Source organism: Pseudopodoces humilis, chromosome 9 (genome assembly GCF_049639895.1).
Source record: "Pseudopodoces humilis isolate 2021_Gansu_Grassland_sample_001 chromosome 9, ASM4963989v1, whole genome shotgun sequence".
NCBI classification, from domain to species: Eukaryota; Metazoa; Chordata; class Aves; order Passeriformes; family Paridae; genus Pseudopodoces; species Pseudopodoces humilis.
Genome location: NC_142208.1, coordinates 30,220,291 through 30,292,379, shown reverse-complemented (window position 1 = coordinate 30,292,379; position 72,089 = coordinate 30,220,291). Strand labels below are relative to the sequence as shown.

The 72,089-nt window shown below is 38.1% G+C and overlaps 1 protein-coding gene across 1 annotated transcript; it reads left to right on the top strand.

The window, feature by feature from the left end:
• Window positions 1–20,318: 20,318 nt before the first annotated feature.
• Window positions 20,319–52,606, top strand: RAB11FIP2 (RAB11 family interacting protein 2). Its single transcript, XM_005520782.3, has 5 exons — window positions 20,319–20,859; window positions 31,646–32,088; window positions 32,782–33,241; window positions 44,353–44,398; window positions 48,005–52,606. The coding sequence occupies exons 1-5, from the start codon at window positions 20,507–20,509 to the stop codon at window positions 48,230–48,232; spliced, it is 1,530 nt and encodes a 509-aa protein (XP_005520839.1). The 5' UTR covers window positions 20,319–20,506; the 3' UTR covers window positions 48,233–52,606.
• The last annotated feature ends 19,483 nt before the right edge of the window (window positions 52,607–72,089 follow it).

The window sequence follows — 72,089 nt, the reverse complement described above, 5'->3', positions numbered from 1 at the left end:
AGTCTATCAAAAACAGTAGCTGATGATTTTCTTGCACTGAGGATAGAGCAGGAATCTCCCTAAGAGCTCTCTCCATATGTTGTATATGGAGCAGGGGCACAGGGGAGAGTGGAAGGACACTAAAGGGAAAGGACTGGCAAAAAGGATAAGGAAAAGAGACTAAGGAGAGAGCAGGGAGAAAATTTGGGAGGGGGAAATATAGGAATATTCTGAAAGCAGAAATCAGCAAGTGTGATTGGGAGGTTGAGACAGGGCCAAAACAGCAACAGGCAATGGATCCTCTTCCCTACTTGGTGTATGGGATGTATATATTATATGTATATATGTATATATTATACTACATATAATGGCCATGCAGCATTAATCCTCCCTGTCCTGTCCTAAGAAACAATTCTTAAAAGATTCAGAGATGAAGCCAGCAGAAAACTGGTGAACAATTAGTGTACATTTTGGATGAATCAGTTGCGTTGCTTTCATTTGGGTTCTAATGATGTTGTGATTGCTTCAGAGTAAGCTGGGTTTGGGTTTTCTCAAGTATACAAAAAATCTGCACAGTTTTAATTAGTTTGCTATGAACAAGCTCACTTTAAAGAGTAGCATTTAGTAGATTGCAGAAGATTTCCATCCCTTTTTTCTGACTTTAATATACCAATTAGGAGTTGTGCTTGCACTATTTTGGCCTTACACTCTGATTTTGGTCATATAGTTTAACAATTTATAAGAAACTCCTGAGGCCGCAGAGCGTTTGCAAACACACACCAAGCTGAACTGATGGGGAGAGCCCTAAGAGGGGAATTTGTTTCAAAAATAAAAATGACCTTCCATGTGCAAACAAACTCATTTGCAGGAAAAGGACTAAGAAAACAGAGCCTTTTAATGAGCCACCCAAACAATATTTTTACAAACCAAGTCCTTGCTAAAGAAGCTGCCTGGGTGAATGCACGTGCATTGCTGCTAAAACCAATTACTTTACTACATATGCTAATAATACATATGTATGATTAGCAAATACATATGCTAATAATTCAGCCAGGGCAAAAATGTTAAAGAAAAAAAACCAAAAAAGAGTAGTATTTTTTAGAATGCTGGTTTGGTTTTCCAAGCAAATTGAATTTATACACCACAAGGAAGAAAATGTTTTCTTTTTTCACATATGAAACAGCAGCAGGTAATTTAAAAGCAACAAATACAAACAGTTCCAATCCCAAGCAATTATTTGAGATAAGAATAAATTAAATGCCCAAATTATTTCTAGATATATTTATATAGATACGATTAATATGATCCAGCATCACTGGCATGTTAAAAATGGCTTCATGAGAGCAAGGTCAGGTTCTGTAGCAACAATGATAATATAAACATTATTTAGATATAGAATTACCAAGTCAGATAACTTTTGGTTTTGCTCTCCTCTCTGAAACACACTTACAATCCTCTCTGCAGTTCCAGGTTACAAATGGCAAACTTAATCTGAAGAGAAACTTTCATATATTTGATGTTAACTGCAATAACACCTCAATTCAGTTAGAGGTCATAAACTTTTTAATAAAACAGATACTTGACACAAAGTTTTTATTTTATTTTTATAATAGATATATCCCCCAAAAGCTTGAAGTAATAAATCTGACTGTAGAGTAATATTTCTCAGTATTTGCCACATAGTTTGTACGTATTAGTGTTGCATAACAAATAGATGTTTAAAATATTTGTTCATAGAGGTCTTTCCTTGAACTTAAGTGTAAGTTATCTAAACAGTTGAAAAAAGATTTATAGTTATGAAGAGGCCTATATGTCAAGCAAAGTTTTATGATATGTTCCATAATAAATTAGCAATAAATGGATACAGGTGACTGTGGAATTTATGGCCTTTAATGTTTTAATGCTTCTCTAAAGAAAAACCTATTATTAAGGTCCTAAAGGGTAATACAGGAATACCATCTACAAATTGTCAAATTAAATAGTTGTTGCCAGGTATTTGAACAGTGGAACATTTCTGCTTGGCCAGCAGCAGGGGTGGATTGCAAAGAAGGCAGGAGAAGACCAGAAAATTTCTGAAGTACAGCTGAAGATTCCACCCTGCATACCCTACTCACTGGAAATGATGGGTCTGATCCTAAACCATCTCACATTTGAAAAACCTGTAATTATCCAGGTAATCTAAATCTGCTTGAAGCGCTCCAAATCACACTTACAGGTAAAGGTAAAGATTTGCTTACAGGTAAATCCCAGTTTCATGGAAGGCTAAAAGCCAGTGAGTGAAGCTTTGCTTGCAGAGAACTTTTCAAACGTTCCTGTCCACGTGAAAACCATTGCTTGAATTCAAGAAATAATACACTGTGGGAAAGAAATGAATTTCACTGTCCTAACACTGTGACCTCAGATAATACTGGAAAGTTCCCTAAAATAGGAACACAAATTTGTTGCTGCAGAATCTTGTGAACTTCTCTTAAGTGATTAGACCCCCATCAAAAGATAAAAATATGGGTAAAACTGATGAGAACCCAACTGGAAAATAAACCAAACCTTTGAGTCAAAACAGGGATGGTACTTGGTGAGGCAAAGGGAGAGAGATTCATCTTTGGAGGGAAATCAGACCTGGCAGTAAGGAGTTAAGACCCCAAAACGCCTTGGCAGTGCTGCCCACTCTCAGGAAACAGCCCCCCCAGAGATGTAGCAGAGAAGCAACCCCGTCCTCAAAATTGCTTTTTAAGATTAAGCATATCCAAGCCATTAGCAGGATGTCTGCACATTAACACATCAGCACAAAGATAGGGCCAGGGGGAGGGGGAAAGAGTTATGCAAAAGTGCTCTGCGACTGTTATTGGGGCAGTTCATCCCTAAAAGGAAACACATGTTATACAATCCTCTGCCTAATAGGGTTGGACAGTAATTAAAAAATATCTTTTATTTGGAGAGCTGGGTCTTGAAACTACCAACTCGCACCATTAATCTTTTTGATGTACTGCAAAGATCTGCAGCAAAGGTCAGCAAGCAGGAGCTCTGCCATTTGTAGGGGGACAGTGAAGGGCAGAGCAGACAAAGCCATTACAGCCAGCTATCAGCTAACTGTGCTTCACAGAGGGACCGAACGGTGACCATGACCCCATCACATCCCCATCTGCTCTCATAGCACTGGACCATTGGAAAATCACCTTGAAAACTACCAGCAGCTCCTCGAAAATGACATTCAAGTGAGGCAACTGCAGAAGGAAACTATTTAAATTGAATGGAAAGCAGGGACAGGGCTCATTGCTCTCGGGATGCCTTGATCTGCCCCTCAGAGATGGCAGAGCCAAACTTTCTGTAAAATGAGGTGTCTAAGACTCAGGTTATACCACACTGACTGTGCCATAACAATTAAAGCAGCAAACCCAAAGCTGCACTCTATCCTCTCAGCATTACCACTGCTCTGCCCCACCAAATGTTTTCAGCAGTCCCATTTGCTCCAGTTGGGGAATCTTTGGCTCTAAAGCACCTTGATGTCCTCCACCAGTAAAACTAAATCCCCAGAGTGGCTACTGCCAGTATAACCAGGCAGAGTTTGTGGTCAGGGGGAAATCTATCCAGAAGAGGCACCAAATGACTGTTCCATGGCAGAGCCTGGAGGGCAGAGTTTCAGCCAGCCTCTGTCACTGTCCCGGAGGATCTGCCAGAATAAACCCAGTTGTCATTCAAATAATCTCTAGCGTGGCTCAGTAAAGAGAGAAGCTTTCCACTGCAGATAGAGCTAATCGTTAATTAACCCATTAGTCCTGCTCACTTCACAGCTCCTTTCCCTTCTGTGCTCCACTGCCGTGACACCAGGAGATGTTTTTCCTTATTCTGACAGGGTTAAGAACCTTGCTTTGGGGCTTTTTTTAGATTTTGGGGTGTTTTAAAAAAGAATGAGATGAACACATGTGATTTCATCTGGAAGTTGTTTTTATCCCCATGCTGTGAAGAGCTAACTTCCAGATCACCCTCTGTCCATATGCCCATCAGATGTGTTCATCTTGTGCTGGGCTGGGCAGGGTGGTTGGGCTTTTTTCCACTAGGAGCTACGAGTTTATCTGACCCTTAGCAATGACTGCTGCAGGTGAGTTGTAAAGCTATCTGCTGTTCAGATAAAACTAGATACTATCTACAGGTATGGCCTCTGTTTCCAAAACCTTCTGCTGTGCTCTGTCCAGAGGGCCAACAGCCAGGGAAGGCTCCTTCACCCTCAGGGTAAAGCTTCTGCAGAGTCTAGTATTATGTAAACTCTCAATTGTTGCAGTTTCCTTGTGGTTTTTTTGCCATTCATCACTTGTCCTAAAAATTCTGTATTAATGTCAAAGGCAGATTATTGAATAAAGACCCTGTGATTATATTTTTGAATGCTGTCTCCATCAGGACAGAACAAACTGTGATGATTGTGTGAGCAAAGGATTAATTTAGCTTGATAAGTGTCCCCAGATCTGGCTTTAGGGTGTAATATCACCTCTCTATTGTCCCTGTATCCATTTCTGCTTAGGAAATATGGGAGAAGGCCATCCTGATACTTTTTTTTTCTGCTTGGACAGCAGAAGTTAGCACACTTAAATCATTCAATTCCTTTTAGGTTAACAATGTCTTTTATGCCTGATTTCAGCAGCTGTGATGAGCCCTCATACAGAAATATCCTGGACAGATCAGTTCACAAGAACACTCAGCTTCTGGGGACAGGACAGGAAAACAACTCTTGTGCAAAGACAGTTGTATCTTCTAAATAAGAAGGTAACAAAAAAAAAATAGGACAGATTTCTGATTCAAAAAAATATTTATTTAATTTACAGGTTTAGCTGGCATATTTGTGCAAATGAGAGAAAAAAACAGCACGACTTCACCACAGATAAGGTTCTTCATTATAATTACATGCTTCTAAATAATGATTTTCAGGTTTTTCTGCCTCTCTCCACTACTGCAACATGACAAATCTTCAAATGTATTACACAGATATGTTTTTTGAGGTTTCCAATGTATGGGTATTTTAATGGTATCTACAGTAGTGCTCAAATGAGGATAAAGAAATAAAATTTATGGATTTCAGATGCTTCTTCGTTTAAAGCAGACTGAAAAAACAAGGAAGTGGGGAAGTAATAGGTGTAATGCACTGCAATTGCTTTGCATCTGGGATTTTCAAACATGTTTAAACCATTGAAATCTCTTCATGCATTCAGACACATTTCAGAGAGCTTTGAATATTCCTCCTTCATACAAATGTTGTGCACTGGGAATGGGTGTGAACCAAAGCCCTAGTCTGGATATTCCTCTGCCAGTCTGTGGCTCTGCATCCCCACCTGAATTTTGCAGCTGAGATCACTCCCTGTTATGTCCAGGACTGAATATTCTTGTAAGCCTCGTAAGGCACCATTTCAAGAAGTAAAATTATATCACTGACCTCTGAGAGCTGCAGAGGGGGAAGAAGGGGTGCCAAGCTTCAGCTGCACCTTTCAGGCTGTTCTTGTAGACTGGGCTGCAGGGGCAGATGATGCTTCCAGCAACTCCCAGTGGAAACTGCAGCATTGCTTGTAGTGTACCACAAAATAGGATTGCTCCTGGCTTGAGAAGTCTGTACTGAGCCAAAACCCAGAAAAAAAGGTAGAGTAAAAATGCAGGAGGTTTGTGGCTTTCATGCCCAGGTTGCTGCAGTAACTGGGACCAGAGGGAAAGGGTAGCACTGTCTGCTGTAAACACAAAGGTAAAAAGAGCTGGATGTGAAAGCAGCAGGTCTTCTGTTGGAAGGAACGGAGAAAGTGGTGGAAGGAGCACTAGACAGAGCAATGTCCAAGTAGAGGTGATGAAATTCAGATGGGGATTTTTCTTCCTGGGACCAGACAGGACTATGCAAAATCAGAAATAGTGAGAAGGGGTTAAGCTTACAAGAGGTACAGAGCTGCTGTTGACAGTATGAGATCAGTGTTTGAAAGAGTTGTTACAAAAGATGGCACAGATACCATACTGTTGAAAAAATAAAACAAAATAAAAAAGGGTGTGTCAGTTAATATGATTTTAGACACCTCAGGAGTCACTGTAGAGTTTGTATGGAACAAAACAAAAAAAAGAAGGTGACAGTTTTTAAACAAAGGAAAAAGAAACCAAGCCAGAAAAGTGAATGAATCAACCTCAATCTGTGAAGTTGCTGATCCTTTCCACACACTCAGAAGGGGTTTCCTTGCTTTCACTCAGCAGAGTGTCTTCTGATGTTGAAAGAGAAATGCAAAAGAAAAGCACCAGTAGCTATGATTGGATATACCTGTGTGATTTCATGGGTTAATTTATTTATAGTCTATTGTTTCACATTAAATATTTCCATAATAATAATAATGGAGTGCAACATTTGGGGTTTTTTTCTTCCCAAAGGTATGCAGAAAAGTGAGTTTTTATCCATATAGATATGTCTCATTTGATATTGGCTTAATGGCTTCTTTCCCAAACATAACAATGCCTGGCTCAATAGTATTTCTACTGTGATTTATGTAATACCCAAGTTCAGGAATATTTCTTTCTTTTTATTTTTTTTTCTTTCTCTGACAGTATCTTCTTTTTTTTTTCTTCCTAATTTCAACTCAAGAGTGTCTCAGAGAAAAAAAAAAAAAGAAAAGAAAGTTATGCTAATGAAAGTCTATTTCCCTTTTAAAGATACAAGCATAATCTTTAGCTAACATGCTTATTGCAAATTCAGGCGTGCAGGATAAAAATTCAAAATTATTCTTACTTTCAAAAATAAAATCAATATGTAAAAATCTCTAAACCACATCAGAGAGCACCACACCTTGAAATCAATATCCAATAAATATAAATGAGTATATAAAGCTGAAATTCTGCCACTAAATGTTCTGTATGGTGAATCTAGCCCTAGCTTTTCTCTGTAAATTCATTTTACAAAACATCCCCACCTGGGGAGTGGGAGATTGAAGCGATAGCAGAAAGTTACCTCTCCAGGAACCCACCTGACTGCAACTTGTCTGGTGTTGAGTGTCTGGTTCTGGTTTTACTCCTGTAAGACTGAAGTTAAACTATATATTCTTGCCCTCTGTCATCTGACAGAGGAATGTACTCAGCCCCCTAACATTTGCACTGCTTGTCTTGCTGCCATCATTAAGAGAACCTCCTGCCTTGTAAAAATGTAACTACACGTGTTTCATAAAAATCGATATAAAAATAACAACACCGGGGTGCTTACATCTTTCTGGAACAATTGAATTCTGAAACAAGCATCTCTGGTTCTTCCTCCTGCAAACGGATCAAATTACATTTCACTAGGTAATAAAGTGTGGTACAATAGCCTGCCCAATCTGTTTTCATCTTGTCTGGTACAGAGTTTCAGATATACTCACTCATTATTCAACCTAATGGGCTGGCTTTGGCATATATTGAATGTTAGCGCTCTCCCTGGAAGCTGCAGAGGTTAACTGCTCCTAACAGTCTCTTTCCTTCCTTTCTGGGTATGTTTTCCCCATGAACATTTGAAACAACAGAACTAAATGTCATAATATCCCAGAATGAAGACGCTGGCACAGACCACAATGATGAAATAATGGTAGCAATTTTTTTGTTCTAATCCTTGGTCACCCCAGTGGAACTTGGTCCATACCTGGAAATATTTTGAAAATGTATCAGGGAAGGAATCTGCTCTTGCCAAAATGCTTGCAGAATTGAAGGTCCACATTATTAAGCATAATTATAATTCTTTATTCAATTTATTGGTAGTGTTCACATGATTGTGGCTCTCCATAAAAAAAATAGTCAGAGGCTGAACTGGAGATGTTACACCCTTCATTCAATTATCATTTCAGAGGAGGAAAAAAAATCTTTCTAAATACAAATGACTTAATTTAACGTTAACTATGAGCTAAATAATGGTCATTGTAATCCTGTAAGTGGTCCTGCTGCAGGAAGTTAAAAACAAAGTTACTTTTAAAAGCAGAAGCTTGAAAAACCTATGTATATAGTTTCTAGGCTCCACAGCAAGGAATTACACAAATTTCTAATCAGGCACCAAAATGAATATACTGTTGATACAGTTGAAATGTTTTCTTTGCTCTCCCTTCGTGCTATAATATTTTTTCTAGTCCCTGCACTCAAAGTAGATACATCACATTTTGATGTAGTTAGGCTCTTTTCAAGGTGTGAAATTGGTAAGTACCAACACCAAAGGAAAAAAATTCCTTTAATACTGTGCTGTGCCACTCAAAGCTGTATTACCCTTTGGCTTTGAGCCAGCAAACTCCAGTGAGAAGTATTTTATAGCACATGACTATAATAAAAGATATTTAAACATGGCCTAACAATGGATTAAACTAGTAAGACATAGTTTGTGTTAGATCCCAAGGATGAATATCAAAAATAGAGGCAATAGTTTTGAAACAACAGCCAGCAGTGAAAAGTTGACTTCTAATATAAACCAGACAGTCCCCAAAATAATTTGTGGTTTATTTAATTCTTACCGTTCATCTTGTGTTCTTTTGAGTAAGCTAAAGTAAGACACCAGCGTAAAAGCACCAGCTGGTTTAGATTCTGATTCTGGATCTCTAGTGAGCTGAAAAACTCTAATCTGCATCTGCAAGGGTGGGGAGTAGTTTTTGTAAACAAGGGAAAAAAGAAAGATTTGCTGCAGAGGGGGGGAAGGGCAGCTTAGAAGAAGGTGCATTTTGGAGAAGAAAGAAAAAACAACCTTGTTAATATATTATAATAAATTACTGTTTTGTCATTATCTGGTTTTATTTGCACAAACATCAATTGCATGTGAGCCCTGAAAAAAGAATATTTCATTGCCTTTAATACGCACTGCAGTGTACACCCATACAAAATCATTACTGTAACAAAACCAGCTGCATGTAATAGAAAGCAAATGATTTACAATGTTACTATAAGAAACTACTTTATTTCATATTATCATAAAAAGAACAGCACTGAAAATTTGCATGACAAACACAAGAATCCAGGAAATTCCAAATCTAATTCATTTTTAGGTTTTAATAGGTATTAACTTAGGGAGGTGAATTGTTAAGAACGTTTCTTGCAGAATATTTCCAGAGAGTTTAGCTGCAATATTGGAACTTATATTTAGTGAAATGTGAACTAGCCCAATAGAAGAAGAAAATGTATAAGCTTTATATTCACTGCTGGACCTAAAAAAAGCACATTTATTTTTATCAGCCTGCTGTGGCTGAAGGTTTGGGTCTATCAAGGATCTCTCAAGTCAATGGGTCTTCAGTCCTCTGAACAAAGACTGCTGGATTAGATGCTGTTCTAAAATTTCAGTTCTGTTACCAACCTGCACAGTGACTGTTTTAAACTGTTGTGAAATTTTAACAAATAAACATGAGCAGTTTCAAACCCACATTCTGCCTGGTTGTATGGAGGGGTTGGGATACTCTTCTGATTTAGCAGATTATGAAGGATCAAATCCCAACTCTGTCTCACACAGGTCATGAAACAAGTTCCTGTTGTGTCCTGGAAGGGAAGCCTATTGTATTCAGCTAGGGAAGGAGATAACAGCTGTTACCAAAAAGGTGGCAGGCATATAAAACAAAATCTGAAGTCTTGAACAAATGAAGCTTTATAAGACCCAGGCAGAACTCAAACAAATGTTCAATGAAAGTCACTTTTATGGCTGTACTTTGGTTTATCGCAAGGCAGTAATAAATGTGTCTCATTAAAAGCTAGTAAAAGAACACCACCTACACCACCAATTGCTGTAACTGCAGATATAGCAGATCTGGAATAGTTACCTAAAGACCCTCATTTCCTAGCATTTAATGCTTCCCTGTCCATATAAACTAGCTTTCTATGGATTTAAAGACTGTTGGATGCTAAAAGCAGCAGCTGTTGCTGGGAAAACGACACATTCAAAGCCCTGTTTCTTTCTCAAGGTGAAGTTAGAGGAAGGTTGAATGAGCATGGAACGCTCCTTGGTGAAAAAAAATTGCCAGAGGAGAACATGCCAACAGAAAAACAAGCAATTCCCCCATCCTGGCTGGAGTGTAAGTGTTTTGCCTCAGCTTTATTGCTCAGCGGGTCAAATTCATTCCTGGTGAAATGGCAGTTCCCATGGTGAAGCCACAGGAAAATTCTGAAACATTCTGGCACCTGTCAAGAAATGGGGATGTGAAAGTGGGGGGAGGAACTGGCATGTAGAAGCTGGGATTAAGGGTGGGAGCCACCACATAAAAGGTTATTCTTGTTCTAGTTGTTAGAACTTTTTTATTGCGAAGAATTTACATACATGCTTATTAAGTGGTTTAAAAAAGAAGCCTGACAGATATTAAACAGCATGCCACACTCTTTATGCTGCTGCCATACAGATGTGTCCAAAGCATAAACAGACTTACAGTCAGCACTTGATTGCTCTATGGGAGAGTATCACTGCAGTAAATTTCTCCAAACTTTTCAGGACAATTAACTTGAGAATTGGATTTTTTTTTTTTCTCCCCCCACAGATTTGATCCATTGCTTGATCTCTCACTGCTTTCCAATTATGCAGGGAAAATATATAGCAAGTGTTTTAATACCCTAGATTGAATTTCCTAAACCTAAGCTAGCAGCAGAATTACTGGGCCAGGGATTCTGGCACAAGAAGTACAGCTGTGTCTGAGCTGGTGGGAAAACTACTGGAATATCATGACTAGTCTTGGTGTTCACACTTCAAAGAAGCAATGGAAAATTGAAAATAGATCAGAAAAGAATGATTTCAAGATCTGGAATATCTGCCTTGTCGGGACAGATATTTGCAGCCTGGTCTGGTTACTTTATCAGAAGAAAGGTTAAAAGACTTGATCAATATATTAATATGTATATGTGGAGAAAATTTGTAATGGCTCCATAACTTAAAATATAAAAATTAGTCAAGACCAAGAAGCTGGAAACGGTCAAATTCTCATTACAGATTAAACATATAGGATTATTAACACTGAGGTTAGCTAGTCATCAGGTAAACTTTTACAAAGGATTGTGGGTTTTTCACCCCAGAAGTTTTCAGTCAAGACTGGATGGCTCTCTGACTAAGGAGGGCTGGGATGTGGGCTGGGTGCAGGTTTCCCAGGTGAGGCATTCTGGCCAGGGCAAATGGGTTAACCTGGATGGTCCCTATGACCAAGGATGTGCTGGGGCAGGTCAGTCTTCAGCTGAACTAACTGGCAAAGCCAACATCAGAGTATGAACCAAGGTAAAACCTCCCTGCAGAGTTCCCTCTTCACAGCAACACCGATGCTCTGGGAAGCCGTGTCACCTGTGCTTGGCTTGGTGAATTGACCCCTCTTTCTGTCCTGATTTCCTCCATGTCTGTGCTTTCCTGTAGAAAACATAACAATGGACCCAGGTAATCTGCTTTGTGATATTCCCCTGGTGCCATGCACAAACAAACTGCTCTAATCTTTCTTTTATCTCTTTGCCTCTTTTTTTCCTCACACTTAAAATTTCAGGCTTGCCACTGGAAGAAAATGTCTTCTTTGGGAACATATGCTGGATACTTAAACATTGAAGTGAATCTCTGTTTCTGCAATCTAAGTAATTCCAGGGATGACCCTGAGAAGTCATATCTTGGCTGGGATGATATTTAAGTTAGTATTTACAACTGCCTGGGAGTTTTGCTGAGTAAAGGTTATTTGCACAGTAATATTAGTCTTGTACCTCTTTACTCAGCACTGTCCAGTCATTACCATGCTGCTCAAACCCAGCAGTGGTGCAATTATCAGCTTCTGTGACCTCTTGATACTGTCACTAGCAATGGAAGGACCCAGGCAGTGGAAGGACGTTGAACAAAAGAGCCTTCAAAAAATAAACACCAAGAATATCTGATTGCCATAGCAAGCATTTAATCACATTGGCTTTTCTATCACTGGAAATGAAGGCAGACATGCTGTTATAGTAATATGGGGAGAGAAAAAATGAGATTGAGCAGCAGCAGCAAAGAAACAAAGGAGAAGATGAAGGAAAACAAAATATGGAGATGATTTAAAATCACTTACGAGACCTGTGCCTGCTAATGCATTTTTTCAAATGATTATGACTTACAGAAAATACATTCAGACATCTTCTTCTCATTAGAAACACTGAGTTGAAAAAGATATAACCAGTATCCCAGTGTGTTCCCCTAACATGAGCTTTTGAACCACAGCTACGAAGTTGCATCCAACATTGGTATGCCTTAATATCATATGTTGCTGGATGATGAGACATCTGTGTTCTTATATGGACAATCCCATTACCCCAGATTCAGCGGGATTGTTTCTGGGGAACAATTGTGGATGTGTTAGCATTGTTTCTATCTTTCTATTGAGACTAGTATGCTCCATCTTTGACTTCATCGTTTTCCAGATAATGGGAATTTCAAAAGAGCTGCTGTAGAGAGTTTTTACTGTCACTCATTGCTTTTTCACATTTAGATAGGCAATGCTGTCAAACATCAACAGAAAATAAGGATGCATCATTGGTTTAAACTGTGAAAGTACAGTGAAAACTCTGAGGTAATGACAAATCACTTTTACTAAAGCACCTTTTAAAGTGGAGGTGAAGAGGCTCAGAGGGTGATGCCTATATCCTAAAATAGTTAGTGGTGACTTTTTTAGTGAGGTTTAACCAGAAAGAGCTCTGGTTGCAAACTTTCAGAAGCAAAGACAAAGGAATATGAAGATCAAAACAACAAGATATTTTAACAGCAGGAAACCCTTCTCATTTTTATTTACTCAGACTCCAAAAACAACTAACTCTGCCTGTGTCACTGTGTTTTCAAGTGCAGGTACACTTTCTGAGGATAATTCTAAAGTGAGAGTGGACAAAGTGACAGAAGAGCCTCAGTAAATTCCTAGTGTAGCGGAAAGCCTTCAGAGCTGCAAATAATAACCAGACACTAAATTCTGCTCTCTGTCACACTGGAGAAAATTCAAAGTAATTACCCCATTAACTTCAGTGTAGTGATCCTAGATTTATATTACTGTAAATGACAGCAAAAATTGGACCCAATATAGAAATAATTTATCTAAGGCCCTAAGTATAGTTAGTTGCACAACTCAATCTGTAAATAATGCCTCTAATGCACATATGGCTAATTTACATCCAGACTATGAGAACATATCTAGTGCTGATTTCCAGGATGCTTAAAGCATTAGGCAGTGCCAAAATAAATCTGCAGTATTCCCAGAGCCCTCACAATCCTTCCAACTTCTGGGGCTGGGAAGAAGATGCACTACACACATTTTAGAAAAGTGAAATTCTATCTGCTATATACTGGTTATTGGATAATTCTTACCAAAAGGGCATAGAAAGCTGTTAAGCAGCACTCCATGTCTACTTGCAAGAGCTCTGCAAGCTCCCTCTTCTCAAGAAGTTGTTTTTATCTAATTTGTCTCTTACTGGGAGCAGAATTCTAGGAGCAGCTTGAGTTTTCTAAGAATAAACCACACTTGAAAGATATGAGGGTTTTAAGTAACATTGGAGAAGAGTGCTTGAAGTACATACATTTAACACACATAAAACTTAACTATAGCAATTTAAGCTAGATTCCTTCTCTAATCACATCTTAAGGCATCACTGAAGCCAAATTGAAATTGATATTGCTAGGACGAAAGATGGTATAAAAATCTGAATTATTCACCAGCTCAGCAAGAGAAAACAATTCTGCCAGCATACCAAGTATTGTTCTGGGCTTTGTATGAGCACTGCAATGTGGTGTGTGAAGAGTTAGAAAATCCATGTCCTGCTGTACCTTGGACTTCAGAGGAGACTTGTTAAGTCTAAACATAACAAACACTTCCTTCCTTCCTTCCTTCCTTCCTTCCTTCCTTCCTTCCTTCCTTCCTTCCTTCCTTCCTTCCTTCCGCCACTTCCTTCCGCCACTTCCTTCCGCCACTTCCTTCCGCCACTTCCTTCCTTCCTTCCGCCACTTCCTTCCGCCACTTCCTTCCGCCACTTCCTTCCTTCCTTCCGCCACTTCCTTCCTTCCGCCACTTCCTTCCTTCCTTCCGCCACTTCCGCCACTTCCGCCACTTCCGCCACTTCCGCCACTTCCTTCCTTCCCTCCCTCCCTCCCTCCCTCCATATTTTATGTTATTTAACTTGTTGGTTGGTTGGTTAGTTGGTTGCTGGTTGGGGTGTGGGTGTTTTTGTATCATCAGGGAAGAAGAATTCTCCTGTTATGAGCACGCAGGAAGTGTTGAGACCCTGTGGTTAAATGCAGATTAATCACGGCTGCCTCAGTGCTGCAGGTGGATTCCATTAGATCCTTCAACAACAGAAGAGACATGGGATAGTCCTCTGGTGGAACAAAATCCCTGGGAAGAGATTTTGGGGGCAGCTAAGCCTGGGAAAAAGCCTTGGGAATGAGCAGGAAATTTAAGTGTGTTTCAGTCAAGACCAGACTTCAATGAGGACTCATTTAAAGGAGTACACCATGCTTGAAGGTGGGTAGGTGTTTTACCCACTTGATGAGACTGCTAACTTGGTGCACAAAAAAATGGTGTAAATATAAAAATTTAATCTTCATATAAATAATTCCATTTAGTCTGCCCTCATATGAAAGAGTTAAATGATGTTGAATGTGTGGGTCCTATAAAGCCCTTTGCGATACCAAAGAGAGAAAACAATTAGAGAAGTTCAGAATTTATTTCACAAAGAACTCTTTTTAGAACATAATTTTCTGGTATTTGCCAAGATTCTCCTTAAGAGAGTTGATAACTTTGGAGAATTTGTAAGGTAATGGTCTCTGAGATCCTTGGAGACCCATAAAGAATAAATGACCTAAAGAACAAATGCGGGAGTTATTTAAACACAGGAAAAATACCTCTGAAGAAGCTTCATACACAAACAATGATAAATTTTTTTTTTTTTTCCTTCTCCTGGTTCATTAAGAAACAAAAAAGGTAACCATTTTGAAGTTGTTTTTTTGTACTGTTAATGTTTCTTAGATTCTGTCAAGCATAAAAAAAATATTATTCTCTGCAAAGATGACAAAATTATCCTTGATTTTGCCTATGTTATTATTATTATTTCTATTTCCAACGCATAAAGTTCTTTAAGATGTTGAATCATTGGATATGTACTGAAAACAAGTTTAAGTCTAAAAATAGATGCCATACAGCCTATTTCCATTTTTAATTTAACTGCAATTTGAGCCTCAGTTTGTGTTTCTATGATTTTTGAATAGGTATTTCTCCAATGATCAGCTTGAACTTTTAGGTGAGCCAAGGGCAAATCTGAATTTAGCCCTTAGAGGTTAGTTTTAAAAGAGTTTTGTGTCACTGGTGCTGTCCCCTGTGGAGGTATTGCTGATGACAATCTGAATTCTACCAGGTGTGGGACAGGGTGTACCCCATGGCTATGTCAGGTTGGAAGTGCTGAAGGAGTTTGCATGACAGGAAGGCTTTGACAGAAGAGCACAATAGTTTGTGCAGAAGCTGCTGAGAATGAGGTGTTTTCATGTTTTTAAAAGGCTGAACTAAAATCCAACCCAGACAGCTGACTAACATCTTGAGACACAGGCAGTTTGGGTCAAATCTGGGTGACTGGCAAGTTTAATTATAGTATTTGATGACTGTTTTACAACATTTAAGCCTCTTTGAACTTTACAATGGATGAGAGTGTTGAAAGGCTGTGAAACAAGTTCAGCTAAAAATGAACAAAAAAGATGATGCTTCCAACACTCTTAGTGGTACCTGGCATTTATTTGAAGTCTGATATTGCACACAAGACTTCCATATCTGTGACTCCAGGTTCCTGGTTGAAAGTACTGGATTTCTATCAGAACAATGGACACTTCTATGGCATTTGCCTGATTTCAAGCCCCCACCCCCCTTTTCAGAGACACATTTCCTTTGCTGTTTCTTGTATGATCCCATTCCTTGCAGTAATGCAAGAAAGACAGGTGAAGAGCAAGGCAAGGCTGACACAAATTGCATCCCAAGCAGATAAACCCAAAGCTGGACAGAGAGAACAGCATGGCACAGAAGAAATGTGTCTGTAGGGCTTTCAAAACCTACCAGAGAAAATTCAGCTCTAGTGTTGAGGCCAAAGGTCTCCTCCTTCTGAGCAGATGTTCCATAAGAGTGAAAGTGAAAGGTAAAAGAAAGCATGCAGAGCAGGACAGTGGCCAACTGACCCAGCCTCGGCAAACCTTGAACATTTTGGGTTGCAAAATTTGGGGTCAGAACAGAAATTTCATTGATATTCTTCTAGCTTTTAATAATTACATCAAAATACTTCCAGCATAATGAGTTCTTCTCAAACCAAGAGAGCAGACAAAACCAGTAGCTTGTGAAAAACCTTCCATTGACAGTAGTATAAGCCCAGCTATTTGATTTCTGCAGTCAATTAATTCTAGTGAATTCCTGAAGAAGTCATTAATTGAAAAAATAATGACAGCTAAGATAAAGCTAACAGGCAGCAATGTTCAGTCTCAAAAATTGCACAGTCTTTCCAGAAAACAGTCTGGACAGTTGCAATAGCTACTGAAAGTTATTCAGCAAGGCAGAAAGCAGAAGCTTGTCACATGTCAAGACAAAACCAGCCTGTTCCTCACAGCAATGTAACGTTCAAAGTAAACACATCGCCTGCAATCTTCCAACTAAGAATTATTCAGCAAATAATTTCAAAGAGGAGATAGCATTTTCATAAAAATATAACAAAATGTTTCTTTCTTCATAAACAGAAATCAGGGAGAAATTAAATCACCAAATTACCTGCTACAGTTTACCAGTGTAAACACAACTGCTCTGACCCTCTTTAGCAAGTACACAACTGGAAATGAGAAACAGAACGAGGAACTGTCTCAGTGGCACAGGCAAAAAGATTTTCCTGCATTTTCTTTTGAAAGGGCAGCCAGAATATCAAGGCTTATGTTTAATCAGATATACTGCAGGCTAAGGAGGGAGAAATGAGAGGGAATTACAAATTACTGAAATTGAAAAAAAACCACCATAGTTCATGGAATTCTCTCTTTAAAAAAAACAGTGTTGATCTCCTGGGTCAGAAACGACTGGAAGAACGTGTAATGGAGATAGATGGCACACATGAGCTTTAGGGTTCTGTATTAAATGTACCAGATATCCACTGTTGTTTGTGATTAACAATTGTTTTTTAAACTTGCTCTCATCTGCAATTAGAAATGCAGAAATAATTTTCTGATGCCACATATTCCAGCTTTGATGGCTTTTTCTTCATCAGCAAAAATTCTGTGCTTGCTTTTCTCAGCTTCCTCCAATGCTACACAGGTAGTGGTAGAACAGGGAAAAGGGGCACGGCACAGAACACTGCAGGAGCTACCTACAGGGAGAAATCCTTTTTACCACAGTGTAGCATACAAAGGAGCTACATTTGACTGCAAGCTTCAAATATAATGTTTTGAGCTTAAAATCCTCTAAAAGAAACTAAGGACTAGAAAATTCTTGATGAGACATCCTCTGAGTGAGTGGACTTGGACAGAAAACATGATACAGCAGTAACAGTGAATTTAAAAGATTATTATTACAGAATAACAGTGGATATCTCTGGTGCACTAAAGGAATGGTACAGTCCTGTAACCAAAATGGTGCACAGGAAACAAAATGGATTTTCTAATGTAATATTCACTAAATCATCGACAGTGATGAACAAAACCTACAGTGCACACAGGCACTGAGCAGTTGTGGTGGCTTAGTGAATGAAAATCTGAGTCATTTCTGGATTAATGCTCTAACATAGTGCCAGGGGACACTCTGTTGCTGGAGATATCATTATTTCTCTGAGATATTTTGTCATTTATATCCCACGTTACATTCCAGAAGATGACAATTACCCTATTCCAAAGAGGACAAAATCAAAAGGCCAGCTTTCAGCTTGACCCTAGAGGGGTGTAAGAGGGAATAAAATATATCTGGTACACCTTTGAGCAGAATTCTCTTCAAGCACAGGAGTGGAGGAGTTGAGGGGGCATCTCCCCAGTGCCTGCTCCACCAGCTGAGCAGAGAGGGGAAACATGAGAAAGGGGAAAGGTTCCACACTCCTCACATGCCAGATTGCACATAAGGAGTAGAGGACTAATAATCTGTTTATTTTTGAAAGCAGGAAAGGCAGATTGGCTATTGCATTGATATATGGTCTGCAGCAGTACAAAAGTTCTTCCACTTTCCCCTGTTCAGCTGTGTGTGCATGTATTCCAGTCAGCTCCTGTTTAGAAAGAGACAATAATAAGAAATTATAGAATGCCAATAAAAGGCAAGGAAAAAGCACAAAACCTGCCTATTGTAAAAACTCATAAAAGTTTTCCTAAGACACAGCATGCAAGACATGATGTTTGACTTAAATTTCTATTAAATAAATACATTCTGCCTACCTAAAATTCATTTCTTGTTTTGATTTGATGAGTTCATCATGCTTGGTTTCTATTTAGTGCAATGGAGATTATTCTACTAAAACAGAATTTGTATGTGGTAAAATTAATTTCAGAAATATTCTAATGTACATAAGTCACTCTGGTTTCCAAGAAGAACCCCGTGGCTTTCCCCCATGGCCTAAGTCTCCCACAGAACACTGGCACCATAATTCCTTCTGGCTCTTCCAGCCCTAAATACTGTGACTCTTTCCCCAAGCACAGCATCCTCTCCTGGGAGCTTCATTGTGAAATATCTGGGAAAGATACCCGAGGATGAGGAAGAATGACAACTGCAGAGAAGGGGAAGGGGTTTTCAGGTGAGGGGGATGATGACCTGCAGCCTTAATTTATCATTACTATCTCAGCACCACAAACCGAGGCAGACAACCATAGCATTTGTAACACTTTCAGAAACTACTATCCTAGATAACCCATTTACACATTTTTGCCTAAATGTGATCCCAGGACATGTATTGAAGTTACTGTTTCCAACTGGACCATCTATTTTCCTGTCAAGAAAAACCCAGGTACAATGTGGAAGAGGAAAGAAGTGCCAGCTCTGTGTTAACTATCACAGCATGCAGACAGCTACCACTGCCAGCCAAAAGTTGAACATCAATGAAATATTTATTAAAATTGTGTACAATTGTCATGAGATGACATGAGCTGGACTCAGGCTAATGACTGTGTAGACTGATGATCCCCCCTTTTCAGATCCTGGATGATAACTTGCTCAACATCAGGTATTGTGGGAAGCATCATGCTTTACTCTCCCTAATGGCCTTCAGCTTTAAGTTTTTTAATTTCCTATAGGTCTCAGCTGTATGAGAAGGTCTCCCAAGGTTTCTTTGCTCACTAACTTGTGAGCCATGGACCGGGGATTCAGGAGTGAGGGGTGGTGGGTGAAGCATTATCTAACCTGGCTTCTGGTATCCCTGCTTTTTATGGTTTTCAGGGATGGGATACACAGCCTTACAACCCTAATTTTATTTATTTGTTTGTTTGTTTGTTTATTTGTAGAAACGACGTTAATACCTGTGACTCAGCTTACGGATGTGCATGTAAATACCTGAAGTCTCTAGGCGTACTACCAGCAAAATTACGTGTCCTCAAAATACCTCGTATAGTATTGTTTTTATTAATATTCTTATACTTTGCAATTTTCACTCTCTCATTCAAATCCAACGGATTTGCCAGGGCGGGTGGATGGGGCTGAAAAATAAAGAAATTCCCGAAGCGGTTTGCAGCAGGGTGGGATCCAGAGCAGCACCACTCCCGGCTGGCTCCGTGGCCACCCCCGAGTCTCTAATATTCAATAATAATAACAACAATAGACGCCTTTAGCCAGGTTCCCTCCTCTCCACAGCTCCTGCAGATCTCTCTGCCCGCTCCAGAAACAAAAATAGCGATGAATTAATTAACGGGACGGGGATCTCAGCCGGGAGGTGGCCCCGGGAGCCCAGCGCTCCGTCACGCCCGGGGAGCCGCGGCCTGTCCGGCCCTGCCCGCGGCCAGCGGGGCTGCTCGGTGCGCTGGGCAGCGCTGCCCGGGCGCCCGGCGAACGGGAAGGGAAGAGAGGGAGGGGGCGAACCCTGCCCTCTGCCCTCTGCCCGCCGCCGCCCGCAGCATGGGGAAGGCGGAAGCGGCGGAGCCGGCCCGTCAGGCCGGGCGGCGGCGGGGGGGCAGCGCGGCGAGAGGCTGAGGCGGCCGCGGCAGGGACGGGCGGACTGACGGCGGCAGGGAGGGCACCGAGCCCCCCGCCGGCACCGAACCGCCGCCGGCAGCGAGCCGGGACGAGCAGGGGGAGGCCGCCGGCGGCCTGCGGGGCCCCGCGGCGGGGCGGCCCTGCCCGGGGGATGCCCTGGGGGCGGCGCGGGGCCGGGCCGGCGGTAGCGGCGGGCAGGGCCAGGCCGGGCGCGGGAGGGCGGTGGGGCCGGGGCTGCGGCGGGACCTGCGGCCCCCGGCCATGGAGCTGCAGGTGGGGCAGCCGGGGAAGGGGGGGACCCGCGGGCTGGTGAGGGCCTCCCGCGGCCAGGAGCGCTAGAGGAAGGACCGGCCGAGCCCCTGACAGGTGTCTCCGCCGTAAGTGCCCTTACGCAGTCACTCGAGGACTGACAGACTTTGCGTTTGTTATTGCTGCTGCTGCTGCTGCGATCTTCAAAGATGATGTTGGCAGAGCAAGCCCAGAAGTGGTTCCCAACTCACGTGCAAGTTACGGTCCTTCAAGCCAAAGGTCTGAAGCCAAAAGGTAAAAATGGCAGCAACGATGCCTACACCATCATACAGCTGGGCAAGGAGAAGTACTCCACCTCGGTGGCCGAGAAGACGCTGGATCCCATCTGGAAAGAAGAGGCCTCATTCGAGCTCCCTGGACTACTCATGCAGGAGAATCCAGAAAAATACATCCTGTACCTGATTGTCATGCACAGGTCGCTGGTGGGGCTGGACAGGTTTTTGGGACAGGTGGCCATAAGTCTGAACGATGTATTTGAAGACAAGCAAAGGCGGAAAACAGAGTAAGTGATGGTTGGTTTTTTTCATTACAATTTGTATTCCTTGGACAGTTGCACTTGGGGAGAGTGGGAAATAGTAGCCTTACTATGAGCGTACATACTTTGAAATGAAATTAGTGCATTTCTGTCGTTGATTCTGTGTTCAAATCTCTTAAGCTATGCAGTTATGTCATTGTGGCCTGACCTCTTCAGAGAAGTTTACTGTAATCAAAGTGGTTACTGTGCACAGGGAAGGACTGTCAATAGCATTAACTTTTCTGACAAACTCTTGTATGTAACATGAACTCATTATAGTCTGGTTTTCTAAGCATTTCTTTGTTCTGCACAGGGCCATACCCCATTTATCTCCTACCTCAGTTTGAACCATTCATGGTTCAGATGCCCTGAAACCTGGTGTGGTTCTCTTTAAAATTGTTTTCCTTCACTTGCTTCGACCACGTGTCTTTAAATATTTTATATTTATGTTTTAGTGGTCAATGAACTGTGACTTAATGAAGGCTTACCACAACAGCACAGTGCTTTGCTGATCCTGATTAATCTTAGGCCATGTTCCCACAGCCTGCACTGTACAGCAGGCCTCAGCTGAGAAGACTGAAGAGAAATTTCAGCTCTTGTGGTAGCTTCCATCACTACCTGCATAAGCATTTGTCAAATAAAATTGTGTTTGCCAGGGAGTTCAGGTACTGGAATGCAAAAAAAAGGAATTAAAACCAAAAACAAAAGGCATCATAGCAGTTTATTAAGTTGAACTGTACTTATCTAATTCTCTGAGTTTTTCAACTAAATGAGTAAAGTTGTTATAACTCCTAGACAGGACATGGTTGCATAGAAGTGTTTGGTACCAGTGTTATTTATGCTCCATGTGTAACTCAGACTGTAGGTGTGAAAGTACTGCAGGCATGCCTATAACGCCATGCTTTGGGTTTGGCTTAGATGTGCTTGTCCCACAGAAGTTGAATCAGAACAGCGTGGAGACCTCCAAGTGAGCTCTGTGTTGGCAGCGACATATGAATGCTGACAGATCTTTCTGCAGTGGTTAAAAAAGTTCCTGCTCCAGGTGCCTTTCCTCCTCTAGTGTCTCTTCAGTAGAGTACAAAGGCTCCTGTGCCCAAATCTCAGCTGTTAAAATTAAAGTCTGGTATCCATAGTGATGGTGGGTCTGTGGTGAGGCGCTGGACTTTGTGTCCAAGCCACTAAAAGACTGGCATTGCTCTGTCTCTGACTGTGCCGCGGTTGAACCTCCAGCAGCATTGCAGTTGGAGGTGGAAATCCATTTGGTTAACACCAGGCAGGGCTTCTTGGTCAGACAACTGTTTCTGCTGAAACCACCTCAAAACCTGGGCCTGCTTAAATGCATGGCTGAGGCTGAAGAGAGCCAAAGACAAGTCAAAGCTCTTTTTGCCCTGGTGTTTGTTTGTTTTTGTAAACTGAATTTTTTGCAAAATATTATGTTCACAAATCATGATAGGAAAGAAGAAGTCTGTGCAGAATCTTTTTTGGGTTCACTGTCTGGAATATTACGCTTTTTATTTGCTTGCCTTTTTAGGGACAGACCACTTATCTTGACAGGTTAATGCCTGTAGCCTTAGGGTCTTAATTTCTGTTAACACTTGATTCAGAAAGTTTCACTTCTCTTTAGACATGTATCTTCAAAATTCTTGAATCATTAGTAGCAATTATCTTGCAAGTCAGTAGTCAACTGCCTTAGTTGCACCACCTAGCAACAAGGTGAAAAACAAGGTGAATGAATGACAGAGGAATGCTACTAAATGTAAAGACTGTAAATCTAGATAGAAATATGTGTTCAGAAATTGGAGTAAAATATGTAAATTTTTCCATTATTACTGTGAGTAACAAAACTTCTTTTCCCTAGAAGAAGAAACATAGGTTCCTGCACCAGTTTTAGGAAAAGTAGTACTGGAGTCTTGCAAAATTATTCCAGAAATTTTTAAGTGGGGTAAGTAATACAGTCCTTGTGATAGTTAAACAAACATTCAGATCTGCAGTGTTTTTATAGGAAGTTATGCTTAGCAGGGCTCCATAGGTGTTCTTTATTTTCTCATTTCTTTCTCTGAAGTGTGAGAGAGGAACTCCTGCTATGTAGCCATGAAGCAGTTCCTCGCACAGCACCGCTGAAATCACCGCGGCTCCCTGGGAACACCGCGCGCTTCCTGCGAGCTCTGCTGCACAAGATGGGGGCCTATGGGGAAAGTTTTACAAACAGCCTAAGTCCTTTCTTCAGAAGTTACTTGAGCATTTAAGATTGCAAATCTTATTAAAAGTTGATGGGTGTTAGGCTTCTAGGGCCGAACAGCCGTACTTGTAAAAGTCTTATGTAAGTGTAAAAGTGCGGCTGGGCGGCAAGTGGGATTTTTGGCAGCGCGTTCTCGCTTAATGCTGTTTTAAATCCTTACGAGGAAGGAGCCACTGAAAGTCCAGTTTTCTCTTGGTGTCTTTAGGTGCTTAGAAACCTCAGAAATGTCCTTTCTGAAACTCACTTATGAAAAAAAGTAATGCTGAGTTCCTAAGTTGAGATGGTTTTGAGTTTTTGTGGTTGTGTGCTGTGTGCCCCCTTGCCACGCGGGTGTGTCATGGCTGTCTCCTTTAAGCGTTCATTGGAGATGTGGATGCAAGATTTGTACGTGTGTGTGGGATGAGGGCAAACTTTCAAGAATAGATTTACGAATGCAATCTCAAACAAATGCTCTTTTTTTCCCCACTCTTTATTAAATCCTTTTTAATAGAAAATATTCCTAGTCCTGTGTTGGCAGTAAACTAAGGGTAATATATTTGGACCCGAAGACCTTCTAACTGTGACTATGGTGTGGGAACTGAGACACCCAGCACCTTTCAAAACCACGTCCTATGTCTTTGTTACCAAAGCATTCTGATGGTTGAAAGCTATATTCATTGTTTCAGAAACACTAATCTGTTTTATTAAGCAATGTTTTTACTTTCAAATATGTTCAACAGGCTTGTGCTGTTATTAAATCCAGAGTTATTTTCTTATGTTGATGTAACCTTAACATTTCTTGCTTTGTTTGGGGATGAATGAGATCCAGTTATTTGATGAAGTGTCTATTGGTAATATTTCTACTTTTTAATATATTTAATAGCTTCCTCTTTCCAACACAGCTCTACATATGGTGCTGTAAGAGACAGACTCAAGAGTCACCAGGGTATTGCAAAAAAGATATTTAATATTCTGCACAATGCTGAACCCTGTCAGCAATTCCCTAGTGCTTTTTTAGTAAGGAGGTATGAGAAGTGAAGGCTACCAGCTGATTCAGAATTCCTAGGAAGACCGTGGGGTGTGTGACATTTGGCTTTTTACATATTTTTTTAATTTAATATTTTATAATTTGAAAGAAATAAATTTCAAAAATCATTGCAGACTCAGGAACATTATGTTAGGGAAAAATAATCTTTTTTTTTTTTTTTTTCTGTGGAGCTTTTTTTGTTACTTGTCACATCTTAAGACAAATACTCCCTGCAGTAAAGTTTTCAGGCAGAGGCCTCATGACAGGATTTGTCTTGTGTTCTCAGAAACTTGCTCTGGCTCAAGGCTTAATGAAACAATGTAGTCTATTTACAATAACTTGATAGGGAAGATTTTGTACACAGCATCATACAATGTCCTTTTTCTTTCTGAAACTGATGATTTTTCAAATTCTTAAAAGTAAAAATTCCTGGAACAGTTAGATCCAGATGCAGCTCAGATGGTCCCTCACTAGATCTCTTCCAGAGACTTCATCCAAAGCATCTGCAGGATCCCAGTTCATTTTCTTTCTGTCTCAGTGCAGAAATGCCTGTTGTACTGTGAAAGTTTGTAAATTTGTGTCTCTGACATCTCTGCTGTAGTTGGAAATGGACAGGGAGTTTTTACTTCTCTTTTTTCCAGAGCTGAAAACTAGACTCCAGATGCTGAAAGATTTTTCTGAGTTTTTTTAGCAATTCTAAAAACTTTGGGAAAACTGCTTTAATAGAATTCTATTTAGCATAAGTTTTCAAATGTTACATTTCTGACATTGCTTTTATTTTTGCAATAACATCGCATGGGTTTTTTAATTCATCCTAAGAAATACATGACAATTATTTTCTGTCTGCTCCTGTAAAATAAAGATACCTCTTCTACTCTTGCATTTGAAATGCAAATTATAATCAGTGGATGTATTGTTTTTAAGCATTTTTTTTTGGAAATATTTTCAATTCAATCATAACTCACAGTTGCCTTAATGCTGCTGATAATCTGATTACATAGGATCAAACCAAATTTTTGGGTTACCATGGAATAAAAAAAATACTCGTTTGCTGGCATGTCTTAATTTAATGAAGCACTTTTCATTTTTTTTTACAATGACTGAGCTTAGATTTTTTTTCGTCCTGTGCGCTAAATGAGCACTAGAAGAACAAATTGCTGTTAACTTTCCCAATGTTACTTATTTCCTCAGCTTTTGCTTTATCCTTGTTACTCTCTAATTCCACACCGTTTATTGTCCATTCCTTTATGAGCTTTCCTGCACAGCTCATTTTATTGTATGTTCAGCTGATTTAAGATGTAACACTTGTTTGGAATGCTATAAATTTGAGGAGGCAGGTGATGTAGAGTTATTATTTCTTACTGAAATGTTGGAGAAGACATCTTTTATTTGTGATTTAGTTCCTCTTCTCCCTGGAGTCTATATCTCCCCAGCACTCCCCTTCACACACACAAATTGCAGCACTTGCTAAAAACATGCTTGCTTGAGCATAGCACAGTGAAGGAATCTTGGCCTTTTCTAAGGATACTTCTTGACTTATATTGATCATAAAAAAGAGTCAAAATGAGCTTCTCAGCAAGCAAACAAAAACACCTCATGGTTGACCATGATCAGTACCCTGTGTTGTAGGCACTGACTTTAGTGCTGCTGAGCTTCCTGGAAGTTATGCAAATGGTGTGACTTTTTCCAAATTAATGTGAATTCTTTCTTGGCAACCTCTGTCTTGGATATAAACTCCCTCTTCAACTGCCTCTGCTCTGTCCTCTCTCTCATCTGTAGCAGCAAAAGCAAGAAGGAGGCTTCAAATACATCTGGAATTATGAACAAGCAAGCAGCTAGTAAATTGATAATATATGGGGTCAGTGCTTGTTAATGAGTGGGAGCCATTTTAATAATATTTCTACAAAACATAACACACTATTATTTATTCATTTTTAGTCTTAAATTTAAACAAGAAAAATACATTTTAAGGGATGAACTTCAATAATAGTGGAAATGGCAGGGTGTAACAGAAAATATCTTGATTGTGGTTGAAGCAAGAGAAAAACCTTGTTCTGCTCAAGTCAAAAGTGGGAAGAGTAGTAACTGGGAAGGAAAAAGTGAAGAAAAGAGAAAGATAGTTATGGGAGAAAACAAAGTTTTGCCCAGCTGTAGCTTTATGGATTTATAGCGATATTTTGAAATTATTTAGTAATATTCCCGGCATTTAAATTTTGACAACAAATCTATGCACATCCTCTCAATAAGTCATAACTCTGAGTCAAAGTGCCATCTGGATTGAAATGCTTCTCCATTTTCTGTGCACGCATACACATGCTTGCACACACACTCAAATAACTGGCCTTAATTCTTATACCTTCCATTAGTTTTTTTCTAACATAGAAGTATTCACACGTGGTCTTTAGCCAAAATAATAAGTAAACTAAGACCACTTTAATGACTTTGATACCAGCTGATGTTAGCAAACCCCATAGTGAGGGTGTTGTGATAGCTGTCATTTCCCATATGTTTTGTGGCGTTACAATGTCACTCTGTAATATTTATTTTAAACTGCTTTGAATATCTCATTTCAGTTGGCTTCCAGAAAGTAAGAGTGTTCATCTTTGTGAGTGTCATCACTTATTTTAATAAATAATTTATTTTCTTCTTAATTTCCTTTCATACACGATGTAGTCTGCTGTGCTTAGCCCCTTGCCTTAATTTTCCTACTTGCTGACTTTTGGGGCAGCCTCTCAGTATGGTATTGGAATGATTTATCACAAAACATACTTCTGCATTTTCCAAATTGCATACGCTGCTAAATGAAAATGTCAGACAGTTCTGGGCTTTGGATGTTGTTTTTTATCAGTTAGCTCTGGACATTTATGTTAGTGGGCTTTTGTGTGATACAAGTTTCTTCAGTGTGTCCTTGACAATAGTCATCAACTTCTTTTTTGTGACAGCTGATGGACATGTTCTGTCATTTTAATTCTGGTGGTCTTTTATAGGGGTAGGTTTAGAAGTATCTGCCTGTAGAGGAAATTCTCATTGATGTGTAGCAGATCATGATGCTGATTTTTGCCTGTAAAATCAAGGTCAGAGGTCTTGGCGCATGCTGTGATGATTATGTGGCTTTTTGCAAAATTTCTTCAATAATTTGTGAATTGAATTAAAGATTTGGCAAAATTCTTTGGGTTTTTCAGCAAAGCAAAACTAGATCAGCACAACAGATAATTAGTGGTAGACTGAGGGAAGAGTGGTGTATTTGAGAAGCAGAAAGATGGGAAAATTCCTTCAATACTTTCCATTTTTGGCACTGTCCAGAAGACAGAGTTGGGAGATCAACTGTCATTCACAGGATGAATGTGCTGGCTGGAACACTTAATTCCTGTTGAAATTGATAGATAAGTTACCCAGTGGTTTTTTAAGCTGTCAAAGTATATAATTAAAGTGTAATTGAAATTAGGTAGTGCTTTTTCTTACCCATGCAGTTAGCCCATCCTGCTCCCTGTTACATGGTGAGCAGAACAGGCTGAGTGATGCTTCTTCAGAGGAGAGAGAGGGATAAGAATTGCAAGTGCCAGATTCTGTGGCAGATTTGGAGGACAAATAGAAAAGGGGAGGAAAAAACCAGCTGAAAGTCTGTAGGTCACTACTTATTCAAATTAAATAGGCCAGGGTTTTGTAACTTGCTCATTTCTAGTAGCTTGTTTCATTTTTCTCCTTCACCCTTCCTGTCTGTCTTCCCTAAGTTGAAGGGTTCATTATTAGTAAGACTGCACACGTTACCAGCGCTTGCTTTTTCCCACCCCTAATTGTAGGTGTGGCCAAAATAAACTAATTTTTTCATGGGTAGAAAGTAGCCATACTGCTTCACATAGGGGTTTAGCTTTTCAGGGCTGCCTGGTCAGCAGGATTTTTCCTATCTAGCCTTGCACACTGAGCTTCTCTTTGCACATTCAAGAAAGCTGTCGGCATGCTGAGCAGCAATTTATAAAATACTTAAATGTAAAAATTAACAGAAACCTGTGCGAGACAGGCAAAGCCCCTTAGTGCACTGCAAAACAGATGAGAGAAAGAAGCAAGGGTTGTTCTGATGGAAGCCATAGGGAAAAAGTCAAAATTAGGGGGTGTATGGAGGACATTGCCCTACAGAACATTTGAAGGTGAGAGCAAGAAGAATGAATGTGATTCCAAAGGCAATAGGGCTTACTTTGAAGCTGGAAAAATTTGCCAGACTTTGTACAAGGTCTGTTTAAATAAAGACTGTCTGCAAGACTGGATGTAATATTTGGTTATTAAGTAAAAGGGCATCTGCTCTCATAAAAGCCACCCTGTTTTGTTCATGTATGTTATTGGCTATTTTCCTACTTTGTACAGGCTTTCTATAGAATAAGCTTATGGCAGCTTGACAAATGGAGCATTTATTGTGGCTAAAAGTACTGTAAACAAAACCAAAATAGCAAGTTTTATTGGCTTTTATAATACATTTCAATTTTTTAAATTGGCAGTAGTATAATGGAATTTAGTGTTTTAGGACCCAAATGTTGTTATCTGAAATCAGTGGACTTCATTTCCCGATTCTTTCTTCTCTCCTGTATAGAGCTGTTTTTTCTATTTGCTGCTTACACCCATGTGTTGTCAAAACAGATTCTAATGAGAAACATTTACAGACTTAGTTGCTCATTCACGTGCAGCTCCACATAAATGCATTTACCTCCATTTGTTCTCATCTGTTTAAAAAAGTAATTAGTTGCCTTTGAATTTTGAAGAAAATCATGATTTGAGTCTGCCTCTCATATTGTCTTGTTATGAGCTGAAGCATATGGAGCCTTCATTATAAGTAAAACAAGATAAACTCTCCAAGGTAACAAAGAAACCTCCTTGAAATGCCAATGAAAATTAAATATCTGTCTTTTATACAAAGATTTGATCCAGCAATCATTATTCAAATAGAAATTCCACTGAAGACCAGAGGAATTTTGCTGGAGTAAAAGAGTTTTTGATTAAATTCTGTTAGAATCAGTAGCAGTGCTGAACCTGGTTCCAGCAGGACTTTCTGTTGTCTTCCTAGGGAAAGGAGAATTTCTTTGTTTTCCCAGTTGAACTTATTTTTAATGTCAACTTGTTCAAGATATACTTTGAAAAGAAATGTAGAAGCTATGAAGGCAAGGTATTAGTCGTGGGCTTCTCTTTAAGAAGAGGTAAGTGTCAAAATAGTACATGGAATTTACCCTTAGCAGGTGAGTGCAGGTAATGACAGAGCGTTGGTGATTGGTGATAAGAGTGACAATAATTGGGTTAAATGAATTTTTAAAATAAATTACGTTCTTCCCCATAGAAAAAGCTTAAGAATTTATGTCTTCTTGTTCTAAGACAAGTGACATGGATCAATTTAAGGTTTTGACCATTCAGAAGCAGAAACATAGAAAAACGCACCAGTTTTATCAGAGATAGAGTATTAATGTTTGAACCCTGTGAGGAGAGGGAAAAAGGGAATGTTTTGTTACAGTGTAGGCTGAGCCATTAAATTTGAATGTCAAAAACTGAAGTCCTTTCTGCCTCCTATGTTTCTTAAAACCCTCATGAGCATTATTTGTGCTGGTGTGTGTTCAGTGTGTGCCTGAGGAGCCATGGGAGGACTTTCTCAGGTCCAGGATGGTTTTTGGTCAGGGTTTTGTATCTGCACAGGAGCTGTCTGAGCAAGGCTTGCTCATTATGGCTGGGTACTGTTTGTATTTTTTTTAAGGGAATATGTGAACATACTTTCTTTTAAAGAAGAGTTTTAATGCAAGTAGGCTATCTTGTCTTCCAGTTTTTGCAATATTATGTAGCACAAAGGCAACTGACTTTTGGTTCTGTTTTTGTTTTCTGTAACAACTCTATAGATGACTTAAAGTGTTTCTGGAATCAGTTACCAAAGAAGTGAAACATTATTAACTAAAAGGAAAAACCATCCATCTTCTTCCGACACATATTCCAGGTTTTGTATTTCATTTAAAGAATAAAAATGAAGTTACTTCACAACAGAAGAAAAACTTTTTTCCTAAAGATTTAATTATCCTTCTGCTTCTGGGTCTATTGGTCTGGATCCATGTTGTTCATTGCGAATACAGAGGAGGTCTGATATTTCTTAATTGTTTTACTTTAGTATGAAATATAAAATCTTGTGAACATCACAAAGCAACAACAACAAAAAAGGCATAATAGTCTTTATTATTTTGTTATGTCTTTGGTGTGTCACTTTTGGAAATATTTTCTCAACTCAAAACATGTAATGCCTGAAAATTTGATTACAGCTGTCCCCTTTAAAATATATTTATGAAATCTGAAAATAAACAGTGGGCTATTTTTCTCCTTTCCTGACATTCTTTTTTCTGTATTTTGCAGGATTGAGTAATGTATGTATAACTGTATAGTCCATTTTGTATCTGTGTTAATAGACAATTTAATTTCTTAGCCTCTACAGTTCAAAAGTTACTGGTGGTAAGGCACTGTTGTGTGTCTGTCTGCATGGATTTCTCCTGACAATGGGTTTAGAGCACTTCTTTGGAGCTGGTGGATCTGAAATATGCCCTTGTGACCTTTTGAAATAGGGAAAGACTCTTGGTGATGGTTGTGGAGAAGGGATTGTGTGTTGGTCATTCATTTAGGTGAAGCTGTGGAGGGAAGATTGAGCCATAATTCTGCAGATGCTTCCATGGGACAATGGAGCACAATAGGGAATGAATAAGACACTTGGATAATCATAAAGCTTTTGCTGGACCTGGCAAAGAAGCACACTTGGCTTTTTGAAACAGATGATCACACCTTTGATCTCTTTTCAAGGAGTGGGGATTTATGTCATGGTTCCAAAGGAAATATTTCTGAAGTTAATCCTTCTGGTGACCTGCAAAGGAGAGGATGCTGTTGGATACACCTACGTGCTCACAGTTGTACTTGTGGAGTTACTGTCAGCATTCAGAGGGGAGGCAGTTGCAGAATTGAAATGGTAGCTGGCTCTTCATGGCTCTCAGATATTTCTTAGCCAGAGTTGCTGCAGTTGTCATAAATCTTAACCAGTTCTTAGAAGGAAGAAAAGAGAGGAAAATGTTCGCTAGTATGTAAATGAGCAAAATCCAAGGAGAAAAGTTTACTAGATCAAGTAGTTGCCACATAGAATACATTAATATGCATCACTACTAAATAAAGAACACTTGAAAACTATAAAAAAATGAAAATAAAATGTATCTGTATTTATAATTAAGTATAAAGTCTCCTTTATAAGCAGATGGAAGACCTTAATTTTGATGATGTTTGGTCAGCTTCCAGAGTTGATCTTGAAACTGGTGAACACTGTAAAGAGCTTCCTCTTGCTTAGTTATTAAGTTTTCTCTTTGAAAACAAATATAAACAGAGAAGTTTTTCAGCACAGGAATGGCTGAATCTTTGATATAGGATTTGGGTTTTCATACTTTAAATTGTTCTAAGCAGATGCATTACCCAGCTAACCAGAGGGTAATGATAGCCTTCAGAAAACATAACCTAATTTGCTCTCTTTCTCCTTTAAGGTGGTTTCCCCTAGAATCAAGACAAGGGAAGAGAACTAAAGACAGAGGAGAAATAAATGTCAATATTCAGTTTATGAGGAATAACATGACAGCAAGTATGTTTGATTTGTCAATGAAGGACAAAACCAAATCCCCATTTGCTAAACTAAAAGACAAAATGAAGGGTCGGAAAAACGATGGGACGTTTTCAGATACATCCTCTGCAATCATCCCGAGCACTCACATACCTGATACAAATCTAGAGGTGTGTAGTGGTGAAGTGCAAATGAAATCCAAACCAAAAAAACCTTTCCTCTTGGGACCTCAGCGGCTGTCCTCAGCTCACTCCATGTCAGATCTAACAGGACCACACGTCTCCTCGGAGAAAATGAAATCCAGCACTGTTGGCTACACCCATCTCTTCAGGCGTCAGCTGGAGTCCTTTGGTTCGGTTGATGAAGGGGGTAAGTAAAACTCCTGACCATTACAATTACAGCTCACTGCTATTAGAGCATTCAGAATCTGCTACTCTAATTTATGAAGCACTTACAATGCCAAAATGTTAAGAGAGATTGCTGGTCTATATTTTACACTTTCTTTAATTTCTGGTAACTCAAAATTGCTGTTTCTGAACATTAGAAATAATTTACATTGCTCATGATGTATGATAATGTAGCATTTTCTCTTATTATGTCCTCATCTGAGAGTACATTGCTTTCCAGAAGGGACTCTAGGCAAAGTAGTATCTCGTGAGAAATAAGTCTAATTAAAAAGTCAAAAACTATCACCAAATTTTAAACCTGATTTATACAAAGAGCTGGAAATACTTTGCATTGCTCAGAGTTATTATGCAGCAACATACTATTATCTCTTTCTGGAATGGCACACCACTCATAGCTGTCTTCTCTGTAGAACTTCATTTTCATGCAGGAAGCAAAGATTTCTGATGGTGCCTATCCATTAACATTTCTGAAACATGAAATCGAGGCCACAGCTGTTAATTTTTATTTCTTTTTAATTGCTTAGTTACTCACCAGTGTTCTGAACTGAGGCTCAATTGCAAAGCTTCTAGATCTAAGCTAAAATGGTTTTTCTGCATGTCATAAACTGTGATATAGTGTCTCATTGATAATATACTAATGACAGATTGTTTGCAGGGAGTCTAAAATCTCCACACAGAAGGACATTAAGTGTTGATACTTCTAAAATGAGCCAACTTGACAGCACAGTTGATGAAACTGCACTTGAAGCACAAAATGACCCATTTAATGTGAGTGCTTCGTTACCCCAAAAATTTGCTACACTGCCAAGACAGAAGAATCCATTTGAAGAAAGCCCAGCAACGTGGGATCAAAACATAAGTCTGTTTTCCAAACCTGTCGAGATCAGAAAAGAAATTAAAAAAGAGAAAAAAGAGAAAGTTAGTCTTTTTGAAAGAGTGACTGGAAAAAAAGATAGCAAGAGGTTAGATAAACTTAGCAATGGGGGATCAGAGAGTTCTACTGACTTGAAATCACCGAGTGCGTTTGGGGAAGCTCATCAGGAGAGTTTTGATTATGATTCGACTAATCCGTTTATGGCAAACTTCAAGCCTACAAGCATGTTGCCATCTTCAAGGTAGGTTTTTGCTGTATTTCAATCTGATATCTTGAACATGTTATATAAATGAAAATGTGAAGTGTCAAGGAACACAATCTTTGTGCTTTATACACGTTTATATCACTGCTTGTCTGTTTCTAAGTATGTTACGAACTTTTTATGTAATTTGATTGTTTCTTACTCTGTTTTGAAGTGACTTTTTTATTACTGATATGTACTGTGAAGGCTTTTGGGTGCTTGTGTTTGTGGAAGACCTTATTTGTGCTTCAGAATGGGCTCTCCCTGAAGTCTTCTGCTTTAACTAAACATTTGTTGCTAATTTATAGCATTGCCCTAGATCAGGTTTTGAGAGGGAAAGGTTTTAAGTGTAAGGGGAAGAGGAAATTGAATAACTAAAAGAGTGATGCAAATGGGAGTAGTGAAAAGAAATCTTGTGGATGTCACTATTTGGAAAGAAAAAAAAAAAAAGAATATTTAAGTTCTGTATGTAAGAGTACAAGAATTAAAGAACATTCTGTTTCTAAATGGGAATACCGACATGAACTCTTATCTCACCTGAATTCATTTGGCTCGCTGCAGCTTTGCTGAGTTCTGTGTACTGAAATTGTTGCACAAGGCAGCAGTTTATGTCTTGAGCAGAATGAATTAAATTACAGGGCTGATAAGCAACTTTGATTTAAATAATCCATTTTAATCTTTGTTTGTCTATCAATGCTTTACTTGTTTTCCTTAAGAAAAAGTGTAACCCACAGTTTCCTTCCTGGGTTTTGTTTGCTACTGAGAAAGATAGGCTGTCTCTCTTTATACATGTGTAAAGATATATATATATATATTTATATACTGCCACCCACATATACTGTTTACAATAGATAAATGTTTAAGAAGTTAATTAACTTTCATTACTTTGCATTCTTTTTTTTTTGTTTTTGTATATAAATGCCAGAAAATAGCAGTCCTTGCTTTTTCAAGGTAATGATTCATTTCTGTGTAATGACTTAAATTTGGTAGAAAATGCATATGAAATTAAAATGCTTCAAACTGGAATCTAAAGGCTGTAAAATCAATCACTGTTTTAAATGGAAAACATGGTTGTAAAAAATTCACTATTTCCTGTGTGTTAATTCCTTAATTAATGACACAAGAGTTGTTTCTTTTAAAAAAAATGGTTTTTGTTATCTTGTTCTCTTAGAACAGGGGGATCCTATTGTGTGCCAGCTCAGTTTTTCTCATGGGTTTGAATGCATGAACTCCTGATTTAAACAGAATCATTTTCTTAACAAAACTAATCATGGATGTGAATTAGGGAAATGAACTGAAATGGAGCTGCTGTAGAAAAGAATTTGTTGCTAGAAGCTCATCTGACCTCAACAAATTATCTTCTTTGTGCCTTCTACGAGTCCAGTCAGTTCCTAGTGTCTTAAATAACATGTTTATAGACAATCTTAGAATATTTTTTATTTAATGAAGTATTTATCTGGATTAGTGTAAGGTTAGATTGTAGCTTGGTTTGTCAGAAGTTAAACTTCCATTTAAATAAGTCCCTTTAAAGAGAAATAATTCAAATAACAATTAAAATTGCATAGCATTTAATTTTTTTTTAAATTAAACACTCTATTCAGGCAGATGCTAGATATAAGTAGTGAAATCTTTTGAAGTTCTTGAATGCAGAAGATCTTGATAAATATAAAACTTAATGGTAATCATGATGGACTTTTTTTCTTTGTTTTGTAATTAAAAAGCTCATCACAGTGCCCATTCAGAAGGACTCTAGTCATTTGTTTGTCTTTGTATGAGAGTCCCTTTTACTGGTTCTTGACTTTTATGTAAACATAAACTTTTGATAAGAAAAATAGATATTATTTTATTTTCAAAAAGCCACAAATAGTAAACATTTTGACCTTTTTTGTGAGACAGCTATTATGGCATAATATCTAGCATGCAATAAGTTAAGTTGGAAGCTCTTGATTTTTGTATGTTTCATTATGATGTTCTGTGTGAACCTTTTAGACTTAGTTTACTTTATTTCAGATGTATCTTATACAATTATTTTCTTTTGAAGTAGAAACTAATACAAAATGTGCATATTTAATAAGTTTACTGTTGAAGTTTACCTTTTATCTGTGGAGGATTTCTTCAATAGAATCCAATTTTAATTTTTTGAACTAGTAATACTGAAGGAAGAATTTGTATGAATATGTGGCCACAAAATAAATGAGGCTGGGTAACAAATTCAGTATGCAGAAAATGTAGACAGGGAATTTAGTCTTTGGGTTGTTTCTTATTTACTCAATGTGCTATTAAGCTCTTTTGGATGAATCCCATTTCTGCAAGTAAACCAGGCAGTGTATTTTTTATTAAGGTGTGTCCAAAATTAGTGTTCAGTTGTGGATCAGGTGTTTGCTTTGCAGGTGGATCTTTCCAGTTAACCCCACTTAGCTAAGCCTTGGTTTGGGTGATGGGACATCCTGAGCTGGATTCCTGTCTGATGAAATCCTGCTGGAGAATTATTCCAGGAGCTCACTGTAGCCATAAGACATCCAGTCTGTGGGAATAGGCTGGACATAGAGCAAAGTGGAAGGAAAGAAACCCAATCCATAGCAATCCTCTTTCCTGCCCCCCAAAAAAGTCAACCAAACCCAGATCCTTCATGTTTGTAATGTGAATGTCAGGTTCTCAGCGCTGATGAAGCCACATCTCTAACCTCAGTGGGAGGCTTTTCAGTGACTTTGGTGAACTTTAGGTCAGGCTTGAGTCCATCCTAATTAATTGTGGTTGGTGAAGTTGACTGAGCAGTAACAATGTGGAGAATAACAGCTCATAACATCAGCTGGGTGTGCTGCTGAATAGCCCTTCACCAGCCCATCCTTGAGTGTTTAGCTGCATGCTCTGTCACTAATTACTCATACTTACTAATTAAACAAATGAAGATAAGTACATCTTCCACATGTTCTTCAGCTGCTGGTCCAAAAATTACAGGAGTGGTTCAGCAACAGTTGTAGGATGTTTTTTTCCTTCCAAAAGCAAGTATGCCAGGATTATTTGAAAATTATTATTTATTTTTATTGCTATTACTTATTATTGTTGTTTAAGTTGTTTCAAGAAGGTTTTAGAAGTATTTTGGAAAAGAAAAACAAAACCTATTTGGTTTGTATATAATACTTATTGACAGGAAATCACAAAATATGGACCCCTAATTTCTATTAATCTCTGATTTGGCAAAGCCTTGTTCCCTGGCTTTGGCTAAATCTGTAAAATAGGGATGATACTGTACCTTCTGCAAATGCTGAGTGGATAAATGAGTATTTTTAAAATGTTTTTGTAGCTATGATATTGCAGTGTTACGTGTTAAGATTGGGGGTTCCATTGTCTGTTGTAGGATAGCAGAGATATTTATGAGCTGATTCCTTGACAGTTTAAAAATGCAGGAGTCTCATAGTGAAACAAAAAATGCTGGTTTTGCAAATACTACAAAATCTGTAGGTTCCAGAGGTCTTGTATCATAGAGCCAATGAAGAGTTTTTAAGCAAACAATGTCTAGTGCTCTTAGCCAGCATTTACCAATAAAAATTTTGGTTTTGTACTTCTTAATGCACTGTTTCGAAACTTTTACCTTATACTGCCTTAAATTGGACTCATTCTTACAATTCCTGCTATTGTTGTGGCTCTCAGAAGGTTAATTTGCAGTCAGAAGCCACGTGGCTTTTGTGTTGAACACAGTTAAAGAAACTGAGGGTGCTCCTGGAAAACAAAGATTGTTTTGTGCCATAACCAAAGCTTGTGCATCGTTTTTCTGAAATTGTTTTTGTTTAGGAAAATACATGACACTACACTACAGGCTAATAAACTGATGTGAAAATTTCTCAATTTACACCACTTGACAAGTGCTAAAAGAAAAGCATCTTTAATTTTAATGTGTTATTAGGACCTTTTTAGAGAGATTGTACAAGTTATTAACAAGGTCCTCTGAGACAGGAGACGGGTAATTAACAAGACCTACAGAAAGGGAGTTTAGGTAATTAACAAGATCTTAGGCACTGGACACAGGGAGACAAATAGTCCAATATTTAAAGCTGACAGGTTGTTACTAGTCAGATCGAATTCCAGGTCTAGGAAACTGGATTGGTTGTGTTTGGGAGCTTTCTAATAAACATTATATATATATATGTACATATATATATACATACATACATAATGTCTGTGTCTGTATATACACATATATGTATACATGAATAGAGAGAGGCATTAATAAAACCCTTCTAAAGTAGCATTTCCTTGACCTAGCTTTTGTTATACTTCAGAGAAAAGAAGATAAAGCTCGTGTCTACATACAGATTATACTTTATCTCAAGTTGTGACAGTAAGTATGTTACATTCTAAGCAACCTGGAAGATGGAGTAGTGGAGGAGAAAGAAACTTGTGCCTCGCTAGGATTCACTGTAACAATTGCAAATAATGCTCATATTTATAATATTAATCACTGTTGAATTGGAGCAAAAATTATGAAAATATTTATTATTTTTCCTGTATTCTCTTACTACTTCAACAGTTTTTCAAGTTGGCAACTGAAAAAGAAAAAAACACAAACCACCAACCCAATCCTTCAACTCTTTTACATCTTTCTGCTTGTAGTTTCTGAATGTGGTGATTTTCTTCAGCCTCTCTCCCACCTTCATCCCATGTGGCTGTTAGAGCTGCCTGTCTCCTCAATGCCACACATTCCAAACAAATCAGGGACTGCAGCTTTTTTTTTCCCAACGGAGGCAATGTTTGAAATAAGCAATGTCTCTGGATTTTGATATGGTCATTATTAAATTTGTTCAAAAACAAGTGAGATGCTGTGAAAACAGGAGGATTTTGATAACAGCGATGTGTTTGGATCATATTAAATTGTTAAGGCTGAAGAACAGCTGATGTCTGCTACATTTCAGCTAACATTAACTTTTGAATATTTGATGGTCAGGTGGTTAAAGAAGCTTTTGCAACATCCTAGTGTTCCTCTGGGTTCCTGCTTGTCACTTGAGCTGTGACAGTAGATCAGGTGCGTGTCTCGAGTCAGCTGAAGTTCTAAAGTAAAACCTGTTATGCCAAACCACACTGAGGGTGAGTTATTAGTGCAATAACTTCAACATAATCAAAGTCACTGCTAAATGGTTTCAGTCTTGCAGTGTTACTGGCAACAGCTCCATTGGAATGAGCCCCAAAAGTTGCCTGATGAGAGCAAAGGATTGTAGTGGTTTTGTACTTCTCTGCCAAATAGGAAATCCAGTGTACAATGCAATTCACTCTTTCTACTTTTCACATGCTTTTTTCAGAAATGTTGGTCTCTAGATATTGCTGTGCTTGCTAAAGCAATAAGGTCTGTTAAGACATTTTAGCACATTTATTTCTCAGTTAGTAAAAAATGACATCAGGTGAATTCATGGTATTTTCAGAATTTTGTTTCGTCTGTTAGTGTTAGGATGTCTTATTTTAAGACCAGTATTCTTCTGCATTGCTTTTCTTGAAATGAATATTTTTTTTCAGTTCTCCACTGAAATTTGGCTAGACTTTAGTCAACTGTGATCTACAGTCTAGATAGAATATTGATGGACTATGACAGTGCTTTAATTGTACTCTAGACTGTTAATATTTGTTAATTCAGTGCAGCAAAGCTGTCAGTGAAACATTATTTTAACAAGAGAAATACATTGATGATACATGAGTGGTAAAGAGAAATTACAAAACAAGCAGAAGTCGTGCAGAGATTCTTAGTCTGTCCTGCCAGGACTGTTATAATCTGATTTAAAAGCTCACTGCATGTGATAAGAGAATAATGAAATCTTTAACAAAGCTCCTACAAAGCAGTGGTCCCAGCATTTGGGACATGACTAAGGTGAGCTGGAGCAATCAGTTCTTTGAGGGATATTGTAGAAATACATAGTATTAATCTTGACTTTTGCAGACTCCTCACCAGCAATCAGTCACTCCTAATTAGTTGACTGTTCTAGGAATACTGTTAGGAAAGCTCATCCTGCTGGCTGCATGACAAGATTTTTTCAAGCTTTCACTGTCTCTTGGTGCACATTAGGGCATGTGAGATCTTTTTTGAGAGGATGCATGAGGCATATTATCTTTCCCAAGGGAAAATGCACTGCCTGTTCTATTTCATTTTAAAAAAGAATAATTTGTTCTATTGTTTCTTTCTTAACAAATGCAGAAACTATGTAATAGCAATGCACTTCTCTTTTTTTCTGTTTCATTATAAGAACTGAGAAATAGTTCTACTCTTTTAATAATTCAAAAATGGATCTGTAAGTTTTAGTGTAAAATGCAGTTTCAGGATTGTTTGATTTGTTTGATACTTCGTTGTTGACTTAGAGATGTCTAATAATAGGGTCTTCCAGTGGAGATGCTGGCACAACTTTTAGTCTAACAGTTCTTTAGTGGTCTCTGGAGAAAAAAACCTTTTTTTTCTATAGCACAACTCCTAGTAAAAGGAGAAATATTTATATACTTAAAATTCTAGCTAATCAAGAAAATACAGTGATAGCCACAAAACCTGATCCTCTGTTTGTGTCCTCCTGGGGTTACTCAAGCTCCAAAAGGCCACAGAACATGGCTTGACAGCAGACCAATTTATACAGTGAAGTGTCTTAAGTGATGTTCCCCAGAATCTAATTGCAAAATAAATGGTAATATGCTTATTCTGTACTTGTTTAGCTGCCAGACAAGACAGTCATTCCTTCTCAGAATATTAAGTGAGCTCTGCATTGCCAGGCACAGCAGGCTGACAGTATTCTATGGAAGGCTAAGTTTCTGAATTTCATTAACTGTATCTGATTTTATTCATTTATTTTGGGTTCTTTTCCCTAGAGCAATAGTAATAACCTAAATGGTATCCTAATATTTCAAAATTTTGATACATGTTGTGAGAATCCCAAAAAAAGTACTGTAGTTACTGTAGTAAGAATCAGTCCAAAGACCAAGAAGTAGGATAGGAATAGGAATTTCAACTCTAATGAAAAATGAGTATGGCAGAGCTTTGCTAATTACCTGTATGCAGACATTCCATATTAAAGGAAAGAAATGGAAAGCTCACGCTTAGCTCATTGGTATAATGGATATTTTACAGAATGTTAAGTTAACATAAATTTTAATACTTTGAATAGTAATGATTAATGTAAATATCCTAATTTAAATTTCTAATTGTATACACTACTATCATGTAACTAGTATGAATAGCAAAAGATAAGTAAAAAGCTTTTGCTCCTTAAGAAAATATTCTTTCCATGGAAGATAATTTAGGAGTGATTCCCATTCATTATGTTGTCAGACTAAATGGCACTAAAATGTTTAAATCAGTTACAGGAAAGATTTGATAAAGTTTGTTTTAATCTCTAGGCATTCAGAAGCTAAATATTTAAGCAGCCACTAGACCTGATGCTTGAATTTTTAACTACCATTAAACTTCAATAGACAAAATTGTAAGATGCCGTCATAAACTTGAGCTTGTGACACATCCTGAACTCAACTCCACTGTATTCTTCCTATACAAACTGTAAATTATCAACATGGAATGGAAGTATTTAGTTACTGGTTTAAAAAAAGTGTTATATAAAAAAAAAAAGGCTTCATGTAGTTGTAATTAATTTTTTTTTAATAGAGAAAATAACAGTAAAGTACAAAATAATATGCTTGCTATTATTATGAAATAGTAACCCAAACCACTACAGAATCAGCACTGCAGTATATCTGTCTCCATTATTAGTTTATACTATTTTTATTTCTCCTCTCAGGAGCAGGATGATAAAAAAGGGTTCTTGTGTCAGATGAGCTAAAATTGAAATCTAAGCTAATAAAACCCCAGAAATTTGCCATTCAAGAAAAACGTAAAAAGAAAGTTCATAAAATAATATGGAACAATAAAATAATGGATATGATTAAATCTGTTAAAAATGTCTGTTATATAAGGTAACTGTCAAGGACACTAATTGAATTCCCAGATGAGTGGAATGGGGGACAGGACTAATTGTTGTGCTGGATTAGAGAAGTCTGTTGTACCTAGAGAAGGGTAGGGGTGATGTGTGAGTTGGGTGGCTCAGAGTCACTTCCATGATCCTACTGCAGCTGATTTTTCATCTCTGCTGGTAGCATTTACCTCTCTTGTAGTAGTTCCTTTCTTAAAGGTGATCTGAGAGAATGAAAGTTTATTACTTCTAAGAGACAAACTGTTAAAAATCAGTATGAGACATCACCTGGAGGCACATAAGGCACATGAAAAGTCCATTTATTAGAAAAGAAATACTTTTTTCACTTGTAAACTGAGCAAGTTTAGTTTGGACATAATTGACAAACAATAATTATAGAATCCCACAGGGCCAGTTTTTCACAGTCACTGTTCACAGTAAGCCTCACTCCAAAAACCAGTACAAAAATCCAAAAAGATTATTTTTTCCCAAGCTGTGAACATATGAATTTCGTCTGTAGCAGGAGTTCCCTGCCAGTTTATCGAATCCTTGGGAAAAAACTGAGATTGGATTATAACTAATACTATCACTATGAACTGTGAGTGTAACTGGAGAAAACAATGATATTTTTTATAATTGTTTAGATCAATAGTTTCAGAATGCTTTTAGGAAGTCAAGAGAATGGCTACTCAAAGGAAGCCTGTGGTGCTGCAGTGTGGCCTGCAGTGTGGGCTGCAGTGTGGGCTGCAGTCCTAGAGGCCTGTATTATTAATTATTATAATTATTAATTATTGCCAGTAATCAAGTGAGGGGGGTAACTTTTTGGGGTCTATTATTGTGATGAAATTTAATTTAAAAAATAAATGCTCTGGTGAATTTCAATACACCAAACAGACAACTCCACCAACTTGCATTTATAATTTTACAGAATTTTCTTTTGAAAGTATTACCTGCTCCTCAGCCAGTGAAATAGGGGTGCAGTGGTGGGAGTCTGTATCTGCTCACACTCACCTCAGGCTGGGAGCACTGGCAGGAAGCCTTGCAGGGCTCAGCAAGGCTGATGAGCTCCCACCTTACTTAGCAGACACTTTGATTTAGAAAAACGTTATTATATGCAGTCTCAGCACCTGTTTCGTCCTCGAGAAGCAGTATATTTTCTACGAATCTCCTTAAAGCATGAGTCTTCATGGCATTTGGATTTTTATTGGGGGATATTTTAATTGCTTTTCTTTTTTTATTTTGCAAGTGTATTCAAATTTCTTCGTGCAAAATACGCAGATGGTCTCTTTTGTAATTGCGGTTATGATGTCCACAAGTTTACAGAAATGACTGCAGGTTTTTTACTGCTTAAAAAAAAAACAACCAAAAACCCAAACAACTAGTCCGTACTTCCAGTGATTTATACTTCTAATTTTGAAACGCAGCTTCTCATAGTCAGAACTGCTGCTTTCGTTTTTAGCTGCTACTACAAAAAAAGAGTCCCAGAACTTATTTCACAGAAACTATAAAGTCATTCAAGGCTGTGAAAGATCCTGCTTTTTTAACCTTTCAGAAAGTCACCCAGTTGAGCAGTCAGGCTGTATTATTCTATATCTTGTCTAACATGAGGAAACAGTCCCAAAAGAAAGATATCCCAAATTAACGCCACACTTCGTTAAATAGAGACATTCTTGGTTTTCACCAAGCTAATTCGATCCAGTTCAGTTAACTCATTTTTTTTGTCCTGGGATCACGGAAGGCAGCCATGAATGGAGCGAGTTCATCATGTGTTTGACACATCAGTGTGAGGCTGAAAGGAGGCTGGGAGGGAGGGACCCTGCCTGGACAATACCCCATGGAAAAGGCCCCTCATTCAAAAGTGGTCTCCAGCAAACGGGGCAGGGGATCACTGTTACAAACAGGTAGAATGGGAATTAGCCAGACTTGATTCCTCAGACACCTCAGAGTTTCTGATTGTGACTGTTCCTCTAATCCTGTCGCTGTCAAATACCCTCAGCCCACAGATGGTTTATGGGACTTCTGTGTGAGCAAGAGTTTTCCTGCTTTGGAAATTAAAAATTCAGAATAAAAAAAAAATAAAGTAAACAAAAAGAAAATTTAAAATAAAAAAAAATTCTTTACAGGAAAATATTATCATTTATATTTTACATATTTTTAGTTCATAAATTTTTTCCCTCCTTTTACATCATGAAACACATGGCTTATAAATTCAGATAAGAGAGTGGTGAACAGTCACAAAGTACAAGTTCCCTAATATAAAAAAAAACCTTGAAAATTAAAAAAAATAGTAATATATGTTTTTGTAACTCTCAGTCACACATCACCCTCAAAGCCAGTCCACACAGTCTAACAAAACAGATTCTGTGATGTGAAAGAATGTGTCTGCTGTGCTGCTACTAAGTAAATAATATTTGTGAGCCATATCCAGATTCTGAACACATTTTTGGAGAATGTTTTCTCTCCAAACTTGCTGTAGCAAGTACGTAAGAACACAGCAGCACTGATTTTTGAAGATACTTGCTAATAATTACACCAGTCTGAGTGGACAGTTCCTTAAGCCTGACATTTAGACAATGGCTGTTTTTATCAGTATCAACATTATGAGAGAGCTTTGTTTTCTAGGTATGCACAATAATCACTAGGTTTATAAAATAATAGATTATTTACTCAATTTTAAGTACAAAATAAATGTAGCTGACAGAAGATGGCTTCTTAGCCCTAAGCTGGTGATCTCAGTGGAATTTCTGCAGGAACTTTGTCCTCTAGGAGCTGCCATGAAAGCCGGCAGCTTGTGAGTCTGTAGAGTTTGGTTGTTGGTTTTTATCACTCATCCCAGGGACCTGTTTCTAGTATATTTCATTTAAAGTAGCACTCTGTGCTTAGAAGCTCGAGCTAAGTCTAGAGATAGATAAGGAAGCTGAATCCATAATAGCCTTTCTTGAATTTCTTAATTAGTTATTCAAATTTTATGACAAAAAGAGTATGAAAAATACAAAGAATTGTGAACAACAAATATATTAAAATTTCCTTTAATTTCTAATATTTTCTTTTCCTAAGTTTAACAAATTAAGAAGATAAACCACATTCAATACTTTGTAGCTGTGTGTCTAATTCTAGCAGATATTTTGGTCAAAGAAGTGTGCACTGCTAATATTTGTTTGGTATGGTTTTTTTCCCCTGCAGTTTTAATGTGAATCCTTCTGGCATTGAGGATCTCAGGAAAAAAACGGTGAGTTACGAAATTCTATGGAAAGTCATCAGTAAATGCCAACTAATTGGTACTTGTATGAGCTTATAAGCTTTTATTATTTTTAACCACTTAGAGGGAAATGCTGGGGGTTTTTTTTGTTTTTTTTTTCTTGCCATCTTAATAGAAAAGCACAGGCTTAATGTAAATTTGTAAATAAAGAAGAATTTTGCACTCAGTATGGGGTTAGCTGTGATATGATGAAGAAGGAAATATTTAGTTCTTTGCACAAAAAGTAAGAAACTCCTAAAACATGAATTTTTGGGAGTGGTTTAGATGTCTCTAGAGAAGTAATGGTCAGGTGAGGAATTCTGCATTAGGCAGTGATTTATTAATTGACCAGACAGGAGTTTACCATCACTATAATCATAGACTTGAGGGCAGTCTTCAGAAGACAGATCAAAATTGAAATTATGACCTGATATGTGGTAGGATTAATAATACTCATAAGAAATGAACAGATGAAAACACTAAAAAGTAGAAATACTAGAAGGTATTATTCAAAATGCTCTTGTTTCTGAAAGTACTGAGAATAAATTGTGTACTAAGAAAAGACAAAAAATAATCCACAGATTGCCTGGGCAGTGTCTTTGTTTGACGGAAAATGTGGCCTTACTAGAATTTTTTCTGTGAATAGATGACATCTTTAAAAGTGGGTTTGTTTTCAATCTCTAAAATATATAGAAAACAAGTTTCACAAGCAAATATGACTTTGTACTGTTTGTTTTCTGCTGGTTTATGTAAATGATTTGTAATAACATTTGATGTTATTGTAAATGCCCAAGTTTTTATAATGTAAGTAGCTGGTGGGAGATGTCAGAGTATTTGAAGGCTGCCTTTGATCAGATAGTAAACTGAATTCTACCAGGCAGTTACTTAATCTCTGACAAAAAGAGACATCAAAAAATTGATTTAACTTAGCAGCCATTGTCTGTAAAGTAACCATAATTACAGTTTCTATGTGCTTGTAAATGTACTACTGCAAATCATGTAATTTATTGCTGGTAAAAGCATCAGTTTAATTCTTTTAAGAAATAAGATGTGAATTGTTTTATATAAAGGATTTAAAGGTGATAAAAGAAATCCTTGATGATTTTACTTTTGGAATACCAGCCATCCTAAATGTCAGTTGTAGGATTATGAAGTGGCGCTCATTTAATGCAAAATACAAATTAGGTGGGGAAGAATCTCTATCTCAACCATAGTTTTGAATGAAACCATTTGAATTTCTTTTTAAATATTCAGGATTGCTTTCTAAGGTGTTTGAAGTAATTTATTATTCGATTCTGTAATAATAGCCCTCACCAAGTTATTATATTTCTTCCTTGTGCATGTTATTTTGTAATTATGTTTGTATGTCTTCTCCTCTGATGCCAACACCTGTCTCTGAAAGCAGTGTTTAAATGGGAGCAGTAGCCAGTTGAAAGGGCAGCGTGAGCTCTTTAAAGCCTAATTAAGAACTGAAAGGAAGATGAAGTAAGTAGGACAAAAGATGTGAAAGTAGTTTAGATGATATTCCCAGAGCAGAATTCCTCATTAGAACAATGAAGAGGTGATCAAGGATTGCCAGGCCTTCACTTTATCTGAGGTCTCCTCTGGCTGGCAGCGTGTACCCCAACAGGGTTTTGTAGCTGAGACAATCATTCTTTGCATGGCTTGTTTAGAATCTTTTATTTTCTCTTAAAAATTCATTTTGAGATTATTCTTATGCATTAAAACTGTGGTACCTATTTTTGTAAAGAAATAAGTGTTCCTTATACATTTAAATATCACCTACTGGCTCAATCTGAACATACCCAATCTTCTTAATTTTAACAATATTGATTTCTAAATACTAGCATATTTCAGCTAGAATTTTCTTGCATAATTAATGTGATAGCTTATCCCCACCCAAGATGTGTACAGAGCATGTGTATGATAAAGCATCTTTAAAGCATGTATATTACACACAATTTTCCAGTAAACTTGATTGCATAATTAAAAACATTATTGCACCTTAATTCCTGTTCCTTTGCCAAATCAGAAAATAAGAGAAACACTAGCTTTCAGGCATATAAGTGCTAATGATATTTTCTCCAATGTGTACAAAAATTTAGTAAAAAGAATAAACTTTAATAAAGAAAAGTTTTATTTCCTTCTCATAGAATAAAATGTGCTAAAAATATGACCATCAAGTGAAGTTATTTTCTCTTCTATACTGATTGAAAATCAATTACTAACCAATTTAAAGATTCCATCAGGTTAGCCATTTTAATGAAGTGGGAGTTACTGATTACTTACCATCCCTTTACTTGGTACATTTAAAATACTGAATATACGTCCATAAATGTGACATCAGATGTCTCAAGTGCAGAGAGAAACCCTTAAAAGCAGATATTTTTGAGAGCTACTGTTAGAGTATAATTGATGGAGAGAGGCTGATGTGTCACACTTTAGCCTATTTGCAGGGCACCATCACTTTTAATTAGGTTCCTCTGAAAACTTAGGCCAGCTGCATATTTTAATGGGTCGACATGTGCCAATGTGCAAATATGGAGCTGGATGGAAAGAAAAGAATGGGACATGGAAAAAGACAGAGTTTGGCTGCTATGTGGTGTGTCTCTTAGCAGTGCAAGCTTTATAATTTTTAATTACAAACTTCTATTGTGAACAAAAGCTATCTCTTGTGCCCTGTTAGAGATGCAGGATCTTTTGGGTTCCATATTTTCTAAATATTTTCATTTCTGAATGAGATGAAGTGTGCTGCTTAACATGTCTGGCAGTGCTGATGCTTTTACAAAACAACATGAAAGAAGACATTCAAGTTTACAGTCTTTTGGATCACACGCTGTCCTTTATAAGATGACTAATTTGTCCATCTCTGCTCATACCTGCACTTACTGAGTCATCAGAAATCAAGACAGAAACAACTCTCTTTTCCCTACTCCTTAATTCTGGGCCACTCCTGCTTTAAAGAAAGCAAGGTCTTTTATAAGTACACATTTATTTCTGCCTTAAGTGTTCTGGTGCGAGTAAGATGCAATCTTTTACTTTCACCTGCGATTTAAAATTGAAAGTTTTATTATGTGATTCAGAAGCCAAGGCCTGGAGAACCACTGGTGACTAAAAATATGAATATGAAAGACAGATGAGGGCTGATGTCATTCAGAGCTGGGTAAATGCTTTGCTGTGATGCTCTCCAGAGGCAAAAACTCAGACAAGTTAAAGTAGGAGTTGAATTCTCAGGGCTCTTCTCTTTTTATTATATAATTAAGGTGGTTGGTTTCCCAAAATGGACCTGCCAGCTGTTGTTGTGGTCCCTGCTCGTATGGTCACTCACTCTGACACACTGACTGTGTGTCCACCTCATGGAGAAGATTTTTTTCTGAGATGACAGAGTGGGAAATGTTCATCCAGCTGGGCAGCCCATCTCCAGTCGTCTGCTTCAGTGGGGATGTCGGAGGGAAAAACACTGCAGCAGACAGAGATGTTGCTGAAAAAAATTGTTTTTCATGTCAAGAGATGCACATAAAAAGCAATAACAAATCAATTTTCTGGGAACACTGAACTGCTTAATAAAATCTGGTGTTTTTCTACATTTACCTGCAGGAAGGAAATCCTTTTGATGCCACTGCAGGATACCGAAACCTGACTTATGAGGAGGTTCTGCAGGAGCTGGTGAAACACAAAGAGCAGCTCAAGAAGAAGGACACCCACATTCGTGAGCTCGAGGATTACATTGACAATCTTCTGGTACGAGTGATGGAGGAAACGCCCAGTATTCTCAGAGTGCCATATGAACCTTCTCGGAAAGCTGGCAAATTTTCCAAAAGCTGAGACAGCGGTACTCGAGGGTACTTTCACTTTCTGCTGAATACATTAGTGGAAGGAGATCACACTTTAATATTTTGACTTCTCTTCATTCCTTTTCTCCTAAGAAATTCCATGAAAATGAGGAGGAGAGACAATGGCTTGTTTTCTGTCCTTTTTTTTTTTTTTTTTTAATCCAAACACTAGCAGGGGCTGCCAAAAGTTGTTTTCTGTTAGATTACCTAGGTAACTTTTTTTTTTTTTCTTTTTGAAAATACATTTAGGTACAGAATACTTAAAATGGAGTCAATAATACATAATAAATATGTCCATGCAGTTTATATCATAGCTTAGTGTTCACCATGTGGCAGTTTCATCTGGGAAGCCTGTGCTGTTATGAATGTTTTCTTGAATGATTATTGGTATTAGTCAAATATATTGATTCTTTTTTTTACAGCATGCCATCCAGACCACTGTTTTCAATCCAGCATAGTACTCTACTAAACCTAAGTGTGGTTTGTTGCAATGGAATGTAGTTCTGCACATATTAGAGGAAAACAGTGATGCACAATCCTTGCAGAGTAAATGCTGTATTCTACACAATGTGCTTTTTGTATAACAATATTTAAAAAAAAAGTGCCATTTCTGTCATGGCACATGCTGGAACCAGTTATTTTACACTTAAATGCTGAATTTTGTGTATAACGAGTGAACTTTGGAAGTGAGCTCATGACAGGTTGTTTTAAGGATCTTTTCATATGAAGTTACTGCATGCCTCTTTATGTGTTAAAAGTTCACAGAGTCAGGTACAACCAGAGGACTCAAGTATGGAATAAAGAAATGAATACTTTTGTTCAGTCAAATTCTCCTGCAATGAATATGTAGCAGAAGTGAAGAGGCTGACTTAAATAGACATGATAAATCAGTTTAAGGTTGAATTGTACATGATATATGTGTCTTAACTTTTTAAATCTTAAGACAACAAAGTATATGCCCTTAGGAATAGGCCATGTTGCTTAACACTTATAGAATACTTAGGCTTTTCATCATAAATGTCTGTATTCCATGTATATAGTTCTAAAAGTCAGTTTTCATTGAGGTAAATGAAAGAAGAATGTAGTAAATATCTCCCTGAACATTTAATAATTGTTTGTAAAATGATGTACGAAAAAGGTATCTTTTATTCAATGAATTGGAAAAAATATAATGAAGGTATAATGAGAAAATACTGTAGGAGAACCCTCTAAATATTAAGATGAATAGATTTTAATTTTAATTTCCTTAATAAGAATCTTAATTGGATTTTCTGTTGCTGTGAAACAGTAAAATGCTATTTAAAGCATATACAGAGAATATCTTAGATTTGTATGTAAGATAACTGTCTTCTCCTCTGTTTCTGCACCTGATCTGTTGGGGTTTTTTTACAGCACCATGACATGGCTGCTGCTGAGGTGACCAGAAAAGCTTGAAATTAAATTCCAATATTTTTCTTGTTGTTGTAAAAGATTTTAATATCTTTTCATCTTTAAAACTGCAGAAATTGGTAATATCTTGAATACTTATATGTGGAAGTGTTGGGAAAATTCTCTCTGACTGCTTTTGACAACATTAGTATTGTAGGACAGCACAGAATTATTCTAGTTACAAAAAAATCTTCTTTGAACAAATATTCTCAGATTTCATTTACTTATTTTTAACTTTTTCTCCTTTATTTTCTTCTTTTATTTAGCAACTACCTCCCATCCCCATTTAGCACTGTCCCTAAAATGTGTGCAGCCAGACTTCCCAACCCATCAGTGGGATCTCTGAGTGTGGATCCCTGTGCCTGGATGGATCCTGAGAGATCCCAGCCCTGTCCAGCTGTAGAGCTCTGCATCTGTATTTTGTAATGCAGAAATCCATCCCATACCAGGCAGTCTCTCTTTTGTCAGCCTAAGGATGTATCAAGTTTGGTACCTCAGAAACTACATGAATGTTCTTTTGACCCACTTAAGATCTCGATGACTGTAAATTTGTTGTAATGTATTCAAAGTGCCAAAGTTTATGTACTAGGTTTATGGTGCATTTGCTGTTGGAAGTTGGGGTTTACACTCAATTGGATTTTCATTTTCTAATTACACCAAGATGTATTTCAGTTACTCAGTATTTCCATAAAAGTTCTTAAACATTTTGAAATGCTTGGCTGAAGCCAGCAGTTTTCTCATGTCGTTGATGAGGAAATGTTCTGCAATTGTTTTGAATTCCACACTCATTTTCAGCTAACTGGTATGAGACCATCTCGAGTATCCACAGTGCTTAAATCATCCACACCACTGAGGATTAACAACTGCACTAACCAGAGAATGTGCTCCAATGACTTCTCACATGCAAGCCAACTTATAATTATTAAAATGAAACTCTACTATATTTAGCACCTCTGAAATCACTTCTTTTAGAATGTAAATGTAGAATATCAAACTGCATAATTGACTAAAAGCAGATCATTTGACATATTTGCATACCGAGAACGATAAGCAGATTAAAGGTAGCGAAAAGATCAATTTTTGTGCATTAGTGAAGAAATTTAGTGAGGCTTTGAATGTGCTATCTAGTCTTTATCTGATCTCTAAGTGAATAAAAGCACCTTTTGTTTCTAACAGTTTGTCAAGAAAGAGGGGAGAACAACAAATGCAATTTAGGAAAATGTAAAGTTACTGAGAGGCAGAATGGGATGTTAACAGCTATAAAGATATTTTTATAGTTCATAGGTAAAGATACAGGCTGCTTTTGGAGCAATTCTTGAAAGATAACATACACATCATTTTCTGCTTAGAAAAAAAAATGTAGCTTTTTCCTGTATTCTGAGACTATTTTTAAAAAGCATCTTCACCCCACATGTATTTGTTGAAACATACAGCTTTCAAATGGAAACTTTTCATACAGAGTAGTTCATGTTGAAAACAAAGAAAGTTTTGTTTTTCCCATAGGATAAAATTGTGGACTTTCTTTCAGATCATTTGAAACATGAAAACTTGTGGTCACTCTTTCTTGCCCTTTAAAATACAGGGAAGAAAATTTTGAACATCTCCATATTATTTTGGTATTTTCTCTCATAGATTACCATAAGAGTTCATTTATGCATGCACTATACTTTGAAATTATCCTTTGAAACAGCTCTTCTCATAGCCATGTATTTTGCTTACTTAAAAGGACAAATATGAAGGCCATACTTTAATGTTGTAAGTCAGAAATGTAAGCTTTCTGCCATTCAAGAAGGATGTTTAATATTTATATATGTTACCTCTTGCTGCTGTATTTTATGTTTAGCTTGGTTTTCCACCTCCTAATGAATGTAGAATTCTCCTTAGATTATAACTGCATTTATTGCTGTTGGCTTTGTGTCAGGAACTATTTGTAATTTTCCAGCTGTGGAAATGTTGCCTTGTATTTAGAAAGGTTTCATGATTTGGGGACCTGATGAAAATCATGCTCATTAGATCCTAGCCTGCATTTCTTTCTGTACAGGATACCCTTTCTTAGATGCATCTTAAAACAAAGAGAACTGCTGTCTTACTGTGTTTACTGCTGCACTGGGGGTTTATTTACACTTCCAGCTTTAAAGAAAGATTATTGTCCTACATCAAGTATGTAAAGTGAGCTCATGCTTTTCTGCTCTTCATGTACCACTGCTGTTGTAGATATGATAGAGGCATTAGCTGGGCTTTTACAATGGTGGCTTCAGAGCATGTTGACTCTCTTCCCCTTCTTTGAAGTACTTGCTGAAGGATTATAGCACTGCTGTGTTCATGATGCTAGATTTAAGGGTCTGTCAGCACTTCCGGTAGGAAACCCTATTTTCAGGGATTTATAACTTAAAAATTTTGATACAGTCACTGGAAGTATTTAATATGCAATAGGTAGCACTTTAATCTGTTTATGAAGGGGTTTGAGATTTGTTTCTGTTGAAAAGGTCACAGTCTCCTAAAGCATGGTGGGCATTTGCTTTGTCTTTTATAATTTCTATGCTGAAGAAGCCACTGTATGTTACAAGTGGTTGAGCCATTCCTATTCATCTTAGAAGCTTCCAGATGTCTTGTATTACGATGTATTATAAAAAGCTGAAAATCCAGGTTATATTCAAAGTCTGTAAAAGATAGGAACATTACTTATAACTTAAGGGTTTTATTTTGTCTTGTGCAATCAGTGGTAGTTTGCCCACATTTAATAATGGTACAGAATCATAACTATATGCACTTGTGAGAACTATAAACCTAGAATGCATGAAAAACTTTATTTTTGTTCCATTATTGCAACTTCAGATCATTTAATTTTATTAAAATGTTATCTTAATATTTTAATTTCTGTTCATTAAATAAGTATTGCATGTCTAACACTAATAAAGCACCACAATGCACTACCGCAGTATTTATTGAATTGTGCCATTAATCTGTGTTATGCAAAGCATGTGACTCCTAAACTCCACAGTGTTAAGGCTCTCAGAGCACAGAGAGGGGTATTTCCTTAGGGACAGCTCTAAATGAATATCCCAGATGTTTGCAGGGTAGCCATTAAAGGAAATCCCCTCAGTACTGTCCAAAACTTGGAATTAGTGAAAAAACCGGAGTATTCTTAAATGTCCTAATTTGTATGTCTTTTTTATCTGCAAGCCCTTTAAATGCACTATTCTTCTGATGCCCTGGTTGTATAAATATTACCAGGAGATCTTTGGCACTGCAGGCCAGAACAGCATTTAGCATGAGAACAAACACTCTGCAAATTGTGATATGGGAAACATGACACATATTTCTCCTAATACTTGACTGAATAAAAACCCAGCCAGAATGACAGAAAACTGGAGCATCCTCCACCATCACCCAGAAGTATTTTTTATAATGCTCCCACAAGTTTTTCTCCTCTTCTGTGAAGCAGCAAAACAGCAAAGTCTGTCCCCTGACAGGAGCAGCTTTTCTGGATGGTGTGGAGAACAGTCCTGGTTTGGGAGAAGAGCTTTGTGCCTCTTCCACCCAGTTTCTTGGAGCTTTGAATTCCACAGGGATGTGATTCCTTCCCTCATAGTTAATTTGCTCTGTGAGCAGGTCCTTTGTCAATACATCTATGGACTCAGAAAGCTGAGAAAGGGTTCCTCTCTTCGAGGTGTCCATGAAATGTGGTGGTTATGGGAAATCACAGCCAGTTTGTGAGCTGTCTGTGGACTTCCACACGTGTTGTTACGCAGATTCCATCAGCTATGTCTCCTCATGGCAAAATCACAGATTTGCAGCTTTTCTGGTGTGTGAGAGCTCAGGAATGAAGACAGGAGGAGAAGGCATTTTTCAGAAAGCACCACACTGCCTGTTAAATACCAGTTTCCATCTGTAATTCACATCTGGTAACTAATCTCGGCTTCTGTGCCCATTTGAAAAGGGAGCCACACCATTTCCCCCCTCAGAGGCATAATCTTGGTTAGCTGATACCAGCCACAGTCCCATTCATGATATGAGAGCCCAACTCGATTAAACAGCTTCCAGTTTCCCCAGCACAAAGTTTGGGGTTTGCATTATTAACCATCTCAACCCCCCTAATAAAGGTTTTCAAGGATATTTTAAATATAGTTTAGCAGTTAAAGAACTATTGAAATTAGATGTAAAGTAAAAGTATCATTAAGGACAATTCTCTCTCCAATTGCACTTAATTGAAGTTATTTTTTTATGGAACCATAGAGAGTAAAATTCAGGATTTCATTTCCCTATTTTAATTTGTTTTTATGGAAGTGTTGTGCAAGTTCTGGCTGCAGCTCACTTGGGATATGTTGCCCTTTTGTGTAACAACAACATGTTTGTAAAGTTATAAATAATGATAAAAAAATGCATCTCTTTTTCTGGATTAATGAATTAAAAGTTGGATTATTTTGTTGGATTGTTTTGTAATAGTGCCATTTTATAAGAAATAGGAATAAGACTATCTGCTAAAGGAAGCTGTATGCTCTTTTCTGTACTGCTTATTGAGTAATTATAAGAGAAGGCTACCACACTGAGTGCAGCCCAACCTGGAAACTGTGTGGCATTCATTGTGTAATGTTTGTATAAATATCAGTATATTCAGAGCTGGAAGCCAGTGGCTATTACATGGGGATTATTGCAATGTATTTATAATGTGTTTTTACAGCATTTAGCAATGTAGATCGGTCTTTGATAAGTGGATGATGATTTAGGACAGAAAAGTACCCTCCATGGCTAAACACTGACGTGTTTATACTTTAAAAGTAAGCAGCTTAAAAAGGTTTTAGGGCCATGCAACGTTTAAATGAAGCTGAATACTAAAAAGGGGAGAAACTTGGTGGGATGTATTTTGTTTGTTTCAGCCCAAACTGGGTGACATGCAGGGAATGAGTAGAAGCAACACTGGGGAGATTCCATTGCTGGATTCAAAAAACCCAACAATATAAAATCAGTAGGGCTAAGAGTCTGATCTTAAGGGATCTATTTGTCCAGCATGTGCCAGGTTCTGTTGGTAACAGGAAGAAGTTACACAGCATCCCTTACTAACAAGATTATTGGCAGGGTGAAAACCCCCAGAAAGTGTGAGTTTAACAGAGGGATGAACTCTCAAAGTTTTAGGTGTGGAACAGGTGTTGGGCAGAATCAATGCTCTCACTTCTGCTTTTTCAGCCCTGCTGACACTTGGTATTGAATTCAGGGATTGAACAAACCACATTCCTAGGAAAGTTAGGAAGTGTTTGAGGAAATTTGGGGTATGCAGCATGTGGCTGGCCAGGTTTCCTCTGCTGTTACTTGAAGTGGGTGTCTGGCTCAGGATCTTGTGGAGTGGCCAAAATGTGTCATATCACCTCCTCTAAATCATTCATCTGGGGCCTTCCGAGGTGCTGAATGTCTCCTTCTCCGATAACTTGCTGCTCACATTATGAATTCCTTGAAAATTGACTCCCTGGGACATCTTTACAGAAGACATCAAGGGTCTCCATTTAAATTTAATGAATATTGTGTAATTTGCCAAGGACTTCCACAATGCATTAGGAAAATCTGCCTCTTTGAGACCAGAGCTTTGCCAAAATAATGGCAGCTTAATTGCATCCTTTAAAAGCAACTGCTGACTCTCCATCTGAGTATTTTCCATTTCCTAATAAAATGTTTTCCCATTAAAGCAGCTTATTTCATTAACTTATAATTCATAGCTTAAATATGCTTATATTTTGCTAATTGTAGATTACTTAGTTCTTATTTTTAAGGAACACTGAAGCACAAAATACAAAATGTCAGGTTTTTTTTTTAAAGAAAAGTCTTGCCTTGTGCATAGCAATTGCATTTGGATAAGCATTTTAAATATGCTATTTTTAAGGAGTTTTTACATGCTATTTTAAACTAAATAATTAAACTTCTATAACAAGAAACAATTTGAAGTGTTCATGCAATTTATAGTTTAATTCCTTTATAGATATGTGCTCCAATATTTTATAGTTATGATTCAACAACTACCACAGTTACATATTTTAAATTGTAAGGATATATTTTGAGACTTCAAATTATTATTTTTCGAAGTACACGAAGCCAAAGTTATCTGATAAACTCTTTTGTGTTTTGTAGAAGTTAAAAGTGAGCTCTGGGAGAAAGTAAGGCTTTCCTAAAAATTTGTACAAGCCTTTGTGTTGAACTGCAGCGCAGCTCAATTTGAGTATGTAGCTTCAGGCACTCCTTTATCCAACAGGGTAACATCAAACTTGCTTTTTTTCTGAATAACTCGAGGAAAGAGAGTAGGAATCTGTTTGCAGCAGGTGCTGGGTACTACTTGTAAGGACCAAGTTACAAAATGTGGATGCTTTACGAGTGTGGTCTTGGCTTTTTGGTGTTTGTGAAGTAGATGGCACGTGAATACCAGGCTTGTTTATATTTCCAGGATCAGATAGAAAACTTCCTATTTTCTGATATTTTTCAGATTTAGAAACTTTTTAGGAATTTTTTTTCTTAGTGGCCAGGTTATATTTGGCTACAAAGCATGCAACATTTCATTTGATTAATGTGACTGCTGTTTGAGACCCTCTTGTAATTGGCCTCATAATCCACACACAGAGTACTGTGAAATAGTGTGAATTTGAATTTGAGAGACTGATGAAAGGAACATCCATCAATAATGGGGAGAAATGAAATAATCCTAATTAAAAGCAAAAGAAATTTGTGACCTGAATTAAGATTCAGTTGGTGGATACCGAAGCGTAGTTTTTCTGGTAAGTATTTTTATTATAACTGTCCGGTATAATTGCTTTGGAAAAAAACCTCATCTGTTGTGTTTAATGGTATAAATTTTATTAGCTCTTTATAAACCTAATACTCAATAAGGGTCTTTTGCTTAACCTTTGTTTCACTGGATATGATTTCAGAGGGTTTAAGCAGAATTTTATTGCTGGAGTTGATCATCACAGTTATATTTGCTGACAGGCTCATGGTTATTCTTTTATCTGTTTCAGGATTTTCTGTTTAAGTGCTGAACATTTCACCACAGTCTATTTAGAGCATTATTTAAAACTTGTTCCAGTTCTCTTCATTCTTATGCACGCCCATGTGTTAAACTACTCCAGAGACTGGCTTAGCTCTGACCATATTTGGAGGCTGTTCCTCTGCTTTGCTCTTGGGCTGGTTTGGACGGGAACTTACGTCTAAAGTAACAAATGAAATATGTGACGAGAGCTGACTGCCAAAATCGGGATCAAAGCAAGTTTCTGAGGAGCTCATTGGAAAACTATCCTGAACTTTGGAAGGATGACTCAAAGCCACATTCTAAACAGAGCAAACCACAGTGAAATAAATGGCAAGGTGAGAACAGATTTCTTGAATAAGGTACGTGTCCCCCTGAGACCAGAAAGTCACTTTAGTCCTAGGGGAAAGAAAGCAAATTAACAGATTAATTTCAAATATCAGCTCAGGATGTTCTTTGTCTTCAAGCCTTTGCAATTCCTGTCTGACTTTACTACACAGAAGTGTGTTAGCCAGAGAGCATTCAAAATGAAAGGTAGTATTTTCTGATCGTGTCATGTGGGACATCACTGACTTGTTTGAAAAGTTGCCAAGTCTGAGGGCATGTTCTGTTAAATACACGCAGTGTCTTCCTCCTCTCACTTAGAACTGTGAGAACACTCAGCTCTGATTCATTAGTTTTAGGCACTTCATGTGAATAAAGAAGGGACCTGAATAAGGAGGATTTCCCTGAATCCTTCACAGAAACATGTAGACTTGCAAAAAACAGCTGCTGTAACTGAGTAGAAGGCTGTGCTTTGTGGTTGAGTGCGTGTTTTAAAAAGCTGGCATTGGAAAAAAGAGTGAGTTCTGTGAGAAACCTAAGCCTCTCTCACAATCATGGCATCTCTCAAAGTCACAAGATGTTTAGAAATAGCTGGAGAAAACCATTCAGCAATGGTGGTCTGTAGCAATTGGGAGCTGGAAAGAGAAAAGTTAATGTTAGAGGGAGAGGAGGGGTTTGGGTAGTCTGTGTCGAGGGTTGATCAAATGCTAATATATAAGGTAGCTGTAGAAGGGAACAGCAGCTCTCTCTGAATAGAAAAGGTGGAGAATGAGCTTGGTGAGTTTTCCAGGGGCAGGGGATGAGAAGCAATAACTGCTTCCTTCCAGGAGGCAATAACTGGCTGGCTGCAGTAAAGCATCACTCTTCAGGAGAGCGATGGATGCTGTGAACACAACATCCAGAAACAGTAACAGGTTTCTCAGATTTTCCTAGTGCCTGGGAAAAAATCACACAAATTGTCTTCCAAAGTAAATTGTTTCCAGTACAAGCCCTTGGACAACAGCAGACACAAAAAAAATTTAAATCTTTTCTTCTTTATTTGATTCTACTTTAAACTTGGAAAGAAAAATTGTGGATTTTAGTCTGATTAAAGGCTAATGGAGTTGTTCAAAGACTGACTTATAAGCAAAGAGTAATGCAGGTTATAAAGGGGAGAGGTTAGCAGAGTTGTTATTATTACAATTAAAATCTTCCAGCACAATGGTGGTCTTCTACCAGGAGTGCTTTTTGTGATGTCCTGGGACTGTCCTTCCCTCAATAAATCCCCATACAAAGGAGCTGACATTTTAGCTTGGGAAGTTACTGGCATGATGCTGGCCAGCTGGAATAAGCCCTCACTGCAGTCCCAGGTACAAAGTGGTGCTTTCTCTGAAGTATTTTAGCAGTCAATTCTTTCTCATTAGAGCACGTTGAGAATTACTGAGGGTTAAGATCATCATGTTCTAAAAGATGCAGGATTTCATCTTTCTCTCGTAGCTAGCCTAGCACTGGTACTTGGACATCACAGTCAGTGTCTGAAAGCCTTTAAGCAATTTGTAGCCCCTGCAGTTTGCACAGGGGAGGATCTCAGCACCACACTTGGATTGTTACCTGTGCATTTTATCAGCTTGTATTATAGAAACACAGAATGATTTGGGTTGGAAGGGACCTCAAAAATCATCTACTTCCAGCCCTGCACTAGACCAACCTGGACACCTCCAGGGATGGAGCAGCCACAGCTCTGGTCTGCCAGTGCCTCACCACCCTCACAGGGAACAATTTCTTCCTAATACCCAATCCGTCAACTCCCTCAACTACTGGATATTAATTATTTAGGCTACTGGAACAGTGAACCTCCCTGCTTCCCACAGGTATAAAATGTGTTTATTTTATTGTGGCCCTGGAGGTTACAATGCCTCTTGGTTCCTGTGAGAAAAGCTGGCAGCGTATCTGCTAAAAAACGTGAATCTCTTTTTATCAGACCACTAGACATGAGCAGCAAAACTCAGGAGGCTCAGTTCTGTGCAAAACTTTTTTTTTATTTTTTTTATTTTGTCTTCAAACCCTTAATAAGTGTAAAGTTGTGGAATCCTTAATAAATGTAATTATTTTTTTTCAAACTTTGGCATTAGTACACAAATTTGGCATTATAGCAGGTCAAAAAGAGCTAAAAAAGCTACTAAATCCCAATATTAAGAGTTATTCCCACTTTGCCCCTGTTTTAATGGCTATATTAGATCCAGGGAAGTGTACCCTTATCCCACCTGTTTTCAAAGCTGCAATTAGCTTTGCTGACAAAGAGGAAAATTTAGGACTAAACATAAATCCCGGTCCTTGGGAATGAAATATTTTGGCTTGTCTGATATTAAAGTTGCACAAAATACAATGTGTTTGTAGCCCAGGATTTCTGTGAGTTGGCAGTGGCATCAGTCTGTTGCTTTCTGAGTCTTTTTCCTCTTCTGGCACGCAGCTAAGGAGGCAAAGATGTTGATCTGCCACAGCTTCAGTTGTGAATATAAGCTTTTCCTTCAGCTATTTGATAACACTTTCACATGTTGGTGCACCTGTACCTGTATTTGGCTTTGAAACAGTACAGAGCATGAACTTTGACAAGTTGTAAAAATTAGTTGAGGAATAATAATAATAAATAAAATGGCATTCAGCCCAATTGTGTTTTCATTACTCATATAATAGCTCATTGGAATTATTTTCCAGACACAGTTCTGTATATATTTAAGTATGTATCAGAATAACTGCAGTTTTAAATCAAGAGTCAAGTAGCTACTTTGTATGCTGTGCTTATCTTAAACAGAGTTTGATTTAAAACATTTATCTTCCCTGGTATCGTCTCCCATGTCAAAGCACATTTAAATCCTGCTCTCTTCCTAATATCACTGGTGTCTACAATGGTATCTGAGTACAAAAAAGTTTGATGATTGCTCTGTTGTTTGACCACTTTGTAAGTATTAGCTGCTCTGTCATTATTTTGAGTATCACTGAAGCTGAGAAGGAGAAGTCTCAGCAAAGTAAACTTTTAAAAATTAAAGACAAGGTCAGACTCCAGGGTTAGCAACATGAGGAGACAGCAATTTAAGATGGGTCCAATTATGCAAAATCATGTGTTGAGTTACAGCCTCAAGTCTCCACTGGGACCTGGGAGGTTGCCTGGGTAAAAATATCAGAGGAATTTCAGGGGGATTTCTCCTTTGTTTCTCCCTTTATCTTGAGAGAGAACAATGCAATCTGGAATAACAGCTTTCCTTCTGAGGTTAGTAACTGCAAAGGAAAACTCTTCTCCCAGGAATGTTCAGTAAGTGCATTTCAGTGAGGGCAGCAAACCCAGCACGAGGCTTGGGAGACATTTGGCACCTTGTTCCATTTTACTGGTTTGCACAGGCAGAACACTGAGACAGCACTTCTGAATCCAGAAATAAATCAGTTGAGGCACATCAAGTGACCTACTAAAGCAGAGCAGATTTTACTGTTTGTGTTCTTAATATTTAAAACAAGCACCATCACAGCTAGGTGTTTCTTTAGAAGATCTTAAAAGAGGATCTTAACTTTTCCTCATTTTTAATTTATCTTTTCCTTCCAATAATTGGGAAGCACAAGCACGCAGTGGTGCCAAGTGGTGACTCCCAGAAAGGCTGGGAATGAAGTGATCAGACTTGGTTTATTTGGGTGGTTTGTGTGGAAGTTTGGATGGTTATTATTTTGCCAAAAAAAGTCTTTTTTTCTGGGTGAAAGAACATCGTGTGCTATGCTTTTAAAGAACTTATCCTCAAGCAAAACACTGTAGAGAGATGTTGTAGTCTTCCTGCTTCAGAAAACATCAAAACTTAGCACCATTGCATTTTCTCCAGTGCTCTGTGAATCTGAGGTGTATGGTTTCATAATTTTGATAATTTATATGAAAGCATCCTTAATAAGAGAAACAGAGAGATTATGTTAAATAAAAGCAGAAACACAGTTCTGAATATGTTTAAACAAGTTTTTGCATTGATAAACAAAACTACTGGGTATTTTTTTCAATCACTCAGACACAAGTACTTACTGAAGAATTTATACAGTGCTCAGGGCAAGTTACAGCTGGATCCTCTTAAAAACCTCAGTCTTTTCTAACAAATGACTCATAAAACTAGTGTAGCTCTGAAGTTTTTCAGAAAATATACGTAATTAAAAGGGATTTTTGCCATTTGAACAAATAGTAAGTTATTGTAAATATCTTAAGGATGAGATTAAAAAGATGTGTTGCTTTTGCAGAGCATTTCTCTTTCAAAAAAGCCAGAAACAGAATTTCAAAACTGGCAGATTTGCTACAGGGGTTGTTCAAGTGTTTTTGACGATGCTTCCTACCAAGCAGGGCTGAGGCACCTGGGAGGAAAGTCTTGTCCATCTGTGTAATCAATCAGCTGAGTGCCTGGCAATTTGCTGTCCAGTTAATTCTGTAAGAGTTCTTCTGCACCAAACCCTTACCTTTCCTTATGCAAGGAAAATGTATTTGCAAATATTGCTTAAATTCCTTTGAATCATTGACAAAGGAAGTGAATTCAAACCCTGACTCCTTGTGTCTCCCTCTGGGATCTTCTCTCACCTTTGGATGTTGTTTAGCCTCCGTCTTCTCTGCCTTCCACAGCTTGCAGGTGGATTCTGGTTTAAGCTGTTCCTACATCAGCAGCTTTTCCTTCCCCTTCAGGATCTGCCACATCAAAAGCCCTTCCCTCTGCTCCCTGTGCCTGTGTGCACTCAGTCTGGTGAGGAATTCGGGAAAGCTGCCACTGGGAAGACAAGGACACAGGCCTAGACAGGAGAAAAAGTTGAATTTTAGGATCTCTCTTCTTCATGTCTACTGTAGGAGAGACAGTTTGTGCAATAAGACCCTTAGCAAGTCTAACCAAGAGAGCTGGATAATTTCTTCATGACCAAAGTACTCAGGGGAAAGAAATTCCCAGTCAGATTTAAAAATATCTGGTGACTCACTGGGATGGGATGTCTACCATAGAATAATTTAGGCTGGAAGGGACCTCAGACTGGATCACCTAGTCCAGCTTCCCATACCCTCAGGCAACATCACCTTTCCAGGAAATCTATGCTAATTAAATAGTTTTTTCACAGGAACATAACCACCTCTCATGGTTTTTTAATCTCAAAATGCAGAATTGTACTGTGTAACATCTTTTAAGATATAAAAACAAACAAACTGAAAACAAAAAAATCCATTATACTTTTACAATGACCTATTTATGTTAACAGGACTATGTTTGTCAAGAATGGGAATGGAATTAGGTCATCTTCTAGTCAGCTGATAATAATAATAATAATAATAATAATAATAATAATAATAATAATAATAATAATAATAAACTCAAGTCAAACTTTGCAGAACTTCCCAGAGATGTGTAAAAGCAGGTATTGTCTCTATGCTGAGGTTAAAAGTGACTACTACTTCCAGAAATCTAAGAGCAAATTTTAATAGAAGCTAATATGGATCTAAAAACAGGTAATATTGAGCTTTATGCTTTTATTCTGATGAAAAATAGTCAAGCAATATTAGCAGCAAAATTATTACTATAGCAATAAAGACAGCAACAAGTTCATAAAAAATAATACAATCCTGTATGATTCTGTGCTTTTCAAGGTTCAGGTTGGAAAGGGAAACTTGTAAAAAGGATAAAACTTTATCTGAGTATACTGTCAAGTAAAGTTCTCATTAACAATAAGGGAGTAAAAAAAAATTTAAAGTCACCTAGGGCCTATAAATAGATTTAGTTGTAGAATCCAACATGGAATATTCAATTTATTGATTGACCTACTGATAATAGAGAGATAGAAAATATAATCTGGAATTTGGGAAATAATTTAAAATGTTGTGAAGTTAGCTTTTAATTGGTTTTTACCCAAGAGTGGGAGGCTGGGCTGGCAGAACTAAAAGCTGTTTGAACACAAGTGAATGAGCAGATTTAGGAGGCAAGCTGGACAATCATAATCTGGTATTCCCTAAAGCTCTGGATGTAGTGTAAGATAAGCAATGCATTCCTTGGACTGGCAAAAATCATAGACATATAAAATTGATATGGAAATATTCTTATTGAACTCTTATGAACCAATCCCCAAATTTGATGGACAAATGCCTGTTAACAAAGTGTGAATGGCATACTTAAAGTAGGGAATGTAGATAGATAATGGGGCTAAGGAGGAAAAAATGGGAAATTCTGCAGCAGGAACAGCAGCAAAATGGTGAGTTCAGCACACTGAGGCTCCTCCAGCCCAATCTTCTGGTAAGAATGGGGATGTGCTGCTAGAGGCTTGCAATGCAGCCTGGAAAGACCAAGCCATTCTGAGTTGATTTAAACCAAAATAATAAAAAAAGTAATTTAAATAATATCAACAAACAAAGCAGAACACCTTTCATGCTGCAATAACTCGCTTATATCTAGGCCACACTTTATCTCGTATTTATTATTTAGGCTCTTGTATAGATTTGTTTCTATTTGCATTTATTATGGGCTGGATTATGTTTATATCCTCATTTATGTATAAATTATAATTCCAGTGGATATAAAATCTGGGAATTAATCTTAATGCTACTGAAATAAATTATCCTGGATAGGCTAGATATATAAGAAAACAATATAAATTCATCTAAATTCAATTATTAAACAAAGGGAATATTGTATTTAAGTAGAAAATTGAATCAATTTATTTACATTCATCCTTATCTGTCATAATTTTAGAGATGATAAATCTCTCCCTCTTACACTGTATTGTTATACAAGGACAGAAAGAAGAAAATAATATCTCTTCCATTTTGCAATTTCTGTTTGATTTTTTTCTCATCTGTGGATGAGCTAATTACTAATCAGAACTAGTGGAATAAACTGAGGTAAAAGGGAGGCATTTTTATACAATAGGAAAAGATATTGTTGTCAAAATGTGGATTTGACTCTGTCTAACTGATACAGATATTTAGCCAGGGCCTCAAATAACTTAGTAGCTTAACTTTTTCCAAAGTTAAGAAAAGGAAAAGAAAAGAAAAGAAAATTTGTGTGACTATTTCCTAATTTTAAATTATAAAAAATACTGCCAATTTAGTAAATGTAACTATTTTTGAAAGAATTTTAAAAAATCTAACATTTTAAAATTACTTCTGTTACTCATCCCAATTCATAGCGGGTAAGTAGAAAACAAAACAAAGAAAATGACATTTAAAATACCTAATCCAGCATTTGGGGCATTCCTTGAGCATTAGACTCTGGTAAAAATTGGCTCCTTCTGAAATGGACTCTGTCTAACTTGGTTTTGATGGACTAATTTGTTCTTTTCCCTAAGGAAGACTGAGGGCACTTAGGGTTACAGTCATTAAAAAATTGAGGATTTATTTTGATGCTGGAAAATATACACAAAATCTTATCAGAGTTCAAATTGCTACCAGTCCTGTTCCTTGGAGCTGTTTAAGTCAGGAAGAGCTCCTAAGTTTTACACTCTTGGTTTTTGTGAAGCTTGTTATCCCAAATGGGTCAACCTGCAGGTCACTGTAGTAAAAGCCTGTTATATTTGGCTGGGATCTGCAATTGTCAGGAGTCAGTCCAAAATTCGGGGAAGTCATGGATTTTCATCAAGTCCGTATAAATTAACACGGACTAGGTCTGCCACACTTCAGCCAACAATGACCTTTCTTTACATGTATGACCATTCCCTTTCTGAATTTGATTACCAAGATATCTATTTCTTAAGCCCTGCAAAGTACTTTTCTTGGAAAAATACTTTGCCTGTCAATTTTTCAACCAGTTATTATAAGAAGTCATGGTAAATCCTGCAAACCACACTGAGACTAATCCTGGGAGAAAAAGACCTGTGCCCGTGTCAAGAGCACAGGTACCCAGTTTTTCCAAAGAAATGCAATTATAGTTAAGTATTTAAATAATAGATGCATATTGGAAAAGGTGCAGTAAGTTTAGGGAGTTTCTTTGCATTACATTTCCTGAGAAACTATCGGGCTAATTTCCACACTAATTTATCATTGCATTTAAAATTACCCCAGTTAGGAAAATTGCTGTTTGATGTATAAAGGAGTGAATTGTTCTTCTGGAAGCAAGATATTATAGGGCTTGGCAGTTGTTATATTAGGCTTCATGGACTGTGAATGTTCTACAGTGTTCTCCTGTACCTCATGGACTGTTGATACATCTCGAATGGATCTTGTAAACGCTGTTCCCGTGGGTGCACTCCGGTTTTGGAACCTTTGTTACAGCAAATGGAATAAAGGGTTTGATAATCAAGTAACATAAATTCACCCTGTAGCGTGAAAATCACACCACTTCTATTTCTCTAGATTCAATTTAAAAATATTTAATTGGCACCAAACACTTTGTTTGTGGTTATTTAGTTTTCTTACATTCATTGGCATATGTGGAAAAGTGCTTTTGCAATTCACTGCAGACTTTTCATTGATGCAAATGAATCTAAGGATGGTATGAGTTGTTGAAGCTGGTGTTTTGATTGATTTTGCCAAAATAATGTGTGTGTGCATTACTATTTTATATATAATTATACAAACACACAAAATAATAATGCAGCTAGACTATCTTCTCTAAGATGATTCTGTAGTTCCTTTTAAAAATGAAAGTTATACTGGCCCTTTTAAAATTTAATTTTAATGAAGGGAAAGGGGAATGTGAGGAGGATAAAAACCACAGTAGTGATTAGAAGCCTTGGCCAAGCTGTAAGAAATTCAGGTTCTCTGTCCTGTTCTGCATGACTGTATTGGGGTCCAAACCATCTGCTCTCCCAGGAAGAGGCTTTTGCCACTGGCTGTTGTAGTCCTGGCCACAAGGACGCTCCATTTGGTAGCTAAAGCTTTTCCAGTGCTGCAGAAAACATGAAGTGCAGAGCTGGTAAAGGCAGGAGGCAGAGTCTCAGCTCCCTTGTGCAGGGATGATCACATTTGGTGGCTTCAAGCTGCAAGAGCTGCCGCTGAATGTTCCGTGTGCCACTCATGTTTTGGCACGGTGTTAGAGCTGGGCACTGAACCCTCAGAGGTGATGGTGGTGCTGGGCTAAAAGCATTTCTCACTGTTGAAAGCATGGGTGCATGTGTGACCTGAGGAGTCACGTGTGTCACACTTCTGTGCCCCACTGCCTGCATTTTATTCTTCTCTTGCTTTTTCCACTTGCATCCTATGGCAGGTGATGGCTTTGGGGATTTGCCATGAGTCATGCAGAAAACTGTAATGAAGAGGGAAAACTGTGTCAAAGCCACCATCTTTCAGGCTGGGGACATAATTAACAAATCATCCTCTGTTCTGGATGGTCCCCATGAAGAGGATCAGGTTTGTTTGTAAGTTATCCTCTCCATGACAGATATCAGGGACTCTGCAATGGAGAGCTTTAAAAAGCTTAATTAGGACCCACTGGTGTGCCCAAGCAGGTGTTTAGAAATAGGTGTGGTAAGAACCTGCAAGTCCAAAGGGCAGAGAAGCCTGCAGGGACACTTACAGCTGCCTTGGAGAGGTTATAGCCATGGGGACTGGGAGAAGTGAAATAAAATTCAAAGGTGCTCTGCAGTCTGACTCACCTGGCTCAAGAGCCATGCTCTCCCAGAGTGATAGTCTTCAAGTATGTGTCACACCTTTTTCCTTTCCCTGCAAAATCTGTCTGTTCATCCATCCATACAAACAGACTGCGGGTTTGAGCTTCCACATCTGCTGCTGAGGCAAAGGCACCAATTCCACTCGTGGATGTTGTAACATAGTTAGTTAAGAAGTATGAAATGCTGAGACAGCTGAGAGCCTGTAAATGTCTCCAAGAAATGGTCTTTAAAGCTCATCTCCTCCTGCCAGCTGAGAGGGATGTGGCAAGAAGTATAGCTTCAGCTCTTAATGTCACAGTACATCCTGTGGAAATAATCAGATGTGAAGAATAAGGCAACACTTATTCTGTTATTTCTCAGCTTTATCGCATTTGACTTAAAAAACTTATGTTCTTAACATTTATTAATCAAAAATTTGATATAATTTTGCCATAATGCTATTTCCTCCTGGCACTGGGAGAAGTTATGGACTCTCTCCAATGCAGGGGGGTTAAGCTCACACCTTTTCAGAGTCACCCAAGAGTAAGCGACCTTATTCATGAATTTCAGAGTAATGATGCTGTTCATTGGTGTTCCAACAAGCATCGAGGTGTCAGCAAGGCTGGGAATCTCATGATATATGTCTGGAACAGCCTGTTCTTACAGTTTTAAGAGGCATGAGCTGGCAAGCATGTATTTGCCTCTGGTGCTTTGTGCAGGAGCAGTCGGGCTCTCCTCAAACCTCTGGGTGCTGCTCCTGGGAAACTCTTCCCTGCAAGGAGCAAAGGTGCAGCACCCAGTCGTGCTCTGCTGCATTCCAGGAGTGCTGCCCCAGCCCGAAATAGAAAGCCCTGACAACCAAGGGTGAGAACTTTGTTTTGTAAACCAAAGAAAAGTGTTAGTTACAAAGCAGAAAAGGAGTTATTTAGCAGTAGGTCTATCCTGGAGCATAAAGCAGTTGTACACACAGCTCACAGAGAGCAGATTGTAAATGTGTGTGCTTTAGATCAGCCTCTGTTCGCCACATCAAGAAGTTCAGTGCAAGCCCAAGCAGCGCTGACAAAAGCAATATTGCTCTGAAGCTTCTCTGAGTGAAGGGGCCAGAATTTGCCCTCAGTTACCTTTAGCTAAGCAAGTTCTAAATTAAATTCCTGGAGCTGACTGACCCTCCTTGTTTTTGGAAAAGTTCAGTGAGCTCTGGTTTTGATGTGTCCCATAGCTCCCATCTCAGCCTCTGCCTGCAGTGGCTGCACCTTTTGGGTTTTCCTGTACTTTTGCACTTGGAGAACTTCAGAAGACAAAAAGTTAACGTGATACTAATTTAGGACCACATGCTTGCGCTGCAAAGGCAGGTGAATCAGCCTCTGAACATCCTGTATTTCCTCTGGCAAGTAATGACATTATGCTTCAATCACATCAACCCTTTTTTAACACTGCCCTCAAGGAAGATTTGGAAAAGATAACCATTTCCCGTAACACTTTTTTTCCCCCCCGACTTGCATCAGCTATATATGATTTATCTTTTAATGTGTTAAGGCCAGCTCAGTGCTCCCTGCCCAAGATAATCTCTCATTGACTCCACTGGGAGATTTTCTCGGGGCAAGAACATTAAACAGAACACTGATTTGATTTTATTTTTAATGTGTTTCTGACAAATTTTTTAATTTTGCCTCTCTTTTTTCATTTTAATTTCTGCCTCGGTGATGCAGTAGAGATAATTTATTGGAATGTATTTTCAACACTATTGTTTCAGCCACACTTTAACACCTGCCATGGATGATAAATATGCCATGCACTGGTATCACATGAAATGTGATTCTTTTTCCTATGCTTTGCTTCTAACTTTAGTTTTAGATGGAGGTCTTCGTGCATAGAGACTCAGCTGAGTAATTTTTGGTTGGCAGCATTGCTGTTATCAATTTCTTCTTCATGCACATTGGCACTTAAGATATTTTCTTCAAATCCATCCCTTTTTGCTACAAAGGCACTTTGACAGTGACTTGGTTTAAGAAATTGAAAGCCTACATAAAGCTTGCCTTAATATTGTAGGCTGTGGAAGGTAAAAGTTATTACACTCTTCTCTTTGTACTGTGGAGACAGCCCTAAATTTTATCATGTATTTGCTAACTTTAAATTCTACTCTTGAAAAAACCTTGTATTTAGGATTGCCCTTAATAACAAAAAAGAAAACATGTAATTGGCACTACTATTTCAATATTAAAAAGGTTTAAAAAATGAGGCCCTATATTAAGATACTGTAGAGAAATTAGATTTTAATTGGCAATGTTATTTTACTCACTATGGTAGCTGTCATAATTAGAGGCCTTGTTTGAAAATAGTTTTTGTTTACATTTTGTGAGTAATTTTTGATTTTCTTTTTATGCTACATGGTCCATTTAAAGCAGTTCCCCTAGTGATTTTATGGGGCTTTTGAACCTTTTTTTCCTCATTATGTGTAGCTACTGACATGTAACCAGTTTCAGGATCAAGAGACAGTTTTGCTTAGGGCACGAGTTACGGAGCACAGCGATCTTGTCCTCTTCAAGTTTTCTCCAGGATGATTAAAACTTGCATCTCCCAGCTTAGGGCAGCTCAGGCATGAGCTTTGCCATCCAGTGATATTTAAGATGAGGAATGGTGTCATTGATTTTGTTTTACTCTGAGTTAAACACAGGATCAGAGAAGTAAATGCAAAGTGTGGCAAAGTGTTGATGAAACCACGTCACTGGTGCTTTCCTCAGTTTCCTCTGATATTCCTGAAAGAGTTTGGGCAGCAGGATAACACATGGAGAGGTCAGGACGTTTCTGTTTGCCCTGTGGGGCCAGTCACGCTGATTAGAATAATTTTTCAGCATTCAGTGTCAAGCAGCTGAGGTAAGGCGATGTCTCATTGTCCCTGGCTGGTTTTGGTGTCTAAGATCCATCAGGGAGCTGCACACAGGGCTGGGAGATGTCAGCACCCTAGTGCAGTCACTGCGCTGGGTTGGTGTTTGGCACGTGGCATGGTGGCAGTGAGGTCACTTGGCAGGCCTGTTGCTTCATTCCTTTCAAACCTCAGAGAAGGTTTCAGGGCAGACATTCTCTCCTGCTTTCGTAAATGAAGATGCCTCAGACAAATAAAGCCTGAATTCTGGCACCAGAGCTGAGTGTGAATCTCCATCCAGGCTGGCCACGTTGCAAAGCCCTGCTGTGGGACCAACCCTGCAAGGCTCCAGCATCCAGACTCTCACTGGGGTCCATCTGCTTCCTTTGTGGTTTATCTCTGTTTTGATTATCCATCCCCACATCCCATTTGCTTACTAGCAGAAATGATTGCCCTGCCTTGGGAATTCTGGGGCCAGATGCAGCTTGTGAAGAAAATCCAGGAATAGCAAGGTGAGCCAATCCTTGGGATCCTCGCCCATCTTGCAGGTGGCATTGTCTGACACAGTAAGAGACCTTACTAGTAGAAATAAGTTAACACAGCAAAAATAGATTAATATCTACTGGCTTCAAGCTCAAAACAAGAATTTTGTCCCTGAGTTGATGGGCTTCCAGGCCCCGCAGGCAAGAGTGTGTTTTTCCACAATTTGGTACCTTCTTGTGTGTGACTTATCTACAAAGTGGTTTATTTCTGACCTGCTTAGTAGAATTTATTCTCCCTTCTTTGTGTCAGCTCTAAGTATACCCAATACATATAAACACAGCCAATGCAAAGTGGCAGAAGGTATTAAAATCATGCTTAAAATTGCTGCCACCATGTTTACTTCATTCACAGCTGCTCCCAGGAAGGAGGTGGTTTCTAGAAACATTTCTGTGCTTGTACTCATTGCAATGCAGACTGAATGCTTCTCTGCATAAACAATTAATCTGACTTCTTTGCATCAGGCACCCTTTTGATAAATACTGCTGTTGCCACTTGTTTGCACAAGGTGAAGACCTATCGCTTAAAAACATTTACTTGATATATTTACATATAATTCTGCATTCTCTCAAGACCTGTTGGCAGCATTAAGTTATTCTACAATGTCAGCTGTTACAAGGTTGTGAGTCTCTTGTCTCCTCAGTGTTGCATAGAAACAAAGCACTTGCAGACACTTTGCCATTTGGCTGTAATGTTGCTTTCCATTTAACAAAAAAAGCAATCCTTGGACGTCATGTGAGCATCAGTATCAGATTTCTGAGCGATTAGACCCGTGGTACAGATAGATCTAAAACTGTAGCTGGTGCTGGTGTGTATTAAAACTTTAGTAAGGTCTTTGATGTTCTACCTGAGTGCTTGCAAACTGTTGTCACCTTAGTCTGTCAGCATTTTTGATGTTCCAAAATGTGAAAATGATAACCACGTGTCGTTGGCAACCTGTTGCTGCTCAGTGCTAAAAGCCAGTGGTGGCAGGAGCGATGTGACCAGCCACACTGCTGTCCTGCAGACACACTACCTGAGCTGTGCACGAGGATTTCTCCTGCCACCCATTAAAATAATTAATCAGCAAAATGCCACATTAATGAGGACTTCAGAGATGCCTAGATGGGTCCATGAAAATGATCCTTTATCCACGAGGCCAGATTCTGTTCTCCAAAGAAATTCTGTTGGCTTCGGTTGTGTTACTCTTAACAACAGAGTGTGAATTCAATCAGAAGCAGATCTGTAGAACTGAGGGAAAGTATAATGTGAATGAATGATTTTTAGAATGGTTGTTAGATTAATCTGAGGGAGGGGAAAAAATGTGGAAATTGCAGTTAGTAAGAAGTAACTTACATAGGGAGGTGTTTGCAACTAAATCATCTGTCACTGAAATGTAAGCAGGCCTGGACGATAGCTGGGGAAAGCAAAACCCTCTAAATGTTGATAGGAAAGTACTTGGAAGCAAAGTGCTTAGTAACAATCAGAAGAGATGACAGATTGTATTATTGCACAACAATAAGTCTTCAAGGTATTAGAGGTATCAATTTACAGCGCTTTCTATGCCATCATTACCTGCCACAGTCTGCCTCTAATCACAGGAATAGAAACCAGGGGAGCTCCATGGGTGTTTGTGACTTTCTCTGAATATTTATGAAGGTTATAAATGAAATCAGAATCTTGCTCTCTGTTCTTAGCCCATCTGTATAACCATGAAGGCCAAATGAAGCTTTTAGTCATTATACTTAATTGGATGAATGGCCTTCAAAGCTGTCAATAAGTGGTGTGTTCACAGTAAGGTAATTAATAACACTATTTCCTTTTGGAAGACATATCATTAGCCATTATTTCTCGAGATACAACACTGATGTCTTTATTCAAGGAGGTAATTGGAGGTTACCCACCAATTCCCCACCAGTGACATCATCTTTGCAAACCGAATCTCACAATCTGTCACTTCTGAATTCATAATTAGGATATTTTCCTAATGGCAAGTGAATGTTATTGAAAGAAATACCTACTTTGTCGTTACAGGAATAAGCACAGCCGTCCTGAAGAGTGAGGGACTTGTAACACAAATAAGGCCTGGGAGTTGTTAGACTGAACATCTGGGGCCTTCAGAATGACTGTGTTGGAGGAACCAGCAAAAGCCAGAAAGGCAAACCA

Excerpts from the sequence above, each read along its gene's own strand:
- RAB11FIP2 (XM_005520782.3), top strand. The coding sequence starts at position 20,507 with ATGATGTTGGCAGAGCAAGCCCAGAAGTGGTTCCCAACTCACGTGCAA. Across the intron at positions 32,089-32,781 it reads TGGTTCGGTTGATGAAGGGG|GGAGTCTAAAATCTCCACAC; the intron begins GTAAGTAAAACT and ends GATTGTTTGCAG. Across the intron at positions 44,399-48,004 it reads AGGATCTCAGGAAAAAAACG|GAAGGAAATCCTTTTGATGC; the intron begins GTGAGTTACGAA and ends ATTTACCTGCAG.